The sequence below is a fragment of the Tachyglossus aculeatus genome, chromosome 1 (genome assembly GCF_015852505.1).
Source record: "Tachyglossus aculeatus isolate mTacAcu1 chromosome 1, mTacAcu1.pri, whole genome shotgun sequence".
NCBI classification, from domain to species: Eukaryota; Metazoa; Chordata; class Mammalia; order Monotremata; family Tachyglossidae; genus Tachyglossus; species Tachyglossus aculeatus.
Window position 1 is genome coordinate 88,828,308 of NC_052066.1, and position 72,089 is coordinate 88,900,396.

The 72,089-nt window shown below is 46.5% G+C and overlaps 1 protein-coding gene across 1 annotated transcript; it reads right to left on the minus strand.

The window, feature by feature from the left end:
- Positions 1-11,316: 11,316 nt before the first annotated feature.
- LOC119932438 (TCDD inducible poly(ADP-ribose) polymerase) lies at positions 11,317-53,638 on the minus strand. Its single transcript, XM_038751623.1, has 5 exons — positions 52,719-53,638; positions 30,456-30,624; positions 27,471-27,652; positions 14,434-14,706; positions 11,317-13,689 (listed from the first exon to the last, which is right to left on the minus strand). Exons 1-5 carry the CDS (start codon positions 53,636-53,638, stop codon positions 13,242-13,244), a joined length of 1,992 nt encoding a protein of 663 aa, XP_038607551.1. The 3' UTR covers positions 11,317-13,241.
- Between the last annotated feature and the right edge of the window lie 18,451 nt (positions 53,639-72,089).

Sequence of the window (72,089 nt, forward strand, 5' to 3'; positions counted from 1 at the left end):
AGACAATGGGGAGCGGAGGAGGAGCAGAGGAAAAGGAGGGCTCAGTCTGGGAAGGCCTCCTGGAGGAGATGAGCTTTCAGTAGGGCTTTGAAGGGGGGAAGTGTGCTAGTTTGGTGGATGTGAGGAGCAAGGACATTCCCGACTAGGGGTAGGACATGAACCAGGGGCCAATAGCAGGACAGGCAAGAATGAGGCACAGTGAGGAGGTTAGCGGCAGAGGAGCGGAATGTGAGGGCTGGGCTCTAGGAGAGAAGGGAGGTGAGGTAGGAGGGGGCAAGGTGATGGAGAGCTTTAAAGCCAATAGTGAGGAGGTTTTGCTTGATATGAAAGTTGACAGGCAACCACTGGAGATTTTTGAGGAGCGGGGTGACATGCCCAGAGCGTTTCTGTAGAAAGATAATCCGGGAAGCAGAGTGAAGTATAGACTGAAGTGGGAGAGACAGGAGGTTAGGAGATCAGAAAGGATGCTGATACAGTAATCCAGTTGGGATATGGTGAGTGATCGTCCTAACAAGGTAGCTGTTTGGATGGAGAGGAAAGGGTGGATCTTGGCAATGTTGTGAAGGGCATTCATTCTCAGTCTCCTTGGGCTCCTCCTCTCCCTGTCATCCCCTAACTGTAGGGGTCCCTCAAGGTTCAGTTCTTGGTCCCTTTCTATTCTCCATCTATACTCACTTCCTTGGAGAATTCATTCGCTCCCACGGCTTCAACTATCAACTCTATGCGGATGACACCCAAATCTATATCTCCTCCCCTGTTCTCTCTCCGTCCCTCCAGGCTCGCATCTCCTCCTGCCTTCAGGACATCTCTACTTGGATGTCCTCCCGCCACCTCAAACTCAACATGTCTAAGACAGTGCTCCTTATCTTCCCTCCCAAACCCTGTCCTCTCCCTGACTTTCCCATCACTGTAGACGGCACAACCATCCTTCCCGGCTCCCAAGCCCGAAATCGTGGTGTCATCCTTGACTCCACTCTCTCATTTACTCCCACATAGCCAATCTGTCATCATATCTTGCCGGTCTCACCTTCACATCGCCAAGATCCTCCCTTTCCTCTCCATCCAACCATTACTATGCTAGTACAATCTCTCACCCTATCCTGACTGGATTATTGCATCAACCTCCTTTCTGACATTCCAACCTCCTGTCTCTCCCCACTTCAGTCCATACTTCAATCAGCTGCCAGGATTATCTTTCTACAGAAACGTTCAGGGCATGTCACCGCCCTTCTCAAAAATCTCCAGCCCTTGCCTATCCACCTCCGTGCCAAAGAAAAACTCTTCACTATTGGCTTTAAAGCTCTCCATCACCTTGCCCCTTCCTATCTCACCTCCCTTCTCTCCTTCTACATCCCAGCTCGCACACTCCATTCCTCTAGTGCTAACCTTCTGACTGTGCTTCGATCTCACCTGTCTCACTGCCAACACCTGGCCCATGTCTGTCCTGCCTCTAGCCTGGAACGCCCTTCCTCCTCAAATCCTCTAAACAATCACTCTTCCTCTCTTCAAAGCCCTACAGAAGGTGCGTCTCCACCAAGAGGCCTTCCCAGACTAAGCTCCCTTATCCTCAGCTCCCCCTCCCTTCTGCATCACCTCGACTTGCTCCTTATGCTCTTCTCCCCTCCCACTGCCCCACAGCACTTATATATATATATATATAATTCTATTTATTTATATTGATGCCTGTTTACTTGTTTTGATATCTGTCTTCCCCCCTTCTAGATTGTAAACCCGTTGTGGGCAGGGATTATCTCTCTTTATTGTTGCATTGTGCTTTCCAAATGCTGAGTACAGTGCTCTGCATATAGTAAGAGCTCAGTAAATACGATTGAATGAATGAATGAATGAATGAATGAATGAATGCTGGAGTATCCTTTCTCTGGTTTGACTGCTCCCTTGAGCGTTCTTCTCTCTTTGTTATAAGGCAAAGGTGTTGCCTAGTGGATAGCGCATGGCCTGGGAATCAGAAAGACCTGGCCCTAATCCCTGTTCTGTCACTTATCTGCCGTGTGATCTTGGGCAAGTCAATTCACTTCTCCTTGCCTCAGTTACCTCATCTGTAAAATGAGGATTAAGTCTGTGAGCCCCATGCGGGACAAGGGTTGCATCCACCTCCAGGAGGCCTTCCCAGACTGAGCCCTCTTTTTCCTCTCCTCCTCCCCATCCCCCCAGCTCTACCTCCTTCCCCTCCCCACAGCACCTGTATATATGTTTGTACAGATTTATTACTCTATTTTACTTGTACATATTGACTATTCTATTTATTTTGTTAATGATGTGCATTTAGCTTTAATTCTATTTGTTCTGATGACTTGACACCTGTCCACATGTTTTGTTTTGTTGTCTGTCTCCCCCTTTTAAACTATGAGCCCATTGTTGGATAGGGACCATCTCTATATGTTGCCAACTTGTACTTCCCAAGCACTTAGTACAGTGCTCTGCACACAGTAAGTGCTCAATAAATACGATTGAATGAATGAATGAATGACTCTACCCCCAGCGCTTAGTACAGTGCCTGGCACTTAACAAATATCATTTTTTAATTTAAAGATGGTCACCAGGCTGTTGGGTCTTGGAGTCCCATATCAGAGGCTCCCAATAAAGACACCACCCATTGCCCCCTCTCAGACAAGAGACGAGCCTTAGGTTTTGTGAAGTACAGCTAATAATAATAATTATGGTACTTGTTAAGCACTGCCTATGCATCAAACACTGTACTAATCGCTGAGGTAGGTGGAGCATAATCAGATCAGACACATGGGGCTAACAGTTCTATGTAGGAGGGAGAACAGTTATTGAATCCTCATTTTACAGATGAACTAAAGCACAGTGAAGTTAAGTGACTTGACCAAGGTCACACAGCCGGCAAGTGACGGAGCCACGGTGAAAACTCAGGTCTTCTGACTCCCAGTCCTGTGCTCTTTCCACAAAGTGGGGCTGCTCCTAGCTGAAAAGGTCTGATTTGTAAGGAGAGCACAAGTTTTCTGATGTAGGATGGCAGTCCTTCCCAAGCAAATTATGTAACAGTGATTCCCAAAATATGAATAAACGGGCATCCCACTCCTTCCCGGCCCTGGTTCATTCATACCTATGAGTCAGTTACGAAAAGACTTGAATGGTAATGTTTTTCAGGAAAAAAAAAAAAGCACTCATTCTCCAGGCATCTGGGAGAAGCCCGTTTCTTAAACCTCTTTTTTCAAAAAAAATTTCAGACCACCATCAACTTCTCTGTGCCTCAGTTCCCTCACCTGTAAAATGAGGATTAAGACTGTGAGCCCCCCGTGGGACAACCTGATCTCTTTGTAACCTCCCCAGCGCTTGCACATAGTAAGCGCTTAACAAATGCCATTATTATTATTAACAAGATGGTGGTCTGAGGCCGCAGGTGGATTGTTCACCTTAACCCGGGCATCTCCTTGTTTCAAGTGTTTGCTGATCCCAGCCTGTGCTGTATGGAATCAGTGTCACCCAAAGCTCAGCTTCCTAAACTGTTTGTTCCCTCCATCCCCAGGCCCTCTTCCAAATAGGAGCCCAGTACCGTTGTCCCTTTCTAAATGCACAGGGGCCCCACACTGACCCAGTTTTCACCCTTAATTGCTCAGGGAAACGCCAATGCCCATGTCTGCCCCTTGACCCGTGCATGCCTGTCCAGCGGAGCGACCTACAGACACCGGGGAATGCTTCCAGGCAAATTCTGCAATGCAGCATGGCAGAGCACAGGCCTGGAAATCAGAAGAACCTGGGTTCTAATCTTGGCTCCACCACTTGTCTGCTGTGTGATTTTGGGCAAGTCACTTCACTTCTCTGGGCCTCAGATCCCTTACCTGTAAATGGGATGAGGACTGTGAGTTCCACGTGGGACATGAGGAAGTAGCATGTCATAGTGGATAGAGCACAGGCCTGGGAATCAGAAGGACCTGAGTTCTAATCCCAGCTCTGCCACTCGTCTGCTGTGTGGCCTTGGGCAAATCATTTCACTTCTCTGGGCCTAAATTCCTTTTTCTGTAAAATGGAGAGTGAGACTGTGAGCCCCACCTGAGACAGGGACTCTGTCCAGCCCAATTTGCTTGTATCCACTCCAGTGCTTAGTAATAATAATAATCGTGGTATTTGTTAAGCACTTACTATGTGCCAGACACTGTGCTAAGCTCTGGGGTGGATACAAGAAAATCAGGTTGGACACAGTCCCTGTCCCACATGGGGCTCACAGTCCCAATCCCCCTTTTATAGACAAGGTAACTGAGGTTCGGAGAAGTAAAGCGACTTGTCCAAGGTCACACAGCAGACTAGTGGCAGAGCTGGGATTAGAACCCACTTAGTACAGTGCTCTGCACACAGTAAGCACACAATAAATACGGTTGAATGAATGAAAGAATGAACCCACGACCTTCTGAACCCCAGGCCTGTGCTCTATCCACTATGCCGTGCTGCTTCTACGGTGCCTGGAACATAGTAAGTACTTAAGAAATACCACAATTATTATTATTATTATTACATGGACTATGACTAATTAGCTTGTATCTACCGCAGCGCTTAGTACAGTGCCTCGCACACAGTAAGCAGTTCACATCTGTAAAATGGGGATAATGACTAAAAGCCCCATGTGGAACAGGGACTGTGTCCAATCGGACTACCTTGCATCTACTGCAGCACTTAGTGCTTGATAATAATAATAATAATGATGGCATTTATTAAGTGCTTACTATGTGCAGAGCACTGTACTAAGTGCTGGGGAGTTACAAGGTGATCAGGTTGTCCCACGGGGGGCTCACAGTCTTAATCCCCATTTTACAGATGAGGTAACTGAGGCCCAGAGAAGTTGTGACTTGCCCAAAGTCACACAGCTGACAAGTGGCGGAGCAGGGATTTGAACCCATGACCTCTGACTCCAAAGCCTGGGCTCTTTCCACTGAGCCATGCTGCTTCTCTTAAATACATAGTAGGCGCTTAACAAATACCATCATATCATCACCACTTAACAAATACCATTAAAAAAAGTTCTTTCTTTGTAGATGGATTCAAGTCAGCCAACAAAGACAACTTGGCCAGATGTTTAAGGTTGCCTTGGCAACAAGAGAGTGGCATCACTCACATCATGTTGGTCCACGGCCAAAGAGAAGGGTGACTAGGTAAAGGTGGAGTCAAGATTCATTCATTCAGTCAGTCAGTCATATTTATTGAGCACTTACTGTTTGCAGAGCACTGTACTAAGAGCTTGGGAAGTACAAATCGGCAACATATAGAGACGGTCCCTACCCAACAATGGGCTCACAGTCTAGGAGGGGGAGACAGACAACAAAACAAAGCAGGTAGATTGGTGTCAATAACATCACAATAAATAGAATTATAGCTATATACACATCATTAATAAAATAGAGTAATAAATATGTACAAATATATATAAGTGCTGTGCAGTGGGGAAGGGAGTAGGGCAGAAGGAGGGAGGGGGGAGATGGGGAGGGGAGGAGGAGGAGGAGAGGAAAAGGTGGGGTTCAGTCTGGTAAGGCCTCCTTGAGGAGGTGAGCTCTCAGTAGGGCTTTGAAGGGAGGAAGAGAGCTAGTTTGGTGGATATTTGATGGTTAGGGAGGGCATTCCAGGCCAGAGGAAGGATGTGGGCCAGGGGTCAACATCGGGACAGGCGAGAATGAGGCCCATTGAGGAGGTTAGCAGAGTGTGTGGGCTGGGCTGGAGAAGGAGAGAAGGGAGGTGAGGTAGGAGGGGGCGTGGTGATGGACAGCCTTGAAGCTGAGAGTGAGGAGTTTTTGCTTGATTCGAAGGTTAACAGGCAACACTGGAGACTTTTGAGGAGGGGAGTGACATGCCCAGAGCATTTCTGTACAAAGATAATCCGGGCAGTAGAGTGAAGTATAGACAGAAGTGGGGAGAGACAGAAGGATGGGAGATCAGAAAGGAGGCTGATGCAGTTATCCAGTCAGGATAGGATGAAAGATTGAACCAGCAAGGTAGCTGCTTGGATCAAGAGGAAAGAGCGGATCTTGGAGATGTTGTGGAGGTGAGACCGACAGGTTTTTGTGACAGACTGGATGTTTGGGGTGAATGGGAGAGCGGAGTCAAGGATGACCCCCAGGTTGTGGGCTTGTGAGCCAGGATCATGTTGACATTTAAACCCACATGGCCCTTTGACCTCCATTTAACAGAACTGATCCCTAAACTGGTTTACTTCTCAAGGAAATTCTTATACGATGAAGGAAAGAAGCTCCCAAGGACCATTTCAGGGACTTAATTAATGCAGGTAGAGGTGACTCCTTAGTAGTAGCAGCTGTGGCATTTATTGTGCTTACTAGGTAATAATCGCTATGGTATTTGTTTAGTGTTTATTATGGGCCAAGTACTGTATTAAATTCTGGGATAGTTACTAGATAATCGGGTCCCCCATGGGTCTCACAGTCTAAGTAGCAGGGAGAACAAGGATCGAATTCCTATTTAGCAGATGAGGTAAATGAGGCACAGAAAAGTCAAGTAACTTGCCCAAGGTCAGACAGCAGAAAAATGGCAGAGTCAGGATTAGAACCTGGGTCCTCTGACTCCCAGGCATGAGTTCTTTCCACTAAGCAATGCTGCAGTCCATGATGATCAGATACATTTAGTCGATCTATGCTATTCCAACACACAGTGATGTTTATCTCTTGAAGTTCTGAGCCACTAAAGAGTTTGAGAAAGTGTTTGCCTTCCCGTAGGCAGGGCAATTAGCCCCTGCATCGATCAAGTGAGACTCCGGCAATAAGGCAAGATGCCAGAGTGTCGATTAAGATTCTCGAGCAAGCTTCTGAACAGTGACGTGCCGTGTCCTATGACTTATCTTTATGACAAAGGCATCTTGTGAGTCATTCTCGGCACCCGGATTAACTGAGACAAGAAACACTGAGGTTACAGGAGGTGGTTTGGAAGAGACAGCTGGAGAGAATTTTTTCATCTTCATTGCACTCAGCAAGGGAGCAGAAACCAGTTTTCAATGGCCCCTTTCCTGTGGATGTTCTTGTCACATCCGCCAAACTAGCTCTCTTCCCCCCTTCATTCATTCATCTATTCAATCGTATTCACTGAGCGCTTACTGTGTGCAGAGCACTGTACTAAGCGCTTGGGAAGTACAAATCGGCAACATATAGAGACAGTCCCTACCCAACAACGGGCTCACAGTCTAGAAGGGGGAGACAGACAACAAAACAAAACAAGTAGATAGGTGTCAATACCATCACAATAAATAGAATTATAGCTATATACACATCATTAATAAAATAAATATAATGAATATGTACAAATATATACAAGTGTTGTCGGGAGGGGAAGGAGGTATGGTAGAGGGAGGGAGGGGGGTGATGTGGAGGGGAGGAGGAGGAGGAGAGGAAAAAGGTGGGGCTTAATCTGGGAAGGCTTCCTGGAGGAAGTGAGCTCTCAGTAGGGCTTTGAAAGGAGGAAGAGAGCTAGTTTGGCGGATGTGCAGAGGGAGGGCATTCCAGGCCAGAGGAAGAACGTCGGCCAGGGGTCGACAACGGGACAGGTAAGAATGAGGCACAATGAGGAGGTTAGCGGAAGAGGAGCAGTGTGTGTGGACTGGGCTGTAAGAGAGAAGGGAGGTGAGGTAGGACGGGGTGAGGTGATGGAGAGTCTTAAAGCCGAGAGTGAGGAGTTTTTGCTTGATTCGTAGATTGACAGGCAACCACTGGAGATTTTTGAGGAGGGGAGCGACATGCCCAGAACGTTTCTATAGAAAGATAATCCGGGCAGCAGAGTGAAGTACAGACTGAAGTGGGGAGAGACAGGAGGATGGGAGATCAGAAAGGAGGCAGATGCAGTAATCCAGTTGGGATAGGATGAGAGATTGAACAAGCAAGGTAGTGGTTTGGATGGAGAGGAAAGGGTGGATCTTGGCGATGTAGCGGTGGTGAGACCGGCAGGTTTTGGTGACGGATTGGATGTGTGGAGTGAATGAGAGAGCGGAGTCAAGGATGACACCAAGGTTGCGGGACTGTGAGATAGGAAGGATGGTAGTGCCGTCTACAGTGATGGAAAAGTCAGGGAGAGGACAGGGTTTGGGAGGGAAGATAAGGAGTTCAGTCTTGGACATGTTGAGTTTTGGATGGCGGGCAGACATACAGATGGAGATGTCCTGAAGGCAGGAGGAGATACAAGCCTGGAGGGAAGGGGAGAGAACAGGGGTGGAGATATAGATTTGGGTGTCATCAGCGTAGAGATGTTAGTTGAAGTCGTGAGACCGAATGAGTTCACCGAGGGAGGGAGTGTAGATAGAGAACAGAAGGGGACCAAGGACTGACTCTTGAAGAACCCCTACAGTAAGAGGATGGGAGGGGAAGTAGCCCGCCAAGGAGACTGAGAATGAATGGCCAGAGAGATAAGATGAGAATTAGGAGAGGACAGAGTCTGCGAAGCCAAGGTTGGATAGCATGTTGAGGAGAAGGGGGTGGTCCACAGTGTCGAAGGCAGCTGAGAGGTTGAGGAGGATTAGGATCAATCAATCAATCGTATTTATTGAGCGCTTACTGAGGGCAGAGCACTGTACTAAGCGCTTGGGATAGGATAGAGTAGGAGCCATTGGATTTGGCAAGAAGAAGGTCATTGATGAACTTTGAGAGGGCTGTTTCAGTGGAGTGGAGGGGACGGAAGCCAGATTGGAGGGGGTCTAGGTGAGAGTTGGAGTTGAGGAATTCGAGGCAGAAAGTGTAGGTGACTCATTCTAGGAGTTTGGAAAGGAAGAGTAGGAGGGAGATAGGGCAGTAACTAGAAGGGGCAGTGGGGTACAAAGCCCTACTGAGAACTCACCTCTTCCAGGAGACCTTCCCAGACTGAGCTCCCCTTTTCGTCTGCTCCTCCTCCCCTCCCCATCACTCCTACTCCCTCCCTCTGCTCTACCCCCTTCCCCACCCCTCAGCACTTGTGTATATTTGCACGTATTAATTATCCTATTTATTATATTAATTATGTGTGTATATCTATAATTCCATTTATTTATTTTGATGCTATTAATACCTGTCTACTTGTTTCGTTGTCTGTCTTCCCCTTCACGGCTGTGAACCCGTGGTTGGGTAGGGATTGTCTCCCTACCCAACAACTTGCAAGAAAAGTAGCCCAATCTGTGGGGTGGGGAAAATAACAATTACTTGTTGCAACAGAATCCTGAAGATTCATGCTTCTTAGCCCAGTGCTTGGCACCCAATAAGCACTTAATATTTTTAATGGTATTTTTGCTACGTGACAGTAAGGAAATGTTGGGGTGGAGTTTGGTCCACTTTAGGGGTCCTAGCAAAGTGGCTGTGGATTTTTTTTAAATGGTATTTGTTAAGCACTTACTATGTGCTGGGCACTGTACTAAGCACTGGGGCAGATACAATCTACTGAAGTTGGACACAGTCCATGTCCCACATGAGGCTCAAAGTCTCAATCCCCCTTTTACAGATGAGATAACTGAAGGGCAGAAGCACGGGACTTGCCCAAAGTCACACAGCAGACATGTGGTGGCATCAGGGTTGGAACACAAGTTCTTGTTCATTTATTCTCTTAATAGGTACTTTGATTTTCAGTGGCAGAAATATTTTGCCCTGCTTTCACTGCCAAGAATGGGCATTGGGAATAGAGCTATGTGTTTTCAGTGGTGCTCCGTCTTACTGGGGAGAGCCCACTGTTGGGTAGGAACTGTCTCTATATGTTGCCAATTTGTACTTCCCAAGCGCTTAGTACAGTGCTCTGCACACAGTAAGCGCTCAATAAATACGATTGATGATGATGATGATGAGAGGGTCACACCAGAGTTGAGTTCTGATTGATCCAGAGACCTGATCGGCTGAGCTCTAATGGCAGCTACGCACTGCTTTCCCCCCATCCCCCTGGTCCCTCTTCTGGCTGGCCTGACACCCTGGGGACTGTTTGGACCTCCTAAGTAGGTGAGCCTGGAAAGGACGGAGGTGCTCATTTAATCACTGGGACAGAAGCACCAAGGCCTTGGGTACTTGGCCTGTCTTAGGAAGAGGAACAAGTGGAATAGGTGCTAAGGTGTAAGCTCCTTAAGGGCAGGGATCATGACAACTTCCTCTAAGTGTTCCCTCCCCAAGTGCTTAGTACACTGTTCTGCAGTCAGTGCCCCATAAATCCCGTTGATTAACCCACTTCTTTGGGTTTCGTGGGGGTATCGTAGGCCCAGTGGTCCGGGATAGCTATTTCCAGAAAAAAACGCCTTTAATACATTCTCGGCCACAGAATTTCCTTTTCTAAGTGTAAATCGACTCCAGCCGTAAAGATAAATAATTCAGATCCAAATGATTTTTTTAAACATGAATATTTACTAACATAAATACAGTGTTTTATAACAAAAGGCACAGATTTTCAACTATGTACAATAGATAAAATATTTACACTTTGCACACATAAGGAAAATCTTTCCCAACTAAGGGTGACTGCAGGAGGCTATGGAGTCCCCCTTCCCGGAAACCTTTAAGAACAGGCTAGACACCCATCTGTCTGAAATGGTAAAATGCAACCCCGCCTAAAGGCAGGGGACTAAACAAGTAGCTTGAGGTAGGATCCGTGGAACTATTTAAAAAGAAAAAAAGAGAGGAAAAAATAAAAATGCTAGGCTCCACAGAATCCAGCCTACTTGCACTAAGTTGTGCATTACAGGGCACGATTAAAAAAATAAAATAAAAAAAAAACCCAAGTGTTGGGGAAAAAAAAAACCACACACAACAATATTCACATTTATTGAGTGTACTTGCTACTAACCAATCCAATTATTCTGTCCTCTCCAAAAAGTGCCAAAGGAGTATCAGGGGACTGCCAGAGAGCTAAGTGACCAGCCGGCTATGGTGTACGGCAGCCTGGCCTGAACTCCTTCGGCAGAGTTCTTGATTTTGCAGATAATTAGGAATTTGCCGTGACATTTCCTGGAGACTAGAAGGGGCTGCCTGTAGATTTGACTGGTGGGGTCTACAGGTGTATAAACTAATTGCAGGGCAGAGCCCCATGGGGGACAGGGTCTGTATCTAACTTGATTAACTTCTATCCACCCCAGTGCTTAGAATAGCGCTTAGAGAAGCTTAGGGAAGCAGCATTGCATAGTGGATAGAGCCCGGGACTCAGAAGGTTGTGGATTCTAATCCCGGCTCCACCGCTTGTCAGCTGTGTGACCTTGGGCAAGTGACTTCACTTCTCTGTGCCTCGGGTACCTCATCTGTAAAATAGAGATTAAGACTGTGAGCCCCATGCGGGACACAGACCGTGTCCACCCTGACAACCTTGAATCTACCCCAGCGCTTAGTACAGTGCCTGGCACTTAGTATGTGCTTAACAAATGACAATTATTATTATTGTTAAGTACAATAATAACAATAATAATAATGACATGTGTACAGAGATTTGTTCTGAGCCCTCAGCGGATGCTTCGGCCGGAGAATGGGGTGGTCTCAAGGCTGAGGCTGTGGTCCTGAGGGCAGGTTCAAAGGGAGCAACCCCCAGTCCGTGTCACGTTTCCTTGGTTTCACAGGGAGTCAATGTAACCCGCAATGGCACCTCCCCGTGTGATCATAAACTCCTCTAGGACAGAGAGTGTGTCTGATTCTTCCTTTATAGCTCCCCAAGGATCGCCCAGTGCTGAGCAAACATTGTGGGGGTCGAGAGAGATGCCACTGACTGAACAAATACAGACAAGGGTCCCTGATTCATCCGCTGCAGCCCAAGGTGAGGGGGCCGTGTTGGTCATGAGGGGATTTCTATTCCTTTCCTTCCTCACTGGATTCAGAGCAAGTCCCTCCCTTCTCTGGGGTCCCCAGTTTAGCGGGGTCCAGGGTTGGGTGGCACTATGCCAGGGCACTTCTCCAGGACTACCATTTGGCCATCCTGGCCTCCGTAGAGGTGCTACGATCGGTTACCACTCCAATTTTCATTGTATTAAGCTTCTTGGAATATATTTTTTTTTCTCTCCTGCCCTATGGCTCATTCTCTCTCTCTCTCTCTCATGAGTCTGCTTTACATTAAAATTCTAATCTGGGTTCAGAACATTTCACAATAAGGTCTCCCATTAAAATCCAATAAAACCATAAGCAGGGGAAGGACCAGAATAAAAGAGAATCCAGCCAACCCCAGGGAGCTCAACGTAATTCATTCTAAATGACTCGAGGCTCATTTTTTGTTGGATGCCACCTCCACCCCAGACACCCTCAGGGACCAGAGCAACAGCAGTTGCAGCCTTTCTGCTTTTGTTCCCTGCACAGTTTCTCTGAGCCTGATCAAATAAGGCACCCTTAGGCGTCTGGTCTCCCCTATCTCCCCATCTCTTCTGCAGCCTAACATCCCACCTTTTGGCCCCTAGGCCTGCCTCTTCGGAGCAGTTGCTGTCTCCTCCTCCACTGGCCCAGCTCTGCCTCCCATAGCCACCTACACCCCCGGCTGCTGGCCCACGTGGCTTCCATTCCGGGCAGGGTGAGAACAGGGCCACTGCTGCATTCCACATAGCTGGCTAGTGACTAACCGTAGAGACAACTGTCCCAGTCTTGACCATTACTTTTTTTTTTTTACCCCCCTTTACACGGAAACGGCAGTGACCTCCAGAATCCTACAATTCCCTTCAATTTGGTTGGGGTTCTGGGGAAAATGGGAGTGGAGAAAAAGAGTCACCCAACTGGGTGACCTCTGGAGATAACTCAAAATCAACTGTGGAAAAGATACAAAAAAAAAAAGTCTGCAAGTGACGATGTCATGAGCTGTTCCCACCTTTAACCACATTAACCCAGAGACTCCTTTCGGCTAGCGTGGGGTTCCATACGCACAGGAGACCAGTCGCATTGCTCAATTTCATTCAGTTGTCTCTTGCTCAGCCCCACCTAACCCTTAAAGCCCTGCAAGCCTGCTCCACTCTGGGCGGCTGTTCATTTCCTGTTCATTTCCAAAGACGTTCCTGCTGACGGTGTTGTTACTTGTAACTGGGTGATCGAAAAGTCCCACCCACAAGCCGGGTTCTTTCCACACAGAGTTCACTGGGATTGATGAGCAAGTGACCAAATAGCAAATGTACAATTATTTTCAGGGATTTTTTTTGGTTTTTTGGTAAATCGATCTCACCTTTCGGTCACTGGTAAGTTCAGAGCAATGTCTGTTTTCCCCACAACACCCGAGAGATCCCCTCCCACCCCCCAACCCCAAACACACACACAAAACCTGCTACAGGTGCTGGATAAGAAGTATTCTATCAAATAATTTAGCAGTACGGTAGATTTTCAGATAGGGACAGTGTCACTGACTTCTTCATACTGGATAACAAAATAGGGATAGCTCTGGTCATCGTTAAAAATGACAAAGATCTGAGGTTCGAAGTAGTTATCCACACAGGAGTCGTAGAGGTCACTGGTGATGCTGCCGGGGTTGACGGGAGGTGGCCTCCTCATGTTATGGTTGCCCACTGTGTACTTTCCCGTGAGCACTTTGGCCAGGAACATGTAGTGAATCCCCTTGGGGGAGCGCTTGGAGAAACTGTGCGAGTAGCTGGCTTTTCTGGCAAAGTAGCTGCCTTGTCCAAACATGGTGGCGTGCTTCCCGCAGACGCGGGGGTCGAAGTTGTGCTTGCAGATCCCGTCCACCACATCTTGGGAGGTCCCATGGAATAAATGTCTCTCGTTCATTATCCGGTCCAGGCCAGTCACTTTCTTAGACATATATTCCTTTTTTCTGGGTCAGGGAGAGAGACATCATGGGGGGGAAAGGGGGCAAGAAAAAGAAAAATCAGGGTCAATGTGAGAGGAGCAAGACATGGCTACCAATTTCTAGTTACTCCTCTAGGAAGAAGAGGACTTGGTCATATTTACTTAGAGTTTACTATGGGCAGGGCACTGTACTAAGCACTTAGGAGGATACAACAGATGATTTCTCTGACCACAAGGAAACACTGCACATTTAGACTGGATCAAAATTTCAAGAGCCAGATCACTATTTCATCATGGTCAATAGCATTTGAGTGCTTACTCTAAACAGAGCACTGTACTAAGCGCTCAGGAAGATACAATGCCACAGAATCAGGAGATGCTTCCTGCCCACTGGGCATTTCTCTACAGAGTTTTAAAGGCTAGAAGCAGCGTGGCTTAGTGGAGAAGGCATGGGCCTGGGAATCAGAAGACCTGAGTTCTAATCCTGCTCCACCACTGGCTTGCGGAGTGACCTTGGGAAAAGTCACTTAACTTCTCTATGCCTCAGTTACTTCATCTGGACTGTGTCCAACCTGATGTGCTTGTATCCACCTCAGTGCTTAGTACGGTGCCTGGCACCTTGTAAGCACGCAACAGATGTAATTATTAATTATTAAATTCTCCTGATCAATTCACAGCTGTGCATTGCTGAGTTTCCTTGTTGATACCCTTAAAGAGAAGCTCATCAAGACTACCGGTGACAGGAAAAGACTTACATATCCTGACTCACCTTTTATATTTCTCCCAGAGGAACTGGTTCTGCACCCTCAATATTTTCAAAATCCTATACTTAATCTCCGGCACAGTCTTGTGAAAGAGATTATAGATGGTTCGGTAGCTCTTGTCCTCCTTGGAAACAGGCACTTGGATAAAGTCCTGAGAGGGGTCCATGGAAATCCAAGTTTCAGGGTAAAAGTTTGGAGAGGTAACTGAAGGTGGGTAGAAGACTTGAGAAGAGGTGGCTTCTAGAGATGGGAGTGGCAGTGGAATTCCTCCAAGAGTCCTAGGTTTGGAGAGAAAAGAAAAGAGAGAAAGATGCTCAAAATACATCCAAATACATTAATTCAAAACACGTTCTACACCCATGTCCAATAAGGGAACTGGATGCGGTCATCTGAAAACTCTTCTAATCATCTGGAAGACCCTTCCAATTGCTTGTTATGGGCAGGGAACGTGTCTGCTACTTCTGTTGTATTGTACTCTCCCAGCACTTAGTGCAGTGCTCTGCACATGGTAAGCACTCATTAAGTACCACTGATCGACTAAATTCAACAGGCTTCCACAATCGACAGGAACGCTAACGGCAGTTTGGATTGAAAGCTCGTGTGGAGGCCACATGTCTGCCAAATCTGTTGGGGTATTCTCTCGCTTGTGCTCAGTACAACACTCTGCATGCGGTGAGACTCAATAAATACCATTGATAGACTGATTCCAGAGTTGCTTTATGGGAAGGACTACAACCTGGAGGCCCACACCCAAGAAGACAAGCAAGTGATCTGTGCATTTATCTAGAGCCAGTTTAGTGCTCTACTGACCAGTCATAATTTAGGCCAAGGATTCATTAGCGACACGAAACTGAATTTCAAGTACCAGTCAATCAGTGGCATTTATTGAGCATTCACTGTGTGCAGAACACTGTACTAAGTCCTGGGGAGAAGGTGACAAAACAGAAACTTCTCACTGTCGGCTTTGAAGCGCTCAGTCACCTTGCCCCCTCCTAGCTTACTTCACAGCTCTGCTACAACTCCAGCCCACACACTTCACTCCTCTAATGTCAAACAACTCACTGTATCTCGATTTCGTCTACTTCGTCACCAACTTGTCGCCCACGTCCTGCTTCTGGCCTGGAACACCCTCCCTTATCATATCTGACAGACAATTACTCTCCCCACCTTCAAAGCCTCACTTAAGGCACAGCTCCTCCAAGATGCCTTCCCTGACTAAGCCCTCAGTTCTTCTTTCCCAATCCCATCAGCGCTGCCCTTGCGCTTGGATTTGCACTCTCCCTCAGCCCCACAGCACTTATGTACAGAGTCATAATTTATATTAATGTCTGTCTCCCCCTCTAGACTGTAAACTCATTGTGGGCAGGGGACATATCTATCAACTCTGTTATAGTGTACTCTCCCAAGTGCTTAGTACAGTGCTCAGCATACAGTAAGGACTCAATAAATATGAATGATTGATTGAACAGTTGGTCAAGAGTTCTGTTAGAAGGCATATGGTCATATGATGCACTGGTGGACAAGGAAGTTGAAAATATTCATTCATTCAATCGTATTTATTGAGCGCTTACTGTGTGCAGAGCACTAGGAAGTACAAGTTGGCAACATATAGAGATGGTCCCTCCCCAATAGCAGGCTCACAGTCTAGAAAGGCAACACATGCTCTGGGATAGCATCAAACAAAAATGCGATGGCCCCGTAGGATGAGACGCCACTGCACGGCAGGGCTGTCCGAGCTTCTCTTGCCGTTTGGGCTTCTCGTAGTCAGGAAACTCAGCCAAGTGCTCCAACGGCTCCTTGAGGGAAGCGGAGAGCAAGGAAGCAGCATGGTCTGGGACCTGGCTTCTGATGCCAGCTCTGCCACTTGTCCGCTGTGTGACTTTGGACAAGTCACTTAACATCTCATCTGTAAAATGGGAATTAATACTGTGAGCCCCATGATCATTCATTCATTCAATCGCATTTACTGAGCGCTTACTGTGTGCAGAGCACTGTACTAAGCGCTTGGGAAGTCCAAGTCGGCAACATATAGAGACGGTCCCTACCCAACAATGGGCTCACAGTCTAGAAGAGGGACAGGGACTGTGTCCAACCTGATTAGTTTGTATCTACTTAGAACACTGCTTGACACCTAGTAAGCATTAAAGCGCCATCATCATCATCATCATCATCATCATTATTACTAATAAGCAGTTCCCTCAGTCCCTTCCCTGATTAAGCCCTCCTTCCCTCTTCTCCCTCTCCCTCTGCATCACCCTGACTTGCATCCTTCATTCATCCCCACAGCACTTTTGTGCATATCTATAATTTTATTTATTTATATTAAGTTTCCCCTCTAGAACTTAAGCTCATTGTGGACAGGAAATATGTCGTTATATTGAACTCTCCCAAGCGCTTCGTACAGTGCTCTGCACACAGTAAATGCTCAATAAATACAACTGACTGGCTGACTGACTGCCACTTACGGGACCTTTAGGCTCACAAAGACCTGGAAGAAAATCAGTCTCTGAGCATCGAAGCACTGCCCCACTCAACTTCATTGAGTGGGACAGGGTACAAGGAACAGCAGGCCACCGAAAAAGCTGCTGCAGAGAGAGATGAAAGGGGGTGACCAAGAAGAAAGAGCTAGGAGACACCTTTTAAGGATCCAGGGCGGGGAAGTGACATCGCAAGGGAAAGCTGGAAGACAAATGCAGCAGACAGGCCGCAGTGGTGTTCTGCAATCACAAAAGGAGCGGCTCTTTTTGAGCCGATGATGAAACAGAAGCAAATGTAAAAACAAACAGTGCCAAGCGCTGCACACAATAAACATGACAAGACAACAAGGGACAGTCTGTGGGTAGAGGGTTCAGGCCCGGACATCCCACAGGGACCTCTTATATCAAACACACTCGTTGGTGAGCCTCACCAGGACATCATCTTTTAGCGTGAAGGAAAACCATACGACTCAACCCCTTAATTGCTCAGTTGCGTAGATCTTTTCATTACTACGTGCTTTTAACTTTGTTGCAATGCCACAATCTGTAGAGCACACAGGCTTGTCCATTTTTTAAAGTACCAACAATCCCATTTATTTAAGAAGGAAAAATCTTAGAGAAAACATTGTCAATTCCTGAAAGCCTGGCATTTAGCTTCTGGACTGTAGAGAAAACCCTGGAATGTGTTTCTGTGAGGTCAGCAATGAAGATTTATTTATAAATATCTCCATTGTGTCCTCTCCATATTTATCCTGACCTCATCATTTGCCTGGACATTTAAATAATAAAATGGACGTTTTGTCTTGTGAAGCAAAAATTGTTTTTATCGTGTAACTTTAACGCATTTCCCTCAGAAAGGGAATAAGATACAACTGAGAGAAAAAGGCTAGTAGAAATGAATTTTATCTTTTCCTTCAACAAGTAACACCAAAACCTGACATTTGATAGCATATCCCACACTGGCTTAAAGCAAAACACGTCTTATGTGGCAGGGACTGCGCAAGGCTAAAGTGAAGCTAATTACTGCTTAGTTCTGCCAAGCGGAACCTGTATCCCTGAACTATTTAATCCACGTTTCTAAGAGTTTAAGTCAACAGCTACCTTGATCGGAGCTTATTTTCAGCTGATTAAGTGCTTACGCTTGATCCACCTTCGTTTCTAACAGAGAGTCAGAGACACAGAAACAGAGATAAACACAGACACGGAGATAGAGATAGGGACGGAGACCCAGAGCGCGCGTCACGTCTCAGGGTCAGGCCAGTCTAACACAGATCGGCACAGTGACGTCACACGGAAGCCGGGCTGCCCAGCCCCAGTGTGGCTAGAAAATTAGAGTTCCCGTTGAGCTTTCTGACGCACGTTACCTCTGGGAGAGTGTGAGCATCTAATCCTCCAAGGGTGTCCGTTGGCATGAACACCCTTCTGACTGCTAGACTCGCCTCTCCGGAGCGCAAAACGCCTAGGGAAGTGGGGTTATGTCCCCCACCCAGCAGAGCCGGCCTGAGTAAATTGAAGATGAATGGCCCGAATGGGTGGTTTAGACATAGGATGGAGGGGGCCCTGAAAACCACTCCTTTCCACCCCTCCCATAACCCGGGACCTGAGCCAAGGGACACAAAAGCTGGGTTCCCTCACACTACACACAAGTGAGGGGCAGTGACCCTCGCTCTTTTCCCACCTGTGCAGCGATGGCTACCACGATCCCAGGAAGAGTGAAGACACACCCCTGCTTCATGAAGCAGGTCCACGCTTCTGTCTGCCAGGAAACAAGCCCCAGTCTAATCCAAAATTGGGAAATCTGAAGGGAGGAGGGTAGGGCGAAGCAGGGAGGATGGGACAAAGGGGGAATTTTTCTTCTGATCCTGGTCAAAGGGGCAAATCATGCACCATTGGTGATTAGGAGAAAGTGAGCTGCCTTCAATTCTGACACTGCTGGCCATATGGTCATAAAGCAACCGCAAGACCTTTGTTATTGTCTCAGCCCTTCAGACTGGCTTAGTAGTTGCCAGAGTCTTGGTCTACAGAATTACTGTTCCACTGGGACTTTTTAAACACACCTTCTGCCTGGCATTCTAACTATACTAAAGCTCTGAGTCTTCATGACTAAGTTCTCCCTGGAAGGGTGGATTAGTAGGGAGGAAAAAAAAAAAAACTGTGAGGATTTCAAAGGGCATTCCAGGAACATTTGCAATTAAGCACATGCTTGTTCTACCAAAAAAAAAAAAAAAAAATCCTCATTGTGCAAAAGAGTACTCACTTTGTATTACTGGGTGATTTTCCCTGCCTGCTAAATTTGAGTTGGGATGCTTGAAGGTTGCATTCAGAACACTGTCAAAGATACCGCTCTCAACCAATCAATGCTTTTTATTGATTCCCTCTCCATGGGAATCACTTTAGCTAAAGAGATGGCTAAAGACCTTTCCAAGAGGAGTAGCTAGACTGTATAGAACACCTCCAGAAGGCACTGTGATTGCCATTTGCGAGGCTCTCCATCACTATTCTGCTGCTGTTTCCCAGGAGTAAAGTGCTCTGCTGTGTGAAGACTGCCCACCCATCTCCATATCAGACAGAAATAACACACCAACAGCTTTAAGGCAGTCAGCTCTCCCCCCTCCTACTTATCTTGGCTCCTCTCTCACTACAACCCAGCCCATACATTTCACTCCTCTAACACCAACCCACTCGTTCTACCTCTATCTTGTCTGTCTCGCTTCCCCCTTCATATCCAGACTTCCGCTCTCCCTGTTTTCAGAGCCTAAAAGTAAGTAAAATCACATCCCCTTGAAGAGGTCTTCCCTGAATAAGTCCTCATCTCCCCACGCTATTTGCCCTCCCTTCTGCATTGTCTAAGCACTTAAGTCTGTATAATAACAATAATAATAATAATAATAATAATAATAATAATAATGGCATTTATTAAGCACTTCCTATGTGCGAAGCACTGTTCTAAGCGCTGGGGAGGTTACAAGGTGATCAGGTGTCCCACGGGAGGCTCACAGTTTTAATCCCCATTTTCCAGATGAGGTAACTGAGGCACAGGGAAGTTAAGTGACTTGCCCAAAGTCACACAGCTGACAATTGGTGGAGCCAGGACTTGAACCCATGACCTCTGACTCCAAAGCCTGTGCTCTTTTCCACTGAGCCACACTGCTTCTCTGTATCAAAGCACTTTGATACTCACCCCACCCTTACAGTACTTATGAATAAAATCCTACCCTCTGTGGTTTCCCCTTTCTGTAACTTATTTTAATGTCCGTCTCCTCTACTGTAAGCTCCTTGAAGGCAAAGGTCATTTTTAGTAAGTATGGTATTCATAAGCGCTTACTATGTGCCAAACACTGTTCTAAGCACTGGTAATCAGTGCGCTACATGGCAATTAGGTTGTCCCACATAGGGTCCACAGTCTCAATCCCAATTTGAGGTACCTGAGGCACAGAGAAGTGACTTACCCAAGGTCACACAGCAGACAAGTGGCAGAGTCGGGATTAGAACCTATGACCTCTGATTCCCAAGCCTGTGCTCTAGCCACCTATTGTATGGCTCTGTGCCTCAACTGCTTCAAGAGTCTTGGGTTTAAAAAAAAAAAAAAGGAAAGAAGGGCCAAAGTTGACAACCCCTGCTCAAACTGAAGAAGCAACATGGCCCAGTGGGAAAATAATAATAATAATAATTGTGATATTTGTTAAGCACTTACCATGCGCCGGGCACTATATTAAGCTCTGGGGTCTACCAGGTAATCAGATTGTACACAATCCAATGGTAAATGCCCATAGGCCTCAGACAGGAGGTCTGGGTTCTAATCCCAGCTTTAGCACTGGCCTTACGTGTGACTTTGGGCAAGTCGCTTCATTTATCAGTGCTCTAGCCACTAGGACATGCTGCTTCTATAATAATTGTAGTATTTGTTAAGCACTTAGCATGTGCCAGGCGCTGTGCTAAGCACTGGGATGGATACAAGCAAATCGGGTTGGATACAGTCCCTGTCCCATGTGGGGCTCACAGTTTCAATCCCCATTTTCCAGATGAGGTAACTGTAGCCCAAAGAAATAGTGACTTGACCAAGGTCACCCAGCAGACAAGTGGCTGAGCTGGGATTAGAAGCCATGACCTTTTGAATCCCAGGCCAGTGCTCTCTCCATTACACCCTGCTGCTTCTCTACTTTTTTTCCTACTCTATTGTACTCTTCCAAGTCCTTAGTACACTGCTCTGCACATAACCAGCGCTCAGTAAATACCACCGATATGCTTTAACTGGAACGGCCTCTTAGGACAGAAGCAGTGAAACACAGAACTGTATCAGCACCGGGTGAAGCAGGAATCAAGAAGCAAGGCACACTGTACCAATGCTTGCATCTAATAGATGTCCGCAGTCTGTATGATAGAAGCAGGTAGAAAATGCAGTGATTTCACTTGAGGCTCTAATAGCAACTGATATGAGAGAGAGAGAGAGAGAGAGAGAGAGAGAGAGAGAGAGTGAGAGAGAGAGAGAGAGAGAGAGAGAGAGAGAGAGAGAGAGAGAGAGAGAGAGAGAGAGAGATAGTGTTCTCTCCCTAAATAAATACAACTGAATGAATGGGTGTGTTGGGGGGAAGGGTAAAAAGTCAAAACAACCACTCCAATTATGATGCTGGTCACATTCTCTACCGCCACGTGTCAGCTATGTGACCTTGGGCAAGTCACTTAGCTTCTCTGGGCCTTAGTTCCCTCATCTGTAAAACGGGGATGAAGACTGTGAGCCCCACGTGGGACAACCTGATCACCTTGTATCTACCCCAGCTCTCAGAACAGAGCTCGGCACATAGTAAGTGCTTAGCAAATACCAACATTATTATTATTCTCTAGCTCATGGGGTCTACAATCAATGATTCTATGCACGGCTATTTTTGGGGTAAAATGTAGCTCGCGAGTAAGGTCTCAAGCTATCTGGGTTGGGGATGTGGGGGGAGTGCAAGCACCCTTCGACATGCAACACCACTTTTACACACAAATACACACACACACACACACACACACACACACACACACACACACACACTCTCTCTCTCTCTCTCTCTCTCTCTCTCTCTCGATAGAACTGGACTACTAGGCTCTTCTCAGGCCATCACTACCAGGGGCAGGGGACAAGGAAGGGGTTGCAAGCCAGCCACAACTATCCCATCCAGGTTTGCCACTGGGTCAATGCAGAACGCCCCCGCCTCTCTCCCCGAGAGGCCTCAGATCCAGGCCCCCACCTTAAAGGCCAGTGCCACCCACTGTCCTCCAGTCTCTCCCTTTCCTTCCCCTCCCTTCCTCCTTCGTTATCTCTACTGGCAGCAATAGCTGGGGCTGAGGAGCACCCTCATGGCACAGTGCTAGGGTCACATTAATAATAATAATAATAATAATAATAATAATAATAATAATAATGGCATTTATTAAGCGCTTACTAAGTGCAGAGCACTGTTCTAAGCGCTGGGGAGGTTACAAGGTGATCTGGTTGTCCCACGGGGGGGGGCTCACAGTCTTCATCCCCATTTTTACAGATGAGGTAACTGAGGCACAGAGAAGTTAAGTGACTTGCCCAAAGTTACACAGCTGACAATTGGCGGAGCCGGGATTTGAACCCGTGACCTCTGACTCCAAAGCCCGGGCTCTTTCCACTGAGCCATGACATTCCACTATGTGCAGCAGGACGTAATGGCAACGTGGGTCGCATGGAAGAAGCCACCTATTGTATGGCTCTGTGCCTCAACTTCTTCAAGAGTTTTGTTTTGTTTTTTTAAAAGGAAAGGAAAGAAGAGCCAAAGTTGACAACCCCTGCTCAAACTGAAGAAGCAACATGGCCCAGTGGGAAAAAAAAAAAAATAATAATAATAATAATGATGATGATGATAATAATTGTGATATTTGTTAAGCATTTACCATGTGCCAGGCACTATACTAAGCTCTGGGGTCTACCAGGTAACCAGATTGTACACAATCCAATGGTAAAGGCCCATGGGCCTCAGACAGGACGTCTGGGTTCTAATCCCAGCTTTATCACTGGCCTTATGTGTGACTTGGAGCAAGTCGCTTCATTTATCAGAACTCCAATCTCCTAATCTGTACAAATGGAGACTAAATACCTATCCTTCCTCCCTCTTAAACTGAATATTCCATGTGGGACAAAGACTGCCTAATCTGCTTATAAAGTATCACCCCAGCATTTATTACAGAGCTTGGCATTCAGTAAATGCTGAATTAAAAAAAAACAAAAATATTCTGAACACTGAAATGAACATAAGACCATTTTATAGTACTATCAGGTCCGATCCATCCCAAGAGTCTGTCTCCGACAGTGGCTACAGACATGTTATAAATACAGACAAGGGGAGAATATTTATTGTTCTTATCTAGTGCTAAACGTGGGCTCAATGAGGTAGGAGTGGACAACTGGGAGCCCTGGCCCAGCACAACCCATGCCCAAAAAGCCACGAAGAGAAAAGCCCTGGACTCCACCCTAGAAAAGCCAGAGAAGAGCAATCATCATCATCAGTGGCATTTACTGAGTACTTATTGTGTGCACAGCACTATACTAAGCACTTGGGGAAGGTACAGCATTGGTTGACACGTTCCCTGCCAACCAGTTTACAGTCTGGATGCGCAATGGTTGTCACCCAAATTCAGTCTGGAATTTGTCACCCGAATCTGCACGTTTTTCACCTGCCTGAGGGACATAAGGTTTGGGCTCAGACTGAATAACAGAATTCCAGACAGAAAGAATAATGACTAGAAAGAGTTGGAGAGGGAGAAAGTCTTCCCCTCTCTGCCTCTCAATACCAAAATTCTTGATAATAATAACAATGATAATAACGGTATTTCTTAAGTGCTTACTATGATGTGCCAGGCACTGTACTAAACGCTAGGGTAGATACAAGACTGTGAGCCCACTGTTGGGTAGGGACCGTCTCTATATGTTGCCAACTTGTACTTCCCAAGTGCTTAGTACAGTGCTGTGCACACAGTAAGCGCTCAATAAATACGATTGAATGAATGAATGAATGAACAAGACTGTAAGATCATTGTGGGCAGGGGATGTGTCTGTTTATTGTTACATTGTACTCATTTGTTCATTCAATAGCATTTATTGAGCACTTACTGTATACAGAGCACTGTACTAAGCATTTGGAAAGTACAATTTGGCAAAAGATAGAGCCAGTCCCTACCCAACAACAGGCTTTCCCAAGCTCTTAGTATAGTGCTTTGCACACAGTAAGCGTTCAATAATTGAATGAATGAATGAACGAATGCAAGGTATTTGGGTACAGCACAATCACAACTGTGGCATTAAGCTCATTGTGGGCAGGGAATGTCACTGTTTATTCTTGTATTGTACTTTCCCAAGCGATTAGTACAGTGCTCTGCACACAATAAGCACTCGAAAAAAACAAATGAATGAATGAATGCATTCCCTAACTCCTTGTATCATTATTTCAGTGTACAGTTTCCAAAACGTGACTGCAACTTAAAATGAAAAGGGATTCTATAATGGACCTGATTCAAGGTTCTGAGCAAATTAACTTTCCCCTCACTGTTATGAGGCACCCAGCAATGCAGCAAGCTAATGAGCTTGCCAGTCGTGATACGGTAGCGAAATCTCATTTGGGTGGCTCAGCAGGCCGAACTGCCAGTCACACTAATGATTTCCAACCACTTACTAGGAAGACAATACATTCCCAACTGCTGGCCTCTGACAATAATATTGCCAGCTGTGCTGGTGAAGTCAGAAAAATGTACTTTAAAAACACAAAAACAAAATGACTATAGTGTCACTCTTTACTCACTTGGCCTTTAGGAAGTGTGAACATCCTAAACTCCAAGGATATTTTATCTCAAATTATACTTTGAGACTGTGAACTTGGATTTTTTGTTTTGTTTTAACCAGACCCTTTGCAGATCGAGAGTAAACAAAATATTGTTGCGAGGACCATGGTAAGAATAAGTTGAGCCCGTTGTTGGGTAGGGACCGTCTCTATATGCTGCCGACTTGTACTTCCCAAGCACTTGGTACAGTGCTGTGCACACAGTAAGCGCTCAATAAATACAACTGAATGATGTTTGATTGGTTAACAGAAAAAACAAGAGTAACCTGACCTCCAAAGATCCAGAGGCAGACCCAAACTGTCCACTGTGCATCTCTTCTCAAGAATTAAAGGCCCCCAAACCAAGCCATAGCAGTTTGTTTTATGGTATTTAAGTGCTTACTATGTGCTAAGCACTGCTAAGCGTCCTAAGCACTGGGGTCAGGACACCGTAATCGGGCTGGAAAGTTCCTGTCTCAAATGAGCCTCACAGTCTAAGTCAGAGGGAAGAGGATTTAATTTCCATTTTACAGATGAGAAAATGGCAGCACAGAAGTTTTTACACCATGGCAAGTGGTGGAACCAGATTTAGATCCTAGGACCTCTGACTCCCAGACTCATCCTGGAATGAGAAGCAGTGTGGCTCAGTGGAAGGAGCCCGGGCTTTGGAGTCAGTGGTCATGGGGTTCAAATCCCGGCTCCGCCAATTGTCAGCTGTATGACTTTGGGCAAGTCACTTGACTTCTCTGGGCCTCAGTTACCTCATCTGTAAAATGGGGTTTAAGACTGTGAGCCCCACGTGGAACAACCTGATCACCTTGTATCCCCCCAGCGCTTAGAAAAGTGCTTTGCACATAGTAAGCGCTTAACAAATACCATTATTATTATTATCCTCTTTCCATTAGGCCCCAACAAGCTGTCTCTATTTTAAAAAGACAGCTTCTAAAACTTTACTTCTTAACATTTAGCCAATATGTACAATGGTATTTCTAGAGAATCTAGCTTCTAGGTGACATTAAGAAATATACTACATTCACTGGCTATACCAGGGTGGGTAAAGGGTGGACTGTAAACTCCATGTGGGTGAGGAACAGATTCATTCATTCATTCAATCATATTTATTGAGCACTTACTGTGTGCAAAGCACTGTATTAAGCACTTGGGAGAGTACAATACAACTAACAGTCACATTCCTGCCCACAGTGAGCTAGGTCTACCAACTCCGTGTTGTACGCTCCCAAGCACTTAGTAAAGTGCGTTGCACACAGTAAGTGCTCAATAAATACCATTGAGTCATTCTTTCAATTGCATTTACTGAGCGCTTACTATGTACAAAGCACTGTACTAAGCACTTGGAAGAGTACAATGCAACAACAGACACATTACCTGCCCACAATGAGCTCATTGTCTAGAGTTGATTCAAAATGGATGGTGATGAACTATTCCAGAGCCATTTGGTCACCTGGTTGGTCCCTGAGAACAGACTGTACTTTTCGCTCCTCCAGAGAGAAATAGGAGCAGCAGCAGCCCCCCTGCCCCTATTCCAACTCTCATAGTGATAGCAGCCATCCCAGAAACCCTTCCTTTAAAGTTCTGCCCAGTAGCCTGACCCTAAAACTACCATCTCTATGTGGATGATACCCAAACCTACATCTCCGGCGCTGATCTCTCTCCATCCCTGCAGTCTAGCATTTCCTCCTGCCTTTAAGACATCTCTACTTAGATATCCTCCTGTCCCCTCAAATGTAACATGTCTGAAACAGAACTTATCTTCCCACCCAAACCCTGTCCTCCCCTTGACTTTCCCATCACTGTAGATGGCACCATCATCCTTCCTGTCTCATGAGCCCATAACCTTAGCGTTATCCTTGACTCCTCTCTCTCATTCAACCCACATATTCAATCCATTACTAAATCCGGTTCCACCTTCACTGCATCACTAAAATCGCCCTTTCCTCTCCATCCAAACTGCTACCATGGTAAACCAATCACTTCTCCTATCCTGCCTTGATTACTGTAGCAGTCTCCTCGTTGACCTCCCAGATTCCTGTCTCTCCCCATTCCGGTCGAGACTTCACTCTGCTGCCCAGACCATTTCCGTACGAAAACATTCAGGCCATATTTCCCCTCTTCTCAAGAACCTCCAGTGGCTGTCCACCTACCTCCACATCAAACAGAAACTCCTCACCATTGTCTCAGGTGATTAGTGGGGCGAGAAACTGCAGAATGCATTAATATTCATTTTCTTCCTGGCCCAAAACTTTTTGGCCAAAAAAATTCATCCCAGATCCAATGAGACTGCCATGACTGCCGATGCAAATTATTTGAGACTAGAAATTCACTGCCACCAGAATTCAAGGTCTCCCTAAGAATACCCATCCACCTTGAAAAATTTGCCTTTTTCCTCTTCTTAATCTACCTCCCCAGTGTCATTCTTAGTGGAAGACCTACACTTCAGTCTCCTCACAAGGAAGTAGAGGCATCGTACAAGTGCTATATTTCAGTTTAGAGCAAGTGTTGGCTATTTTGTTTTTACTAGTTGAGAAAGGTAAGTTCTTTGGGGCCTGAGGGCAGAAGCTTAAAATGCACAAATCAGAATCCTTCAATCCACCGGGATGGAACAAAGCAGCCAGCATATTTCCAATGGAACTGGTGGTTGTCATCAAGCACCCCAAGAGGAAGAAGGCAGTTTTCACGGGCAGCCGAGTCCAGAAAAACAAGAGGCACGCTGCCGTGGGTACTTACTGCAGGTATGGCATCAGCACGACACAGGAGCGCAAAAGGGGCCTCTTTTTGATTTCTCTCCTGAAGCAAGAGTTCTGCTGGAAGCCATCCTTAATGTTCAGGATGTATTGGTTGTGCCACATCACAAACCGGACCTCCTTTAGACCCCTGCAGTTGGCTTCTTCTATCAATCTCACCACGGGCTGTTACGGTTAGGAAAAAAGGCCACACGCACATTAAAATGAAGTGCATAAAGTCACTCTAAAAGCAAAAGTCATAAATATCTATTCAGTGCTTCCTACACGCCAGATTCTGAACTATTCACTGGGGTAGGTCCAAGATAACCAGATTGGACCCAGTTCCTGTCTCATATGGACGGAGAGCCAGTCTTGAATTCCCCTTTTACAGATGAGAAAACAGAGGCAAAGCGAATTAAAGTGGAAAGTAGCAGGGCTGTGACTAGAACCCAAGTCTCCTGACTCCGCCTAACCTTTCCACTATACCATGCAGCCTTCTCAAGTTGCTGATAATAATAATGATAGCATTTATTAAGCGCTTACTATGTGCAAAGCACCGTTCTAAGCACTGGGGAGGCTACAGAGTGATCAGGTTGTTCCACGGAGGGCTCACAGTCAATCCCCGTTTTACAGATGAAGTAACTGAGGCACAGAGAAGTTGAGTGACTTGCCCAAAGTCACACAGCTGATAATTGTCGGAGCCGGGATTTGAACCCACGACCACTGACTCCAAAGCCCATGCTCTTTCCACTGCACCACACTGCTTCTCTAATACATACAGACTGACTGATTCCAACCACACTGCTGTCAGAGTTTTGAGCAAAGCAGACCTGAAGTAAGAGATTTCCTCTGTAAGTGGGCCCAGGTAACTGAGGGCCAGAGATGACTGCTCCATTCTATTAATGGGGTGAGAAAAGGCCCAGGAGTCATTTTTGGTTTTTTTCAGTGGGCACAAGAAGCAGTGTTGCCTAGTGGAGAGAGCGAAGCCCTGGGATTCAGAAGGATCTGGGTTCTAATCCCACCTCTGCCACGTGTCTGCTGTGTGACCTTGGTTAAGTCACTTAATTTCTCTATGTCTCAGTTACCTCGTCTGTAAAATGGGGATTAAGACTGTGAGCCCCATGTGGGACAGAGACTGTGCCCAACCCGATTTGCTTGTATTCAGCCCAGCGCTTAGAACAGTGCCTGGGACATCGTAAGTGCTTAACAAATACCACAGTTATTAAAATTATTTTTAATGGTATTTCATTCATTCATTCAATCGTATTTATTGAGCGCTTACTGTGTGCAGAGCACTGTACTAAGTGCTTGGGAAGTACAAGTCGGCAACATATTTGTTGAGTGCATACTATGTGCCAGGCACGGTTCTAAGCTCTGGGGTAGATACAGGCAAATTGGGTTGGACAGAGTCTCTGTCCCACATGGGGCTCACCGTCTTAATCCCCATTTTATAGATGAGGTAACTGAGGTGCAGAGAAGCTAAACGAGTTGCCCAAGATCACAGCAGACAAGTAGCAAGCAGCATGGCTTAGTGGCAAGAGCCTGTGCTTGGGAGTCAGAGGTCTTGGGTTCTAATCCACTTAGCTGTGCGACTTTGGGCAAGTTCCTTCACTTCTCTGGGCCTCAGTCACCTCACTTCTTTGGGCTTCAGTTACCTCATCTGTAAAATGGGGATTAAGTTGTCAGTCCCACATGGGACAACCTGTTTACCTTGTTATCTACCCCAGCACTTAGAACAGTGCTTGACACACAGTAAGCACTAAACAAATACCACTACCACCATCATCATCAAGTAGCAGAGCCAGGACTAAATCCAGGTCATTCCTACCCACTAGGCCATGTTACTTCTCAATTCAATTCCAAATCCAAGAAACCTCCCTAAAGGAAGACTCGTGCCCAGGTTAACACTGCCAAGAATCAAATTGAATTATCGAGGATTTCAGAAGACCCCCATAAATAAGTTCAAGGATACAACTGCAGCGCTTTCCTAAGTTGCCAAAGTAGAAGCCTTGGTTTTCTATTTCTATGCAGGTAAAAAAGGGAACTGAATCACAGGAAGAGGCCCAATCTCTGGGGTGTGAGAAACCCATCAGATCAATTTTCAGAGGGTTTCGAAGCCATTACTGAGTTCCCATCCAAAGGGAGAGAGGGCTATCACCATTTCTCTCATTTATCTTGTGAAGGAGGAGCTGTATGAACTGCTTCAGACTGCGGGAGGTAGGAAGACAGCTCAGTATTAAATGGCAATGATCAATCTATGTGACTACAACTCAGTAAACATTTGCAACAGACAGTGTCTCCCCAGTATAGCATGACTGCTCTTCTTCAGGCCTCTGAAATGGTAACTGCATCACTTGGAATAATCCCACGAAGCTACAGACAACCCAGAGATTGCCTTTAACTCATTTCCTTAAGGGCAGTGTTGGATCTGCAGTGTTTTTTTCCCACCCTTCCCCCCCACCCCCCAGCCCTTTCTATTTCTTTCCCCTCCCTCTGCAACCCATAAAATACCCCCTAAAAGGCTCTGGCTCCATCTTTTGCTGGCTGTGATATGAATCTGAGAGTAGCATTTGGTTTTGATGACTAATGATGCTATATATTTCTTAGGCAAGCAAGAGCCTAGGTTCTCGTACAGTTCTACACACGCTGTGGGCTCTCAATATGGGTTTGTTTGTCATAATGATACCGATGGGGAAAGTAGACATTATAGAATGCAGCAAAAGGGCAGTTTCTCAGACCTCTCAGCCTGCATTCGGCCTTCCTGCTTGATTTTGCTCTGATGAACCAACCCTAGCTGTTGCTTTCACATCTAGTATCAAAATCACTAAGAGCTTTAAGCTGTGAGCTGTAACACTGACCGGTCATTTTGAGGAGGATGGGAGGAAGAGAGGGAAAGAATAGGGAGGGTAAAGGGGTAGAGAAGGGGGGTAGGGGGGAGGGAAAATAGGAATATGGCACCAAAGTTAACTTCTAGAAAAACGATAATTACCTCAGAGTATTCTCTCCAGCCAAAGTGATCCCTGCAGAAGTATTTCCAAACTGTGTGGTAATTAGAATTGGCAGTAGTACACGATGGGGTGGAGAGCCTCCGCACTTGGTCGAATTCCGTTGTTTCATACACGTTCATAGCATTAAGATCTGCCCAAAATTCGTGTCCCCTGAAAATAGGAAACAAAATTTTTTTGTGGCTTTTTTTTAAATACCGTTTTACAAAAAAGGAGCATTTCTGTACACATCTGTTCACACGATGAAATCCAGGATAGCTTGCTGAGCTGTTTTCTGGGAATGAAATTAGATGAAGGGCTTTCATAAGACACTGACCCCGCTGTCCTGACGCAGCCTGAACTCCTTTAGAGGGCTGCTGGGTTATGGCTAGAGTCTAGGAGCAGGTTTTCAGTCCTCTCACCTCCTCTTTTCTTTATGTATACAGCTTCCTGTGAATTCAAGGTAACTTCTCTTGCATTGCGGGGGCGGTGGGGAGGAGGTGGAATGATCATCAGACCCCTGGTGAGCATATGAGAAACCTTGACTTAAAAGTGCTTGAAGATATTTATATTTCCCTGTATTTAGCTAGTAATTTCAACCTAAAATGTGTTGATGCCATTTGGTTTTCCCACCTCATTTGGACCAAGTGTGGCCCAAAAAAACACATCTAGGAGCCTCTTACACTGGCAGTGAAAGACAGTGTGATAAGGAGGAAAACTACAGTGACTCACATACGCATTTAGTACAGTGCTCTGCACACGGTAAGCACTCAATAAATATGACTGACTAAAAGCCATACCATCTTTCATTGCCTGATTAGCAAATATGTTAGTGTGATAGGAAAAGAAACTGATTTTACTATTATACTCCTTAATCACTAGGATTTTTAATTCAGGCTTGGATTGTAGCTACAAAGTCAGCACTTAAAGAGCAACCTTATTTCATGGTTTGAGGAGGGTTGCAATAGCAAGACACCTCGGGTCTTTGAAACTGTAAGCTCATTGTGGGCAGGGGATGTGTCGGCTATATTGTTGTGTTGTATTCTCTCAAGTGCTTAGTAGGGTGCCCTGCACACAGTAAGTTATAAATAAATACAACTGATTGAAAAATGTGACTGATGAGTCAAAACCTCTTAGGAAAAAAAATGCACAATGAATTCATAACATCCAACATAAAGAATGTGGCTCCCTTTTCTTTAATAAGCCACCATTTCATACTTCACAACAGGTGCCTGGCACTTCAGAAATGTCCTACTGAAGCCCAGATTCCATCCCACCATCAAGCCTGGAAAAGTAGCAGTTGCCACACAATTTCTGAATGGACAGCTCAAGGAGTCCAAGTATAGTTGGCAGGCAGAACATTCATGGTCTGGCATATGGGAAAAATACAGGCATTGGACTAGTCTAAGAAAGAACTCAATCAATAGTGTTTATTGAGCGCTTACTGTGTGCAGAGCACACTTGGGAGAGTACAATACAGCAGAGTTGATAGACACTATCCCTGCCCACAAGGAGCTTATTCCTTGGTCATAATGCTGATATTTGGCCAACTAAGTCATAGAGATCTAGGCTTCTAGAGCCCTTTATCTGCTGCTCTGAACACTGCTTTTGTTCTTCTGGAGAGCCAGGCAAATGCTTAGCAAGATTTTACTCTGTTAGATTCTCTCAAGTGAAAAACTTGCTAGACAACTATAAAACCTGCTTCCTCAGCACATCCTTTTTTTCAACGGCTGCTCATCACTAGCCACCTGAAAAAGCTTCAGATGAGTTTACAAGCCCAAAGGAATTTCATTCAAAACAAACAACAACAACAAAAAATAAATAAAAAGCCACAGAAGCACAGAGAGGGATGTAGTGGACTGTCAGGTGTCTGGATAGAGAGAGAGAGAGAAAAAAAAAATTAATCAATCACCTGGCATCTTATGGAAAGATCAGGGCTTAACAATTCTTCATTAGACTTTTTACCAGCGATCATTCAGCTCTTCAAGCTAATAATCAAGAGCTTATTGTCAGAAAGCTTGTATTTAGAATACTCCACTTTCAAGATTCTTCTTTCCAGACTCAAATCCATGTTCCTTCTGGAAGCCTCTAACTGATGGGTCTTCCATTATAAGTTAATTCAAAAAGAAATAATAGCTTCGGTTGAGTAGAAAAATAATTCATCCTATTGACATGATCTTTTAATTATATGACAATGCAATTTTTGCTTCTTGCTGGGATGCTTTTTAAGCTTATGACCAGAGTTTACTCCTGTTACCTCTCCAATATTGGTATATTTAAAAATATACCAATGAGACCTCAGGGTTTGGATCGCATGAGAAAGGCAACATGACTGCAGCTTTTCCCCCCACAATGTGTGTTTGTGAGATGGAGAGGTGTGGTGTGAGAACTCTGTGAAAACTCATAATTAAGAGCAATCAAATATGGCAATGCAACTTTTGCTTCTTGCTGGGATGATTTTTAAGCTTATAACCAGAGTTTACTCCTGTTACCTCTCCAATATTGGTATATTAAAAAATATACCAATGAGACCTCAGGGCTTGGATCACATGAGAAAGGCAACATGACTGCAGCTTTTCCCCCCACAATGTGTGTTTGTGGGATAGAGAGTTGTATTGTGAGAACTCTGTGAAAACTCATAATTAAGAGCAATCAAATGTTATTTAGATTGATGGGCTGAAGTACTGTTTTAACTTGATTTTCAAAATAATTTTGTAGTCTCCAATGACAGTCTTTTCTTTAAAAAAAAAAGATTAATTATACCACCTGTTCTCTCAACACTGCAGGTTTTTAAGAAGCCGTCCAGAACCAAGAGTTTTCCATCCCTGCAGCAGAGTCATTGTGTGCAACAAAAGAAGGGTTGTAAATGATAATAATGCCTCTTGTGTATCAAAACTACAGCTGAGAAAACCCACCCTGCCAGGTCAACTCAGTATTGATTCCTGCAAGTTGTTACCCCATCACGGTGATCCAGGAGGAAATTTGCTAGAGGAGACAGAGGCTGCTATTTTTACTACAAAGTGAAGAATGAATGTGAATCACTGGAATAATTAACAATTCTGTTGCTGCACGAGTCACTGGCATACACCCTTTCCCCCCCTCCCCTCTCTCCTCCCCCCAAACACAAACTCAGAAGAATCTAAGATACATAAAATAACTCCAAGCTGACAAAGGAACCTGTACTCATAACTTAGGGGCTTTATCATTTTTCTCCCACCCAACAAAAATCTTGACATCCTAATGAAGTCTGAAATTTGCCTGCATACATTATTGAGGCCTAGTGACCCAACACGCACAGCAATTCAGAAAATATGTCCCCTACCCCATTACTATGTCTAAGTGTACTTGAAAGAACAATGGGAACCTCCGCCGAAAAGGGAAGAAAAGATTGTATTGTAAGTGAAACAAAACTAGTGAAAAGGAAAGCAGGTTTAAATCGGCTCGTTTCTGACATTTTTGGGGAAAGGGCTGTGACCTGTTCTGGGGTAAAAATGACTCCAGGGTGCCTCTATTATCTGAAAAGCCAATTGATGCAAAGTCATACACTAGTATAAAGAGACTCTGTTTGGGTATACACCCAACAAAGGCAACTTTTTTTCCACTTTAAACATGAATGTAGAGACGGGACTGAATATTTCACAAGGCAAATAATACATTGACAAAATTGGATGGTAAACATGGTCTTGTGGATAAAGCACTGGCCTGGAACTCAGAGGACCTGGGTTCTAATCGCAGCTCAACCACTTGCCTGAGTGACCTTGGGCAGGTCACAACTTCTGTGCCTCAGTTTCCTCAACTGCAAAATGGGGATTCACAATACCTGTCCTCCCTCCTATTTAGACAGTAAGCCCTATGTGGGACAGGGGCTCTAGTCGACCTGATAACTCAAATCTACTCCAATGTAGTACATAGTAAGCACTTAAATACAATTTATTAATAATAATAATAATAAGGGTGGGGGGAAATGCCAAGTGCTTAAAGGGTACAGTTCAAAGCACAAAGATGAGGTACAAGGGAGAAAAAGTAAAATCAACTTTTGTTTGGTGCTATTCACCTTCTTGAACAGAGCTTAGTTGAAAATTTCACTAAGAAGTTTGACCACAAAAATGATGTATTCTGTGCTACTCTACAGGATACTCTTCGTTCAGACAAAACATCCAAAAGAAGTCTCCAACTTAGAATTCAATAAATTTGAGTTGCAAATCTGTGGTAGAGTGGGGATGCTTTTTGCCACCCTGTGCTTATCTTAACGCTAGATGATCTGAAATGTTTTCTTGGGTACACAGACCAGAGTTTGAAGAAATCTCATTTCTCCCTGTCAACCAATGGACAACTTGTTCCTGGAACTAGAACTCCCGAGACTGCAAAAGAAAAAAAAACAAACAGACCAATCAAACAAAAAAAAAAAACCATGGCCTAATGTCTCCGAACATATTTGAGGAGACAAAATACCACTGAATTTCTGTGCCAAAGAACATACTGGTACAAGAAATTGCTCACCTAGACCTAATCTCAGTTTTGGGAAAGGTGTGGGTGTTTATTTCTTAACAGGGAAACCAACTGTGCCCTGTGACCAGGAATATAGCTATACAGGGGCAGCGACCATGGCAGCTTCCCCAGGGTCCTGTTTACTTGGGGGTTCACTGGAAGGGTGAACAGCACTTACAACAGTGCTTTGCACACAGTAAATGTTTAACAAATGCCATCATCATTATTATTATTATTGGGTGGGGGGGGAACAGGGATGGGGGACTCCAGGTACAGGACCACCTCTTTCCCTTCCCTCAGGCACCAATGACATCAACAGTCAGAGGATAGTGGTGCCAAGTAGCAGGCCGAAGTCATCCGACCCACATTCTTCTAATCCAGATTCCTCCCCTTGCCTGCTAAGTGACCTCGGGCAAGTCACTCACCTCCTTTTTCCCCCTCACTTTTTTTTCTTTAAATGGTATATGTTAAGCACTTACTATGTGCCAGGCATCGTTCTAAGTGCAGGGATTGATACATGGACTGTGTCCAACCTGATTAGTTTGTAATGATAATAATGATGGTATTTATTAAGTGCTTACTAGGTGCCAGGCACTGTACTAAGCGCTGGGGTGTGTACAAGCAAATCGGGTTTCCCACTTGGAGCTCACAATCCCAATCCCCTTTTTACAGATGAGGTAACTAAGGTGCAGGGAAGTGAAGTGACTTGCCCAAGGTCAACACAGAAGGGATTTTGGCTACTAACCAAAAACTACTGTGCAGGGAGGGGGTGCAGGAAGTCAACATTCATTCATTCAATCGTATTTATTGAGCGCTTACTGTGTGCAGAGCACTGTACTAAGCACTTGGGAAGTACAAGTTGGCAACATATAGAGATGGTCCCTACCCAACAGCATCTCTGCTCTTACTATGCAGAGCACTGTACTAAATGCCTGGGAGAGTACAGTACAACAGAAATCGTAGGCACGTTCCCTGCCCATAACGAGCTTACAGTCTAGAGGACGAGCATATTGTCTAGAGCACAGCAAAGCAGTGTTTCCCAGGTTTTGGTGGAAAGGAGGAGGGAAAAGACCATTTTGGCTCCCATCAGTTTCTCCCTGTGAGCTGGGACCATGTCTACCAACTGTTATATTGTACTTTTCCAAGCCCTTAGCACACTGCTCTGCACACAGTAAGTGCTCAATACTACTGATTGACTGAGGGTAAGTTCCTTGTGAGTAAAGGCAGTTTGGCCAAGGAAAAGCATCATAACCTAGTGCAAGGAGCACAAGCCAGGGAGTCCAAGGACCTGGATTCTAATTCTGCCTCTGCCACTCGTCTGCTGTGTGACCTTGTGAAAGTCCCTCGACTTCTGTGCCTCAGTTACCTCATCTGTACAATGGGATTAAAACTGTTAGCCCCATGTGAAGCATGCACTATGTCCAATCTGATTTGCCTGCAGCTATCCCAGCACTTAGAACAGTGCCTGGCAAATAGGAAGCACTTAAATCACTCTGGGCAGGGAACATGTCTACCAACTGTTATAGCATACTCTCCCAAGCACATAGTACAATACTCTAACATGGTAGTCTCAATAAATACAAATGACAGATTAACATACACTGTAAAAAAAGGAACATGCCTTCTTGAAAAGCTGCAGTATTCAGTCTTAGTACAGGTGTTAACCCTAGTGGGTGTTCAGTAAATAGCATTATCATTACTACTACCACCCTTACTGCTACAGCTTCCCTCCTCCCAGCTCTGCTATTCCTGTCAACAAACGGACTCTTCACTTAGTATATATGAACAGCAGAGAGTTGGAGTGAAGAAATGTTTTTGAGGGAAAGACCAGTAAGGTTAGGAAAGTTTGTTTTCTGTAGACATGATCCAGCCTATTTAAGCATCCAATGTGAAACCAGTCAAATGGAGGGGCAGAGATAGGTAAGACGGAAACATTCCAGGGTTCTTTTAGAAACACTTGTTAAACGCAGAATTATGACAGTCTGCTATATAACCAATGGTGGACAAGGCACTAAGATGAACAGTTATAAAAAAAAAAAATCACTCACAAAACATTTGTGCTGTGAGACATAGCGGACGGTCAACGTTTCTCAGATTCCCTAGAGAGCAGATCTCTCCCCAGTTAATGTAGCAATATTTAAGAGAACAAGCTTTTCTTGCAACCACAAAGACAGATTACAGTAACTGCTTGTTCTAAAGGAACAAGCCCTGTTAAAATACCGGTCGCTGAAAATCACCAGATCAAAATGCAGAGCATAAAAGTGATTTTCCAATGAGTCTCTCTGTTAAGCCAATGTACTTTCTATATAAAAACTGTACTTTAAACCAGGAAGATTTTTATTGTCTACTCATCGTCTAGAGATGCCAGGAAGTATCCCCAGGAGTGAGAACAAACTGAGGACTTGCAGGCATTAGAGATGTCCGGCAGCTTTTGGATTTCCGCACCCCTCTGGGACTCGGGAAAATGTTGCTGAGACTCTCCAGACGCCAGCTATCAGAAATGAGACACACTGATCAACCACCATCTGAGCAGGAAGTGAAACTCAGTTTCCACCAGAGCAGCTGAGACCCAAACAAGGAACCAGTTTCATGTAAATTCAGCATCACACTAACCATTAACTTTAAGTATGTAGTTGTTGACTTAATCATTCTGGCTAAATATAACTTCCTCAAAAAAAAAAAGTGAAAGATGAAAAATCCACTTACGTGAAGAGTTTGACTGACTCCAAAGGGGAAAAAAAAAGCTGTCAATTTTCTGGCTGCAAAGACAGCAGGAAATCTCCTCACACTCAAACCCTAACCTCCACCAGCCAAGACGAACCTGGCCAAGAATTCAACATTCCCACTTAGGACTTCTCTTGGACATTTTCCGAGAAATTAAGGCAAACTGGTAATGCTTTTGCTGTTGTCAAAGAGGATAACTAGATGAAAATCCCATCACCTCCAAGAGGACTTCCCCAACTAAGCTCTCATTTCCCCTACTCCCTCTCCCTTCCGTGTCACCCTTACGCTTGAATCTGTACGCTTGATTCTCCACACCAGAGCACTGTGATCTATTTTAATGGTTGCCTGTTGTCTCCCCCTTTGGACTTTAAGCTCCTTTTATTAGCAGGGACTACATTGTATTGGTATCTGTCTCCTCTCTCTAAACTGTAAGCTCGTTGTGGGCAGGGAACGTGTCTGTTCATCGTTGCATCGTACTTTCCCAAGCATTTAGTAGTGCTCTGCACACAGTAAGGGCTCAATAAATTTGATTGGATGAATGAATGTCTATAGGACTATCTCTCAAATCTTTAGTACAGTGCTCTGCACGCAGTACGTTCTCCATAGATACAATGTTAGTCTATACTGCCTCAGTCACCTGGTTTAAAGTCCAATTCTCTTTTTTTCCTTTCCCGAAAATCTCTACTAGAAATAAAAGTGACTAGAAAAACTGGTTTGAAAGACCAGTTGAAAACAAATATTAGAAAATGAAAAATCTCTACTAGAAATAAAAGTGATTAGAAAAACTGGTTTGAAAGACTACTTGAAAACAAATAATAGAAAATGTAATACTACTTCTAGGACACCAAGTTATACAGCAAGCAGGTAAACAGCAGTGTTTCTTCTATTCCACCTTCCCATTCTCTCAAGTATCGATATCATTTATTAGGATGAGATATCTAACACCGGTCGGCAAAACTGGCATTTGTTTTCTTCAGAAGTGCCAACTGCACTGTCCTCTGGGTTTCCAGCTTGGTGGGGTGGGGGGGGGGGGGTTTCCACAGGGGGCAGGGAAGGAAGCAAGCTATTATTTTTAGAATTGGGGTATTTGTTAAGCAGTACTATGTGCCCAGCACTGTACTAAGCACTGGGGTAAAGACAAGATGATCAGGTCCCACATTCTAAGTAGGAGGTAGAACAGGTACTGAATCCCCATTTTGCAGATGAAGGAAATGAGGAACAGAGCAGTTCAGTGACTAGCCCAAGGTCACACAGCCAACATGTGACTGAGGATTAGAACCCAAGTCCTCTGACTCGCGGGCCCATGCTCTCTCCACGGCAAGGCTGCTTCCCAGGGGCTTCATACCAGTGGCTTCTTGGGCTGGTCTCCCAGCCTCCTTAACTTCAGGTCTCCAACCAGATTGAAATGAGTTTTTGAGTAGGGTTGAAATTGGGTCTCTGATCCTTTGGTTTCTCAAAGTCTGCCGGTCCCTCCCGGCTCCATTTCTCTTGCTCCCCTATCTTGAGTCGGCCCCTCTCACATTCAAAATAAGAAGTTGGCAACTAAACTTCGCTTGAGCTTATTTTTACTCCCTCAATGCCTGGAAGTGAAAGAGAGAAGCCAGGTGACAGGCAGAAACCAAAGACCAACCGCAAAAGGAAATCATTTGGAGTGTTTAATGCCGTTTGCCCGCTCCGTGCCCCGGTCAGCTGCACAAGCCATACAAATTACACGGGTACAGGAGAAGTCAGGAAGCACACCCAGCACAGCAAGGGAGATTTCCTCTTAAGCCTGCACCATCGTGATGTCTTTCCCTGGCTTTAATGCCGACAGCTTGCAGAGTGCATGGATGTTCGTGCAGGAAAGAAAAAAAAAACCCAAAACACTGAAATTTGCATAATAATAATAATAATAAAAATGGCATTTATTAAGCACTTACTATGTGCAAAGCACTGTTCTGAGCACTGCAGAGGTTACAAAGTGATCTGGTTGTCCCACGGGGCGCTCACAGTCTTAATCCCCATTTTACAGATGAGGGAACTGAGGCCCAGAGAAGTTAACTTGCCCAAAGTCACACAGCTGACAATTGGCGGGGCCAAGATTTGCACCCGTGACCTCTGACTCCAAAGCCCGCGCTCTTTCCACTAAGTCACACTGCTTCTCACTTCAGAAGCATTTCAAGTGATGAAATGCATTTCAAGTCGTTTCAAGCAGAAGCATTTCAAGTGACAAAAGATGAGGCCAAGATGCTGTTGAGGCCCAATAAAAGCGGTCCACTTGTTCTTCTCTGTCTTTAGAGCTCTGCATTAAAAAATTCTATTGAAAAATGAGTCTGGATGAAACCTGTTAAGAGCTTCCAATCACTATACCTAACACCATATTCTATGGCTTTAGCCAGGATCCCTTTTTACCATGAGACCCAGTGGTACTTTACCACTCGGAGGAAGTCATAATAATCGTGGTATTAGGGGTTCCACTGAAAAATCAGGTGGAGCACAGTCTCTTTCCCACATGGGGCTCACATGATGTAGGAGAGAGAATGGGTAAAAATCCCTCCTTATTTTATCAACTGTTGTTGCCAACTTGTACTTCCCAAGCACTTAGTACAGTGCTCTGCACACAGTAAGTGCTCAATAAATACGATTGATTGATTGATTGATCAAGGTCCCTGCCATCTAGTAGAGCTTGCAATCTAATAATAATAATAATAATAATGGTATTTTTTAAGAGCTTACTATATGCCAAGCACTGTTCTAAGTGCTGGGGTAGCTACAAGGTAGCTAGGTTGTCCCATGTCTTAATCCCCATTTTACAGATGAGGTAACGGAGGCCCAGAGAAGCGAAGTGACTTGCCCAAGGTCACACAGCAGAGAAGTGGCGGATAAGAACCCACGACCTTCTGACTCTCAGGCCCACGCTCTATCCACTAGGCCAGTAGGGGAGAAGCCTGCTGGATTTATTTTACTTGTACATATCTATTCTATTTATTTTATTTTGTTAATGTTTGGTTTTGTTCTCTGTCTCCCCCTTTTAGACTGTGAGCCCACTGTTGGGTACGGACTGTCTCTATGTGTTGCCAACTTGTACTTCCCAAGCACTTGGTACAGTGCTCTGCACACAGTAAGTGCTCAATAAATACGATTGATGATGATTCAAACTGCCAAACTCTCTGACCCGGTTCCAGAGAGGCAGCCAGGGTCGACTTGAATGCTTTTCTGCTCACACATATCCAGCAAAGGTGAGTCACACTGGTTTCAGCAGGTTTTGAGAAGGTACCTTGTCCCTCAGCATTCTTGCCCTTACAGCTGATCCTTTCATTATGATGATCGGGCACCGATTCATCGGCCGTGCTCAGATGGGGTGTAACCAGTAAATAAACAGAATCCAGCAGCTAAAGAGCAGGGAGACATTTCTTGCTGTATGGAAACAAGCAAACAGGGAGCTTAGTTAACTCCCTTTTATGCCTGTCATTTATCCCCTAGCAACAGGAAGGAGACACGTAGGCCAAATCAGAAGGGTTTCACCCAAGATCATTAGGTTTCTTCATTCCTAAAAATGTGACTGGTTTCCTCTAAGATATGGTGAACCTAAGAAGTAACCCAGGGCTTTTGTAAGCGTGTATTTATGGTGTTGCAAAGTACAGTTCAACACATGTTCACTAGCTAAAGATTACCTAACACCTACCCAGAATGAACAAACAGAAACTCCTTTTAACTAACTTCCTGTCAGGGTTATTACATCTAACGTTGGATTTAAAGACACAAACCCATTGATAGTCTTGTTTTTTCCAAAGATATAAAAAAAGAGAAGAGGGGAGGATGGGTTTGAAAGAGTTTCATCTCTTACTGGAAGTGTCTCTGTCAGAGTCACTTAGACAGTGAGCCTTATTTGGGCCAGGGGCTATGTCCTATCTGATTATCTTGTATAATAATAATAATAATAACAATGATGATGGCATTTGTTAAGTGCTTAGTATGTGCAAAGCACAGTTCTAAGCGCTGGGGAGGTTACAAGGTGATCAGGTTGTCCCACGGGGAGCTCACAGTCCCCATTTTACAGATGGGGTAACTGAGGCCCAGAGGAGTTAAATGACTTGCCCAAAGTCACACAGCTGAAAAGTGGTGGAGCCGGGATTTGAACCCATGACCTCTGACTCCAAAGCCCGAGCTCTTTCCACTGAGCCACGCTGCTTCTCTACTCTTCCCTACTCGCTGCTTCTCTACTCGAGGACTTGGTTTATTAGCATATTTATTATGACCCTACAGTTATTTTTACAGAGTAAGTTCCTTGAGGGCAGGGATCAGTTCTAAGAACTCTACTGCAACCAGCCATGGACTTAGTGCAGTCCTCAGTCGGCAGTAGATGCTCAGTAAATACCAGTGGTAGATTCAGCCAGACTTCAAGAGGCTCCTAAGACTACTGTAAATGTGGTAACAATTTATATTAAAAGCTTTTGTCAGTCATATTTATTGAGGGGGCTTACTATTGCAGAGCACTGTACAAAATGCTTGGGAGGAAAATATAACAGAGTTCGTAGGTAGTTTTCTTTCCCACAAAGACCTTACAGTCTAGAGGGGAGGACAAAATTAAAATAAATTATGATCTGCATGGGGTGATCATCAAGCCCTTAAGTAGTACAGATCCAAGTGCCTAGGTGATGCAGAAAGGAGAGGGAGTGGGGGAAATGAGGGCTTAATTGGGGAAAGAGTTTATTCAAAGAATAATAATAATAATAATATGGCTTTGAACCTTATTAAACCACATCTAAATCATGTCCTGTTAAATGCCAATTAGATTTGAAGGTTAATAGGACCCAAATCATCATCATCATCATCCCTGTTAAGATATTGCTGATTGAGGACCACAGAAAGCTCATGATCTCATTTGGCTCCATTTTTGGCTGAGTCACTTGCACGGCCAAGGACTGACTGTACCACAGAAACTAGGCTCTCTGCTCATCCCTTAGAAATAGCTTCTATAAACTAAGACTGAGGGAGGGGGGACAGAGTCCCAGAGATAGAATACATGAACTATAGCTACTTTTCACATAAACCTTAAATTCAATGTCATCTCTCCCTTCCTCTCTGTTCCTTACACCCCTCAAAGAAGGATGTGAAAACTGAAAATTCATGAAGTTGAAAAAAAAAAAAAGGGTTATGGGGTTGTACAACACTCATTACATCACTTCGAGGAGTGGGAAGAGCACAGGCCCAGGAGTCAGAGGGTGTGCCTTCTAATCCCTGCTCTGCTGCATGTCTGCTATGTGACCTTGGGCAAGTCACTTTAACTTCACTGTGCCTCAGTTACCTCATCTGTAAAATGGGGATGAAGATTGTGAGCCCCATGTGGGACAGGGACTGTGTCCAACCAGATTACCTTGTACCCACCCCAGTGCTTAGAACATTGCTTGGCACATAGTAAGCACTTAAATACGACAATTTTTATTATGATGATGATGATTATTATCACATGCAGAGCACTGTACTAAGCATTTGGGAGAAAAAAAATGCAACAATTGGTAGATGCGTGTTTGTTCCCTGTCCACAAGGAGTTAACAGCCTAGAGAGGAGACAGACATTAAGAGAAGCAGCGTGGCTCAATGGAAAGAGCATGGGCTTGGGAATCAGAGGTCATGGATTCAAGTCTCGGCTCCACCAACTGTCAGCTGGGTGACTTTGGGCAAGTCACTTAACTTCTCTGGGCCTGTTACCTCATCTGTAAAATGGGGATTAAGACTGTAAGCCCCACGTGGGACAACCTGATCACTTTTTATCCTCCCCAGCGCTTAGAACAGTTCTTTGCACATAGTAAGCGCTTAACAAATGCCGTCATTATTATTAAAATATATTAGATACATACATAAGTGCTATGGGAGTTGAGGATGGAGTGAATAATATCAAGTGCTTCAAGGGTACAGATCTAAGTGCCTGGGTGAGAAGAAGGGAGACGAAATAGGGGATAAGAGGGCTTAATCTGGAAAACCTCTTGGAGATGTGATTTTAATAAGGCCTTGAAGGTAGGGATCCCCTAGAGGTACATTATTAACTTTGATCGTTTACCCAAAATAAAACCCCGGGTTACCCTTAATGACGAGCAATGGTTGACTTCAATTATGTCACTGTGAACTGAGAATAGGAACTATTAAGAATTCTCTTCAATGGTCTAATTAAAAACTTATAAATCTTTACTTTGGGGAAGGTGTGTTTTATTGTCATACATACCCAAAGAACATCCTGACCTTAACCTAAAGCCAGTGACAGCTGCTTCCAAAACTTTAGTCTGTTTATATAGATGGAAAAAAAAAATCAGAACGGAAATGAATGATTGATGCTGATTCCCAGGATGTGGCTTGCCTAGGCCTAGTAACTCCTCTGGATTTGTATAGCTAGGAGCCAATTAGTTTTATTTCATATGTAAATGGAAGCACAAAGAGGTGCAAATAATAATTCATTGGGAGCGCATTATCCTAAAGCACCAGGCAGGCATTCTAGAAGTCACTTCATACACTTCTTGCCTATGGAGGTTGTCCCTCTCTGCTCAGCAGGGGATTTTTTAAAAAATAAATTCACATCCATCCAGCTGTGTATATTCAAGGAATACCAAAGAGTCACAAGGCACAGGGAGTTTCAGCTGTTCTTTCCTCTCCAACGTTATCAATAACACATAATGAGTTATCTCATACATTACCACAGCTGTGCAGACCACAGAGATAACTTGTTTAATTTAAGTATTCAAGCAAAATGAGAACTGGAGCAGAAGTCCCTAAGGGGAAAACAACAAGCTTGCATTTCGATACAAACAATTCTTAAGCCTTATGCCTAGATACCGATAAATGATCCTGACATCTTTTTTTTTTAAAAAAACAACAACACAACACTAAGCTCTTCCCCTTGTTTTCTTACACTGTGTTCCTGTGAAGTCATCTGATGGTCTTGCCATATGAAAAGGGCTTTCAGGAGCAACCAAGCAGATGAAATCTCACAGTAACTTAGACTATGACAACATTCTGGGCTTAATTCTTATGCAAGTAAACCTCTCCCTTCGTTCAACAAGAGAGGTCTGCTTCCAAAAAGGAAGGCAGAACCCAATCCTCTCTTAAAACTGGGAGCAATCAAGCTATCTGAAAACATCAGGGTGTTTCTGAACCCATTTTCCCCTCCCCCTCCCCCAATTCCAGGGGTTTAGGAACGGGCTGAGAATTCATTTGTCACTGGTTGTCTTTCCACCTGCCAGGAAGTCTCAAAGGAGGTGTTGGAATGTCCACCCAGCTGAGTGATCCTAACATGCTTTAAAATGAACGGAATGTAATAAACAATGGTTGAGTTTGTTTCTGAAAACAGGTTAGTGTAGCCTCCTTGGATGAGTCCAGTTATCTGCAGCAATATCCCTTGCTCTAAAAAAAAATAAAAATAAAAAAACTCCTTAAATTGTCCCTCCTCTAGACTGTAAGCTCCTTGTGGGCAGGGAACATGTTTAACAACTCTCTTATATAGTACTCTCCCAAGTGCATACTACAGTGCTCAGTAAATGATTGATTGTCCCATAATTTGTACTTTTAACCTAAAATACATATTTGGTGGGCTCTTTTTTTTTCCCCAGACCATGGTCTGAAACTGGAAATTCTCGTCTACCCTGTATCCAAGAAGAAGCCTAAGCATTTGAAGCTGATGAAGCCTTATACACACCGCAAGTTGTTGATGTTAGAACTAAACATCTGCAGATGTACAAAAGCAAAGAAAGGAGAGTCCATTTCTAATGGGATTGAGTCTCCAGATAGATTGAGAGCCAAATGGAATAAAAAAAAAAGAATGATGAATCATTCATGTTGAAGTTAAGTTTAGCTTCACCTAAATTACCTTTAGACCATTTGTTCTCTAGGGATGGGATGAACACACTGTGCATATAATGGGATTAAATAATAAATTAAAATAATCTCGTTCATTCAAATTGTATTTATTGAGCGCTTACTGTGTGCAAAGCACCGTACTCAGTGCTTAACCTCATTTGGACAAAGGGATTTCTTGAAATATAGTTTGGAAGAGGACGTCAAAGTTTCAATCCCTTCTCGAACCAGTGGCCTGTAGCTATGAACTTTCTTGAAGTGTCAAGAAATGAAGATATTATGGATGCAGAGTGCAATGATGAGTTTGCACGCCATATAAACGGTGAGGAAAACAAGGGGAATAAACCACCACCACCCTGTGGTTACTACTGAAGCCAACCACTGCTTGGCCCTTCTTGGACATACAAAGTGCTGAACAGACAAGTCCTTGTTGAATGCAATCTGTATAGATAGACTAGCTTTACAGGCTTGACCACAAGAGATTAATAGCTTTAGCCAAATAATGTGGTAACCATGTGAACCGTGTGCTGCTCCCACTTGTTTGTGAATCTCGCAGCAAGGCTCGACATGCCGTTATCTGCATCTTGTTGCCAGGAAACACAACATCGCTTTGGAACACAAGGAAAACCAGGTTGTGGTGACCATAAGTCAATTCCATGCAGTCACAGGTTGACGCCAAATTGCCCACATCCAAAGTCCTGGAATAGTTACGGGTGTAAGTCACGGAGAAGTTCAATGACAGGGGTTCACCCAGACACGTTTCATCTCCCGAGTGGCAAAGCAACGTAAGTCTACCCAATTGAAACTATTTGAAAAGGCAAATCCTGGATGGCGGTGTGTTACTACTGGCCTAACAATGGATGCACAAAGGTCTACCTTTGTACTTTAGCATTGCCATCTTAAACCAGGTAGTATAGCACTGACTTAAGAGTTCCTCAATTTTCAGGGACTAAGCTGCCTTTCTCACTTTATTCATGGTTACAGAACATAATGTGTTTGACAATAATCCTGATAAGCTTCCTCCTGACTTGCTCAAACGGACAGAAACTCAGTGTACTGAAGATGCCAAAGTGTTCACCAGACTGGAAATCTGTCCCATAAGTGAAAAGGAGAAGGTCAGTCTCTGCCCAGTTTTACAATCTGGAGACGGAAGGATTAATGTGGTGTGGGGGCTTAAAAAAAAAAAAATTCACTCTACACTCCAAAGTAGAGTTGCTTGCTCATCTATACATTTGGTAAAATTGTAAGATTAGACTGGAAGCAATCAATGGTATTTATTGAGTGCTTACTTGTGCGGACCACTGCTTTAAGTGTTTTGGAGAGTACAGTACAACAGAATTAGCAGACACGTCCCCTGCCCAAAGGGAGTTTACAGCCTAGAGGGGGAGTATAAATAAGTAATTTATAATAAATAACTTAAAGATATGTACACGAGTGCTGTGGGGTTGGGGCAAATATCAAATGTCCAAAGGTCACAGATCCAAGTGCATAGATGACACAGAAGGGAGTATGAACCAGGGAGTAGAGGGCTTAATCAGGGAAGGCCTCATGGAGAGACATGCTTTGAAAGCCTGGTGGATATGGAGGGGGAAGGAGTTCCAAGCTAGGGGGAGGATGTGGGAAAGGGGTCGGTGGTGAGACAGATCAGATTGGGGCACAGTGAGTAAAATGGCACCAGAAGAGTGGAGTGTGTGGGCTGGGCTGTAGTAGATTAGCGGGGTGAATTAGGATGGGCACATTGAATGAATGATTTAAAGCCAGTGGTAAGGAGCTTCTGTTTGATGCGGAGATGGATGAGCAGTCACTGGAGGTTCTTGAGGTGTGAGTAGGCATGGACTGAACGTTTTCAGAGCGAAGCATGGATTGGAGTGAGGAAAGACAGAAGGCTGGGAGGTCAGCAAGAAGGCAGATGCGGCAGTAAAAGAGGGAGATGAGAAGAGCTTGGATCAGCATGGTAACAGTTTGGATGGAGAGGAAAGAGTGGATTTTAGCAATGTTGTGAAGATGGACCTGACAGGATTTTATGACACTGAATATGTTGGTGGAATGACAGATAAGTCGAGGACAATGCCAAGGTTATGGGCTCATGAGACAGGGAGGACAGTGGTGTTTTCTATAGTGATGGGAAAGACAAGGAGAGGACAGCATGGAAAGATAGGGAGTTCAGTTTTAGACATGTTTAATTTGTGTTAGCAGGACACCCCAGTAGATACACCTTGAAGGCAGGAAGAAATGCAAGGTTGTAGGGAAGGAGAGAGGTCGGGACTGAAAGTGTAGATTTGGGAATCATCTGCATAGAGGTGGTAATTGAAGCCATGGGAGTGAATGAGTTTTCCAAGAGAGTGGATGTAGAGGGAGAATAGAAGGAAACAAAGAACAGAGCCTAAGGAGCCCCAAGGTGGGAGGCAGATGAAGAGTCAAAAAAAGAGACTAAGAAGGAACTGTCAGAGAGAAGGGGGACCCAGAGAACAGTGTCAGTGACTCCAAAGTTGGATAAAGTTTCAAGAAGGGGATGGTCTACAGTATCAAAGGCAGTTGAGGGGTCTAAGAGGATTAGGATGGCGTACAGGTCCTCAGATTAGGCAAGAAGGTCACTGGTTACCTTAGAGAGGGCTGTTTCTGTAGAGTGAAGGGGGCAGAAGCCAGATTGATGGGGATCAGGGAGAGAATTGGAGGATAGGAAGCGGAGATAGCAGATGTAAACAATACAAGAAATTTGGAGAGAAATATTAGGCGGAAGATGGGGCGATAACCATAAGGATGGTATTTTTTTTTTAAATCTCTTTGTATCCTCAAAATCTCCCAGTATCATGCTTTACACTCCACAGGAGCTCAAAGAATATCACTCATTGATACCTAAAGGTTTGGAAGAATTAAGGACTTCATATTACTCAGCCACAATACAACTGTTCATTTTTTCCAAACACAAAATCCATAGATTCGGAAAATCCTTGTGGTCTAAAGATAAAAAAGGCAATACTGAAGTTTGAAAATAACAAATTTGGTTGGCAAAGACAGCATCTGATTTGGATTTTAATTTGCACCAAAAAGATCCATCAATGGTATTGAGCACCTACTGAGTACAAAGCACTGTACTAAATGTGTTATGTTTTATTCCCTGAAATCTAGGGCCTTTTATTTCCCAGCCCACCATGCCCCAACTACACAAGGAACACAAACGTCTCCAGCCTTGTTCCTCATTAGGTCACTACTCCAGCTAGGAGTAATAGTAATAAAAATAATAATAATAATAATAATAATTAGCAATAGTACTTGTTAAGTGCTTACTATGTGTCAAGCACTGTTCTAAGTGCTTGGGGTAAATAAAAGATAACCAGGCCAGACATAGTCCCTGTCCTACATGGGACTCACAAGACTAGAAAGTCAAGGATTACTGGCCCTGGATTTAAAAGGGTCCTGATTCAGAATGACATTTTGTCATTGTAACACTAGAAGAATGCTGCTCTTGAGGGAAGTGGGGGGAGGAAAGAAAGTAGAAGAGGATCAGGTTTCAGCCACCCAAGGAATGCTTTGGGATGTCAAGATTCCCATCCGAACAAAGAGAGCTACTGAGAGAATGAGCTGAACTGGCTTACATGTAGGTGGCTGAGGGTGGCACGTCCAACCCTCTTCTGGCTTGGCAGCCTGGGAGCCCTGGCCCGAGGGTTGGCAGGATGGCTCATTCCAGTCCCACTCATTTTGGGGTCTGTCAGCTTTGGGGTGGGCGGGGGGAGGCAGTGACCACCCCCATCCCAATGCAAAGGGGGTAGTGGCTCATCCCTCCATTCCACTGCTCAACTGAATGAACACTTACTGTGCTTAGGGCACCATACTAAGATAATGGAAGAGTACCACCAAGTTGGTACACACGTTCCCGGCTGCACAGACAGTTCAGAGGTCAGTACTGCTATTTAGTAAGCAGTTATGTGCACTGTTCTAAGTGCTGGGGTAGATAAAGTAATCAGGTTGGACACAGTTCATGTCATTCATTCATTCATCATATTTATTGAGCACGTACTGTGTGCAGAGCACTGTGCTAAATGCTTGGGAGAGTACAATATAACAATAAACAGACACATACCCGGCCCACAATGAGCTCACAGTCTAGAGGGGGAGACAGACACCAATTAATTCATTCAATCGTATTTATTGAGTGCTTACGGTGTGCAGAGCACTGTTCTGAGTGCTTGGGAGAGTACAATAGAACAAATCAACAGACACATTTCCAGCCCACAGCAAGCTCACAATCTAGAGGGGGAGACAGAAACCAATTTAGGCGGTTCACCATCTTAATCCTCATTTTACAGATAAAGGAACTGAGAAACAGAGAAATGCCCTGCCCAAGGTCACACTGCAGACAAGTGGGAGAGCTGGGATAGTGTTTATTACAGTTTTTGACAGCTCTGCACACAGTAAACTGTCAAAAAATGTGATTGAATTAGAACCCAGAACCTCCTGGGTACCCACGCCGGTGCTCTATCCACCAGCCCAAGCTGTTTCTCCGTGTACTTGTCCCTGAAGAATGCTGAGACTATTTATCTTGCTTCCACTAATTGCCCCGGTAGATCATAGGGTCAACCACTCAGAAGCAGCCAAGCCCCTCCCTCCTGTCAGGCTTTCCCTAATAATAATAGCATTTATTAAGCTCTTACTATGTGCCAAGCACTGTTCTAAGTGCTGGGTGGGTGGGGGGGGGGTACAAGGTAATCAGGTTCTCCCACGTGGGATTCACAGTCTTAATCCCCATTTTGCAGATGAGGGAACTGAGGCACAGAGAAGTCCGGTGACTTGCCCAAAGTCACACAGCTGACAAGTGGCGGAGCCGGAATTTGAACCCATGGCCTCTGACTCCAAAGCCCATGCTCTTTCCACTGAGCCACGCTGATGGGGTAAAATAATTTGAGTGCTTTACACCAATGGTAAGGTGTTTCTGTTTGATGCAGGGGTGGATGGGCAGCCACTGGATTACAGGCAGGCTTTTTGGTTTGTGCTGGGCTCTGTTTCCAGGCACTAAATGCAATTCATAAAGGCACACCCCAGTCTCTGGAGGTTCTTAAGTAGCTTGCCAACACTTAAAATTCAGGATGCCAAGGACCATTTCCTTGCAGCAATCTCATTCCATTCATCCTCTACCCGGAACACTCTACCTGGCTTTTTCAGGTCTCACTGGTATTCTTTGAGCATTTACAGTGTGCGGAGCACTGTACTAAGTTCTTGGAGAGTACAGAGTTAGTAGGCACACTCCCTGCTCAGGAGGACTTTCAGTCTAGAGGGAGAGACAGACATAAGTTACAGACAGGTACATAAGTGCTGTGGGGAGAATAGGAAATGGAGGCTCAGCCTGGGAAGACATCCTGGAGGAGATATAATTTTAAAAAGGCTTTGAAGGTGGGGAGAATGATGGCCTGTCAGATATGAAGCAGGAGGGAATTCCAGGCCAGAGACAGGAGGTGGGTGAGGGGTCGGCAGAGAGATCGAGGTACAGGGAGTAGGCTGGCATTAGAATAGGGACCGTCTCTATATTCATTCATTCATTCAATCGTATTTATTGAGCACTTACTGTGTGCAGAACACTGTACTAAGTGCTTGGGAAGTACAAGTTGGCAACATATAGAGACGGTCCCTACCCAACAGTGGGCTCACAGTCTTCCCAAGCACTTAGTACAGAGTTCTGCACACAGTTAGCGCTAAAAACGATCGAATGAATGAGTTAGAGGGTCCAGGTGAGCATGCTAGATTATAGCAGGAATTCAGCAAAGATATAATAATAATAATAATAATGACAATTATTAAGCAATTACCATGTGCAAAGCACTGTTCTAAGTGCTGAGGAGGTTACAAGGTGATCAGGTTGTCCCACGGGGGGCTCACAGTCTTAATCCCCATTTTACAGATGAGGTAACTGAGGCACAGAAGTGAAGTGACTTTCCCAAAGTCACACAGCTGACAATTGGCGGAGCTGGGATTTGAACCCATGACCTCTGACTCCAAAGCCCATGCTCTTTCCACTGAGCCACGCTGATGGGGTAAGATAATTCGAGTGCTTTATGCCAACGGTAAGGCGTATTCTGTTTGATGCAGAGGTGGATAGGCAGCCACTGGAGGTTTTTGAGTGGGGAAAAAACCAAGGCCTATGCCCTCTTCTAAAGTTTGAGGGAGGGAAGAGGGAGACCGAGAGCCAGATGTAGTGGGAAAAAAAAAATCGATTACCGCTCACATCATTATAAGCAGCCACTTTTGCACCAGAAAATTGGAGGTCAAAGCAGAGAAGTGGAAACATATGATTTGATCTCACATTCAACAGCTTTTCCCGTATTTACACCTCTGCATTCAAGAATTGACAGATTTTTTCCCCCCTTCATTTAGAAGCCTGAGTTGGAGGGAGGTCCTTTGATGTGAAAGTCTTAAGTGCTTGTAAAGGAAAGTTTCCTGAACACCAGGCATCCATACCAAAAGCATTTAAATTATTTCTCTCCAGGTGTCTTCCTCTTCCACTACAAAACAGGGAGGTAGTAGCGTCTCATAGCCATGAAAAATTATGTCGGAATAGAACTACATTCACTTTTTTTTTTTTACTACAGTACTACTGATAAAAATGAACGTTCAACTGTTTGCTCATCTATGCTACTGCATAAGGCAGTTCTACGATATTCATATGGCAGATTGAAACAAGTTCTCAGGAATCTAATTAAAGAAAAACAAAAGGAATTTGAAGGGCCTTTTAAAAAGTTGATTCCTTTAGCCCTGACTGATTGGAGATGCCGGGCCATTAATCATTCATTCAATCGTACTTATCGTGCCGCTTGCTGTGTGCAAAGCACTGTACTACGCGCTTGAAAGATCACAATACAACAATTATCAACGGACACATTCCCTGCCCACAACGAGCTTACTGATGATACCATTTAAAGTCTCCTGATTCCCAAACAGAAAAAAATCCGCATAAGAAGAAATTTTCTCAGTGGGCATAATCTAGGTGCGCCTCAGAAACCAGGCAATTTGCAAAACTATACAGCTCTTTGTAAATGCCTAATAGCCTTGTTAAGAAGAAACGGGAGGCTACATTCAAGAGACACGGGAAAAAAATAATCAGGATTGCCTAAAGCCAAAAGGCAGTGGCACCTGAAAACGGGAGGAATGAAAATCTGTGACTCCTCAAAACAGATGGAAAACTTAAATGCCACCCTACCGTTCAGGGCATACGTTCCATGGTGCCAAAGAAGGGACACTTACCTATGCTTCAGTCTGATTCTGTCATTGTCTGGATTACAGTAAAGTCTCTCTAAATGTTCCTGGGAATCATTGGTTACACTCTGCCATACTTGACTAGCTGTCCTCTTGACTTGCCAGTGATACGGCAAGACCGTGTGGTGCTTTGGACAAATGCTGCCGTAAATACAGCTGCCTTGCAGAAAATCCGTGCAGATTTCAATCCCATTCTCCTGATGGGTGTGGTACTGTAACTGATTCAAAAGCTCGAACACCAGGTCAAGGGAAGCCTCCTCACTCTTGTCCTGGAAGAGCCCACTAGTCAACTCATCGCTGGGGTTCAAGTTGTACTGGATTGCATAGCTATCCTCTTGGAATAACCCCGAAACGCAGTCGAGAACCTTGTCCCAGCCGTCCGGACTGGTGGGCGGGTAACTGGGGGCTGGGTGCAGGAGGTGATCCCGGAAAGGTCCAGAAGCAGGATTAGTCACGGCCCCATTGGCGTTCTCCGAAGGGAAACCGGGTTCCTCTTGGGGCGAGACATCCTGCTCAGGGCCCTCGGAGGAAGGGTGGGCCTCGGGAATCTGTCCCCCAACATCTGTCTCTCCAGGGATCAGCACGGGCAGGTCGTTTCCTGCTGGCGGGCAGGCTGCATTGATCACCAGGGCCTTTTTCACGACAGGCTCACATAAACCGCCCTCGTTTCCGTTCTGGCTCCTGGGCACGAAAACCCCATCGAGCGACCTGGCTTCTAATAAAGTGTTTAAGATGGGCCTCAAGTTCCGGATGGCTCCGGTACTTAGTCTTTTGGAGGCCTGCTTCTTCTTGAAGCAGGGCTTCGCTGGGGAAATCTTCCCAGACAACCTCACCTGGTGCGGGGAGTCATCTTGTGGGCAGCGAGCCTGGACGACGCAAGAAGGCTGGGTTTCGGTTTGCAGCTCCATGGAGTGAGTGGGTCTCTGCGATTCCTTACAGCCTCAGACTTCAACCTAAGGCAACAAGAAAAGTGAAGAGAGGTGGGTCAGCCTTTTAAGATCAACAGGAGCGGCCATATGAGATCATTTCAAAACTGGCAACACGTGGGACTCCTTTCCCTTGCGCTGTCTCTTGAAGAAAACAGTTCTTCAAGTCCTTAGGTCTCTTCTGTTACAACTTTCGACTTCACGAGTAAATTGCCGGGCAAAGACTGTGACAAAAGAGCCCTCAAATAGAGGGTTGTGAGATGAGCAGCATCCAAGCTTCTTTTGCCACCTCCAATATTCCCTCTGATTTAACCTAGGCAGTGGGGGGTAGGCATTCGAGGCCTCATCAACAGCTCTCTGTGGCTGGGATAAGAACTATACAAAAATTAGCAGCAAAGACAAAAGAAAAACCCAGTCCCAGCAATAAAGGGCTTGCCGATCTAAGGGGAAAAAAATGAGTAGATATGCCCACGGCAAGAACAAAAGTAGGTCCAGCTGGGAGAAATAATAATAATAGTAATAATAATGGCATTTATTAAGCGCTTACTATGTGCAAAGCACTGTTCTAAGCACTGGGGAGGTTACAAGGTGATCAGGTTGTCCCACGGGGGGGCTCACAATCTTAATCCCCATTTTACAGATGACGTAACTGAGTCCCAGAGAAGTTAAGTGACTTGCCCAAAGTCACACAGCTGACAATTGGCGGAGCCGGGATTTGAACCCCTGACCTCTGACTCCAAAGCCCGTGCTCTTTCCCCTGAGCCACGCTGCTTCCCAGGAGAAATGGGTTCCCACGTGTTTCCAGGAGAAATGTCCGCTGGAAACACGGTATGACAAATTCCTGAGTGAATCGAGGAAGACTGGAAGTCTTTGAGGAGAGTGAGAAGAACAGAGTTGGGGGCGGGGGGGATTAGACCCAACAGGAGTTACGGGGAGAGAGAAGGGGGGAGTGAGAAGGAAAGAGAAAGAGAAAGAAACCTCCAACAACATGAAAAGCAGTAGTCACTCCCACGGGACATAAATCAACAGGAAACCGGGCTTCATCCGTGATTAGCTGGTGAGCTCGCCCGCCTCCGGGGAACACTTGTTCGGTGTGTGGTAATCTGTCTCTGTGTGTCTGTCTTTCTGTGGGTCTCTCCCCATCGCCTCCCTCCCACCCGGCACAGCTCGTCACGTCCCCCACATCCACCGACACATCAGAAAGCGGAGGCGGCTTCCAACTCACCGGCCCTTTTCCGGGAAGGACAACTGACCGCTCAGGCCGGCCGCCTGATCCTCATCGGTGGAGGGGATTGAGGAGGTGTGAGGGGAAGGGATGTAGGGGATATGGGTGGAAAGGATTTAGGGGGTACGGGTGGAAAGGATTTAGGGGGTGCGAGTGGAGGAGATTTAGGGGGTGTGGGTGGAAATAATAATAATAATAATAATGATGGTATTTATTAAGCGCTTACTATGTGCAAAGCACTGTTCTAAGCACTGGGGAGGTTACAAGGTGATCAGGTTGTCCCACGGGGGGGCTCACATTTTTAATCCCCATTTTACAGATGAGTCAGAGGCACGGAGAAGTTGTGACTTGCCCAAAGTCACACAGCTGATAAGTGGGGGAGCCGGGATTTGAACCCATGATCTTGGACTCCAAAGCCCGTACTCTTTCCACTGGGCCACGCTGCTTCTCTAAGGATTTAGGGGGTTCGGGTGGAGGGGATTTGGGGGACAGGGGGCGAAGGGTCTGGGGAAGGCCCCAGGCTGACTTCGGGGCTCCCTTTACAGCATGTTAGCCTCCTACCCCCGGAGCTTACCCCCGCCTTACCTCCTTCAATCAATCAATTGTATTTGTTGAGTGCTTCCTGTGTGCAGAGCACTGTACTAAGCGCTTGGGAAGTACAAGTTGGCAACACACACAGCACCTGTATATATGTATATATGTTTGTACGTATTTATTACTCTACTTATTTTACTTGTACATATCTATTCTATTTATTTTATTTTGTGAGTTTTGTTTTGTTGTCTGTCTCCCCCTTCTAGACTGTGAGCCCACTGTTGGGTAGGGACCGTCTCTATATGTTGCCGGTTTGTACTTCCCAAGCGCTTAGTCCAGTAAGCGCTCAATAAATACGATTGAATGAATGAATGAATGAAAGTGATTCAGTCCCCACCTCTCTCTGTCAACTCATTCACAATCACTGGCAGTCACCCCGCACAGTTCACGCACCCACGAGCAGTAGTAATGATGATAATGGCATGTGTTAAGCGCTTACGAAGTGCTAAGCACTCTGCTAAGCGCTGGGGTGAATGCAAGGTCATCAGGTTGTCCTACGTGGGCTCACGGTCTTCATCCCCAGTTTTACAGTTGAGGGAACTGAGGCACAGAGAAGTAAAGTGGCTTGCCCAAAGTCACCCGGCTGACAAGTGGTGTTGTCGGGAGAAGAGAAGCAGCGTGGCTCAGTGGAAAGAGCCCGGGCTCTGGAGTCAGAGGTCATGGGTTCAAATCCCGGCTCTGCCAATTGTCAGCTGTGTGACTTTGGGCAAGTCACTTCACTTCTCTGTGCCTCAGTTACCTCATCTGGAAAATGAGGATGAAGACTGGGAGGCCCCCGGGGGACAACCTGATCAACTTGTAACCACCCCAGCGCTTAGAACAGTGCTTTGCACATAATAAGCGCTTAATAAATGCCATTATTATTAGGTTGTTCCATGTGGGGCTCACAGTCTTCATCCCCAGTTTTACAGATGAGGGAACTGAGGCCCAGAGAAGTAAAGTGACTTTCCCAAAGTCACCCAGCTGACAAGTGGCGGAGTCAGGATTAGAACCCACGACCTCTGAGTCCCAAGTCCGGGCTCTTGCCACTAGGCTATACTGCTTCCCTCTCAATCCCACCCATGGGCACCTATACACACTCCCGCCCCCCACCCCCACCCCCCTGGCAGGCATCCAGCCCAGCCTCACACGTGATAATAATAATAACAATAATAATGGCATTTATTAAGCGCTTACTATGTGCAAAGCACTGTTCTAAGCGCTGGGGAGGTTACAAGGTAATCAAGTTGTCCCACGTGGGGCTCACAGACTTTATCCCCATTTTCCAGATGAGGTAACTGAGGCACAGAGAAGTTAAGTGACTTGCCCAAAGTCACACAGCTAAGTGGCGGAGCCAGGATTTGAACCCATGACCTCTGACTCCAAAGCCCGTGCTCTTTCCCCTGAGCCACGCTGCTTCTCTGCGATCCCACAATGTCCCGCACAGCCTCAAACCCTAAGCCTCTCGCACTCGATCAAAACCGTCGTATTTTGGGGGACCCTGATTCAATTCACTCGTCTTTACTAAGCGCCTACTGTGTGCAGAGCACTGTGCGACACGCGGGGGAAGGTACAATTACAGCAATAAAGCATGCTTTAACGAGCTTCCAGTCACAGAATGCTATATTCAGTCATTCATTCAATCGTATTTATTGAGCGCTTACTGCGTGCAGAGCACTGTACTAAGCGCTTGGGAAGGACAAGTCAGCAAAATCTAGAGATGGTCCCTACCCAACAACGGGCTCACAGTCTAGAAGGGGGAGACAGGCAACAAAACGAAGCTTGTGGACAGGTGTCACGTCGTCAGAACAAATAGAATTCAAGCTGTACTAAGCGCTCGGGGGAGTAGAGCGCTTAGTACAGTGCTCTGCACACAGTAAGCGCTCAATAAATACGATTGAATGAATGAATGAGTAGAATAGAAGAGAGCTGGGGGGCACGTTCCCCTTGGCACGCTCTTCCCCAATGCCCTGAAAGGTCTTCTAGACTGTGAGCCCACTGTTGGGTAGGGACCGTCTCTATGTTGCCAACTTGTACTTCCCAAGTGCTTAGCACAGTGCTCTGCACACAGTAAGCGCTCAATAAATACGATTGTTTGATTGATTGATTGATTTTATGCCCAGCCCTGGCAAGCCTGGAAGCCTCGGAGCCCTGATGCTCAACCACCTCCTGCCGGCCTTGCCCTGGGAAGGGCGGAATCAATCAATCAATCGATCATCAAGCATATCTCCTGGGCGCTTACTCTGTAGAGCGCTGTGCTAAGCGCTTGGGGGACTTCATTCGACCAACCAATCAATCAATCAATCAATCGTATCTCCTGGGCGCTTACTCTGTAGAGCACTGTGCTAGGCGCTTGGGGGTCTTCATTCGACCAATCAATCAATCAATCGTATCTCCTGGGCGCTTACTCTGTAGAGCGCTGTGCTAGGCGCTTGGGGGTCTTCATTCGACCAATCAATCAATCAATCGTATCTCCTGGGCGCTTACTCTGTAGAGCGCTGTGCTGGGCTCTTGGGGGACTTCATTCGACCAATCAATAATAATAATGATGGTATTTGTTAAGCGCTTACTATGTGCAAAGCACTGTTCTAAGCGCTGGGGAGGTTACAAGGTGATAGGTTGTCCCACGGGGGGGCTCACAGTTTTAATCCCCATTTTACAGATGAGCCAACTGAGGCACGGAGAAGTGAAGTGACTTGCCCAAAGACACACAGCTGACAGTTGGCGGAGCTGGGATTTGAACCCATGACGTCTGACTCCAAAGCCCAGGCTCTTGACGCTGAGCCACGCAATCAATCGTATATCCTGGACGCCTACTCTGCAGAGCGTTGTACTAGGCGCTTCATTCGACCAATCAATTCATCAATCAATCAATCTCCTGAGCGCTTACTCTGCAGAGTGCTGTACTAGGCGCTTGGGGGGAGTTCATTAATGATAATGATGGCATTTGTTAACCGCTTACTATGTGCATATTATTGTACATATTTATTACTCTATTTATTTGACTTGTACATATTTATTCTATTTTATTTTATTTTGTTATATTTATGTTTATGTTATGTTTATTTTATTATGTTATGTTTTTTGGTTATGTTTTGTTTTGTTGTCTGTCTCCCCCTTCTAGACTGTGAGCCTGCTGTTGGGTAGGGACCGTCTCTATATGTTGCCAACTTGTACTTCCCAAGCGCTTAGTACAGTGCTCTGTACACAGTAAGCGCTCAATAAATACGAGGTTGTCCCACGTGGGGCTCGCACTTTTCATCCCCATTTTAGAGATGAGGGAGCTGCGGCACAGAGAACTTAAGTGACTTGCCCAAGGACACAAAGCAGACAATAACAGTGATGGCATTTGTTAAGCGCTTACTATGTGCCAAGCACCTTTCTAAGCGCTGGGAAAAAAAAATCGAGGACATACCAGATTTTAAACTGATACAGTGCTTGGCACATAGTAAGCGCTTAACAGATACCATCATTATTATAAGAACAGGACGAGACACATTTCTCAGCCCCTTAAAAATCCAAAAGGAGAGGAAAAGAGGCGGCCCGCTCCCCGCACAAGGACCAGGAGGACCGGAGGCCGGGAGGGAGGGAGGCCGGATTCCGGGATCGCCTGGAAATAAGGCTGAATCCCAGGGAGGTCGGGATTCAGAGAAGTAGCGTGGCTTAGTGGAAAGAGCCCAGGCTTGGAAGTCCAAAGTCGTGGGTTCTAATTCCGCCTCTGCCACTTTTCAGCTGTGTGACTTTAGGCCAGTCACTTAACTTCTCTGGGCCTCAGTTCCCTCAATTGTAAAATGGGGATTAAGACTGTGAGCCTCACATGGGACAACCTGATCACCTTGTATCCCCCCCCAGCGCTTAGAACGATGCTTTGCACATAGTAAATGCTTAACAAATGTCATCATCATCATCATCACTCTCTGTGCCTCAGTCATCTTATCTGTAAAATGGGCATGAAGACTGGGAGCCTCACGTGGGACAACCTGATGACCCTGTTTCTCCCCCAGCACTTAGAACAGTGCTTGGCACATAGTAAGTGCTTAACAAATACCATCAGACCTTGTATCTCCCCTGGCGCTTAGAACAATGCTTGGCACATAGTAAGCGCTTTAACAAATACCATCTGACCTTGTATCTTCTTCAGCGCTTAGAACAGTGCATGGCACATAGCGCTTAACAAATACCATCTGACCTTGTATCTCCCCCGGCGCTTAGAACAGTGCTTGGCACATAGTAAGCGCTTAACAAATACCATCAGACCTTGTATCTCCCCCGGCGCTTAGAACAGTGCTTGGCACATAGTAAGCGCTTAACAAATACCATCAGACCTTGTATCTCCCCCGGTGCTTAGAACAGTGCTTGGCACATAGTAAGCGCTTAACAAATACCATCAGACCTTGTATCTCCCCCGGTGCTTAGAACAATACTTGACACAAAGTAAGCGCTTTAACAAATACCATCTGACCTTGTATCTTCCTCAGCGCTTAGAACAGTGCATGGCACATAGTAAGTACTTAACAAATACCATCTGACCTTGTATCTCCCCCGGCGCTTAGAACAGTGCTTGGCACATAGTAAGCGCTTAACAAATACCATCAGACCTTGTATCTCCCCCGGCGCTTAGAACAGTGCTTGGCACATAGTAAGCGCTTAACAAATACCATCTGACCTTGTATCTCCCCCGGTGCTTAGAACAGTGCTTGGCACATAGTAAGCGCTTAACAAGTACCATCAGACCTTTTATCTCCCCCGGTGCTTAGAACAGTGCTTGGCACATAGTAAGCGCTTAACAAATACCATCTGACCTTGTATCTCCACCAGCGCTTAAAACAGTGCTTGGCACATAGTAAGCGCTTAACAAATACCATCATCATTATTATCGTTATTGTTCAGGGACCCCCGCCGCCCTCCTCTGGCTCGGCCCCCTCCCCAGGGCTGCTGAAATTCATTCATTCATTCATTCATTCAATCGTATTTATTGAGCGCTTACTGTGTGCCAAGCGCTTGGGAAGTACAAGTCGGCAACATATAGAGATGGTCCCTACCCTGGAGGGCCCGGGCCGCTCGACAGACCCCCCCGGGGGCCGGGAGGGGCCTGGGGGAGAGGGCTGGGGGGGGGGGGTCTCATTCATTCAATCGTATTTATCGAGCGCTTACTGTGTGCAGAGCACTGTACTAAGCGTCTCCCTCATCCCGCAAACCGTCCGTCCGGGGCAAAGAGCGATGCCAGGCGGGCCCCGGGCTGCGCTCCCCGCCCTGCCCCAGCTCAATCAATCAATCAATCAATCAATCGTATTTATTGAGCGCTTCCTGTGTGCAGAGCACTGTATTAACCGCTTGGGAAGTACAAGTCGGCAACATATAGAGGCGGTCCCTACCCAAGTCCCCCGACCGCGGGACCCCGACCCCTGGATCCCCGGGAACCCCGAATCCCCCGACCCTCTGTCCCCCGGACAGCCGGTTCCCCCCCCGGGACCCCCAGATCCCCGAGACCCACGAGACCCCCGGACCCCCAGACCCCCAGGACCCCCGGACCACAGACCCCCCCGGATCCCCAAGAAGCATGAGATCCCCGGACCCCCGACTCCCAGGACCCCGGGACCCCGGGACCCCAGACTCCCAGGACCCTCGGACCCCCGAACCCCTGGACCCCAGACTCCCAGGACCCCCGACCCTCAGACTCCCAGGACCCCCGACCCCCAGATACCCGACTCCCAGGACCCCGGGACCCCCCAGACCCCCGGATCCCCGAGACTGACGAGACCCCGGATCCCCCGACCCCCTGTGTCCCGGACCCACGAGATGCCCAGACCCCCAGACAGCCGATTCCCACCCCGGGACCCCCAGACCCCCGGACCCTCGACTCCCAGGACCCCCGGACCCTGGATCCCCGGACCCCAGACCCCCGGATCCCCGAGAAGCATGAGATCCCCGGACCCCCGACTCCCAGGACCCCTGGACCCCGGGACCCCCGACTCCCAGGACCCCTGGACCCCGGGACCCCCAGAGCCCCGACTCCCAGGACCCCTGGGCTCTGGGACCCCCGGACCCCCGACTCCCAGGACCCCCGACCCCCAGATCCCCGAGACTGACGAGACCCCGGATCCCCCGACCCCCCGGATCCCCCGACCCCCGGGTCTCCCGGACCCACGAGACGCCCAGACCCCCGGACGGCCGGTTCCCACCCCGGGACCCCCAGACCCCCGGCTCCCAGGATCCCCGGACCCCAGACCCCCGGATCCCCGAGGACCATGAGATCCCCAGACCCCCGGACCGCCATTCATTCAGTCGTATTAATTGAGCGCTTACTGTGTGCAGAGCACTGTTTTAAGCGCTTGGGAGAGGACAAGTTGGTAACATATAGAGACGGTCCCTACCCAACAGTGGGCTCACAGTCTAGAAGGGTGGGCTCACAGTCTAGAGGACCCCTGGACCCCGCGACCCCCGACCCCCAGTTCAATCAATCAATCAATTGTATTTATTGGGCGCTTACTGTGTGCAGAGCACTGGACTAAGCGCTTGGGAAGTACAAGCTGGCAACGTATGGAGACAGTCCCTACCCAACAGTAGGCTCACAGTCTAGAAGGGGGGGCTCACCCGACTCCCAGGACCCCGGGACCCCCGGATCCCCGAGACTCACGAGACCCCCGGACACTCGACTCCCAGGACCCCGGGACCCCCGGATCCCCGGACCCCAGACCCCCGGATCCCCGAGAAGCATGAGATCCCCGGACCCCCGACTCCCAGGACCCCCAGACCCCCGGATCCCCGAGACTCACGAGACCCCCGGATCAATCAATCAATCAATCGTATTTATTGAGCGCTTACTGTGTGCCGAGGACTGTACTAAGCGCTCGGGAAGTACAAGTTGGCAACATATAGGTACGGTCCCTACCCAACAGCGGGCTCACAGTCTAAAAGCTGGGGGCCGGATCCCCCCGAGCCCCCCCGGATCCCCCGATCCCCCAGCCCCACGAGCCCCCCGACCCGGGCAGAGAGGGGGCTGACCTTGGGCGCGAAGGGTCCCCTCGTCCTGCCCCCGGGGGGGCCCGGACCCCCAAGTTTTAGCCCCCCAAGGGAACAGCCACCCGAGCCTTGCGGACCCTCCCTCTCCCCCCAAAAGGCCGAGGGCTGCCGCCCCCTCCCAGCCCCGTCCCCGGGGGGGGGAGTCGGGGGGCTGCCCCCCTTCTCCCCGTGGAGGGGAGGGTTTCGGGGTGGTGGTCCCCGGGGGGGGGGGCGTTGGGGACCCCCGCCCCCCAAAACACCCACTCCCACAGCCAGGGGTCAGAGGTCACCCCGGGCCTCCCCGCAGCCCCTTCCCTAGCCGTCCTCGGGGCTGCTCCCCCGTCCCCACCGCCCCCCCAACTTTTTTCTCCCCCGCCTGGGCAGGGGCTTCCTTCGTCCCACCTGAGCGATGGGCCCGGAGACGGGCCGGTCCTGTCCGGGGGGTCGTGGGTCCAGCCGGCACCTGCTGGCACCTAGGGCCGCGGGGCTGGCGACCCCACCATCCCTCCGGCTCCCGGCTCCCGGCTCCCGGCTCCCGGCTCCCGGCTCCGGCTCCCGGCTCCGCTCCCGGTGGCCCTGCCCGTGTGTGCCGGGCGGCGCCGGCTCCGTTTTAAATATCGCTTCCGTGCGGCCCAACCAGTCGGGGCGGAGCCCAGCCGGGCGGGGAGGGGAGGGGAGGGGAGCGGAGAGGAGGGGAGGAGGGGGGCCGGGCCCGCAGACCGGCCGGCCTCCGCCCTCCCCGCCCCGGACCCAGGAGTCCGGGCCCGCCTGGCCCCCTGGGGACCGGGGGCAGGGCAGGGCAGGCCAGGGCCGGGCCGGCCCGGCGGGAGGCAGGCTGTGCCCTCCGTGGACTTCCACTTGCCTTTCCCCCCCCCCGCCCCCCTGTGCTCCCCTCAAACTCTCTCCTCTCTTCTCCTTTTCCCTCCCCTCTCCCTCTTTCCCTTTCCACCCTCCTTCTGTCCTTCCCGCCTCCTTACTCTCCTCCCTTCCCTTTCCTCTCCCTTTTCTTTCTTCCCCTCTCCCTCTTTCCCTTTCCACCCTCCTTCTGTCCTTCCCGCCTCCTTACTCTCCTCCCTTCCCTTTCCTCTCCCTTTCTTTCTTCCCCTCTCCCTCTTTCCCTTTCCACCCTCCTTCTGTCCTTCCCGCCTCCTTACTCTCCTCCCTTCCCTTTCCTCTCCCTTTCTTTCTTCCCCTCTCCCTTATTCCTTTCCTCTCCACCCCCTTCTGCCCCCTTTTCCCTCCCCCCTCGCCTCCCTTCTCTTTCCTCTCCCTTTTTTCTTCCCCTCTCCCTTATTCCTTTCCTCTCCACCCGTTTCTGCCCCCCTTTCTCTCCCCCCGCCGCTCTCTCCTCCCTTCCCTTTCCTCTCCCTTTCTTTCTTCCCCTCTCCCTTATTCCTTTCCTCTCCACCCCCTTCTGCCCCCTCTTTTCTCCCCCCGCCCCCTCTCCTCCCTTCTTTCCTCTACCTTTTTCTCCCCCCCCTTATTCCTTTCCTCTACACCCCTTCTGCCCCCTTTTCTCTCCCCCCGCTCCTCTCTCCTCCCTTCCCTTTCCTTTCCCTTTCTTTCTTCCCCTCTCCGTTATTCCTTTCCTCTCCACCTCTTTCTGCCCCCTTTCTCTCCCCCCGCCGCTCTCTCCTCCCTTATCTTTCCTCTCCCTCTTTCTTCCCCCTCCCTTACTCCTTTCCTCTACACCCCTTCTGCCCCCTTTTCTCTCCCCCCGCCCCTCTCTCCTCCCTTCCCTTTCCTCTCCCTTTCTTTCTTCCCCTGTCCCTTATTCCTTTCCTCGCCACCCCCTCCTCTCCTCCCTTCTCTCTCCTCTCCCTTTTTTTCTTCCCCTCTCTCTTATTCCTTTCCCTACACCCCCTTCTGAGAAGCAGCGTGGCTCAGTGGAAAAAAGCCCGGACTTTGGAGTCAGAGGTCGTGGGTTCAAATCCCAGCTCCGCCGCTTGTCAATTGTGTGACTTTGGGCAAGTCACTTTGGGCAAGTCTCTGGGCTTCAGTTCTCTCACCTGGAAAATGGGGATGAAGACTGTGAGCCCCCCGTGGGACAGCCTGATCACCTTGGAACCTCCCCAGCGCTTAGAACAGTGCTTTGCACATAGTAAGCGCTTAATAAATGCCATTATTATTATTATGCCTCCTCTTCTCTACCCCCACCCCTCTCTCCTCCCTTCTTTCCTCTCCCTTTCTTTCTTCCTCTAGCCCTTATTCCTTTCCTCTCCACCCCCTTCTGCCCCCTTTTCTCTCCCCCACCCCTCTCTCCTTCCTTCTTTCCTCTCCCTTTTTTCTTCCCCTTTCCCTTATTCCTTTCCCCTCCACTTCCTTCTGCCCCCTCTTCTCTCCCCCCGCCCCCTCTCCCCCTTCTTTCTTCTTCCTTTCTTTCTTCCCTTCTCCCTTATTCCTTTCTTCTACACCCCCTTCTGTTCCCTCTTCTCTCCTTCCTTCCCTCTCCTCTCCCCCCTGCCTCTTCTCTCCTCTCCCTCCTGCCTCTTCTCTCCTCCCTTCCCTTTCCTCTCCTTTTCTTTCCTCTTCCTTTCCACCCCTTCTTTCCTCCCCCTCCTCTTTCCCCTCCCTTCCCTTTTCTCTCCCTTTCCTCCCCCTCCCTTTTGCCTTTCCTCCACCTCTCTTTTTCCTTTCCTCTCCCCCCTTCTGCCTCCTCCCTTCTCTCCTCCCTTTATTTTCCTCTCCCTTCCTCCCCTCCCTTTTTTTCTTTCCTCTCCCTTCCTCCCCTCTCCCTTTTTTCCTTTCCTCTCCCTTCCTCCGTTCTCCCTTTTTCCCTTCCTCTCCCTTTTTCCTTTCCTCTCATCTTTCCTTTTCATTCCCCTTCTTTCCTTTCCTCTCCTCTCCTCTATCACCTCCGTTTTCTCTCCTCTCCTCTATCACCTCCGTTTCTTCTCCTCTTCTTTCCTTTTCTCTCCCCTCCTGTGCTCCCCTCCCTTCTCTCTCTTTTCCTCCTCTCCCCTCCCCTTTCCTTCCAGCAGCCCGTGGGGACGTGTGGGGAAAAGGAAGAGGGCCAGAGGGCCGGGAGTGTGCTGGGGTGCTGGGTTATTGCGGTTGTTGTTTCAGGTCACCATGCACTCGACTTACCTCTTCCAAGTCCTGGGACACCCCCGACTGCGCTGTAGCTGCGGAGGGGGCGACCCCAGGACAGAAATCCAGCAAGGTCCACAGGGAAAAGACAAGGATAGGTTTCACGTTGCACCAGGCGTGGGAAGTCAGTTTCACAGAAAGGACTTTTAAAGGCAGCAGAGCAGATGTTTTCCCTCCAAGTCGAGGGAACCGGTGAAGGCAATATGTGATAATCCTTGTGGCAATAAGTACTGTTTTAATTCTGGGGCTACCAGTTGTGACACACAGTATTTCCCGCAGCACTTTTATATTTTGGGGACTGAGCGGCACATTGTTGAATACTTGCTCAGAAGCATAATTGCCTAGCTTAATATATGAGGACCCAACACCTGCTTACGAAGTGAAAGGAAAATATTTGAATCTACGACATTCCAGATAGAATATAGTAAACACTGTGAGCCCGCTGTTGGATAGGGACCGTCAATATATGTTGCCAACTTGTACTTCCCAAGCGCTTAGTTCAGTGCTCTGCACACAGTAAGCACTCAATAAATACGATTGAATGAATGAATAGACACTGGGTATCATGGCCAACAGCTTGGCCTAGGAGTCAGAGCACCTGGATTCTAATGCTGGCTCTGCCAGTTGCCTGTTGTGTGACTTTGGGCAGGTCACTTAACTTGTCTGTGCCTCAGTTTCCTCATCTGTCAAATGGTTCCTGGCAAATGAGCACCTTGTGGGACAGGGGTTGGGTCCAACCTGATTAGCTTGTATCTACCCCAGTGCTTAGAATGGTGCTTGACATAGAGTATGCACTTCACAAATTAATAATAATAATGATAAGTGGTAGTATAGTGCTGTGATCAAGTGAAAAGATATTTGATACTAACCTCATATTTCACTCCTATTTCATGATCTGCCCCAGCATATATCAGCTATAATCCTTCTAGTTTGTTCTATGCATTTGCCTATCAATTTATCAAAGATTAATATAGTACACACAAAGGTACATCAGGCCCTGGTCTTCCTGTTTAACAGTTAAGGGTATTGTTATCTTTCGTATTTAGCAGTTAGGCTGCTTTAAGTGTCTTCAGTGTCCAGACTCATTCTACCACAAAAGGCATGGTCACTTAGTTTATATTCTAAAAGTTAAAAAAAAAAACCCCTCACCTTTGTAAATTTCTTACTTGGTTTGATTTGAAGGTCTTTAATTCTGGCTAAACATATTTTTATAAAGAGTAGAAATTTTGTAATGCACTTTTTGAGTTTCAGTCTGCTATCACTGGTACCTGGTCTTACGAAAAGTTGAGCACAGTCATGTCCTTCATTCAGATGTTCCTGTGACACCACATGCACCTATGTTTAATAAAATTCTACCTTCTGTAACTTTAAGTCTTCCAGTGATCTGAGGCCACCAAGATTTCAACTCAAAAGAACTAACAAGACCACATACAAATATCAATACTGAATTACTTTCCAGTTTCACAATTAATAATAGTTAATCCGCAAACTTCCTCCTGAGGAAGATGATCGCTGTTTCTGCTTCGCAAAGAAGGAAACTGAGACATGCTCTCGCAGAGAGTCAGTATCAGAGCTGGGATTAAAAAGCAGCTTCCCAGGAGACCTGGGTGGAGAGTGCTTGCCCAAACTGCCTCCTCACATGAGATGGAGAACTTTAAAAATAGGATCAGCAACCACCAGCCCACAATGAGTGAATTGTTCAGCACTTGCTCGGAGGGACCGGGCTGGACCACATTACCTCTTGAGATTCCTTCGAGCCAGCTCTCTGATTGTCAGAGCGGGTGTTGGTCTGGGGCAAGAAAACAATAAGCCCTAGTAAATGAAAATCTAAATCTAAATCCAAAACTCGGAGGACAATTTCCAATTCCTCAACCTGGCCGAGGCACACTCACTTTACAAAGCTCTTCCCGGCTCTTAAACTATCCCAGGAGTTTAAATCTCCTCCTAACTTGCCGTTGCTGCCATTCTCTGCTGGTGACACAAAGTGCTAAACTGGACATTTATGAGGCCCCTTTCTGCCCGAGATAGTATGAGCCCGTGGGCTGATGGAAAATGGAGTAGAGAAAAGCCACGTTTATTGACCCATACTACTAACATTAATAATAATAATAATAATAATAATGATGATGATGATAAATAATAATGGAATTTATTCTAGACTGTGAGCCCACTGTTGGGTAGGGACCATCTCTACATGTTGCCAGCTTGTACTTCCCAAGCACTTAGTACAGTGCTGTGCACACAGTAAGCGCTCAATAAAATAGGATTGAATGAATGAATGAATGAATTTACTAAGCATTTACTCTGTGCCAGGCTAAGTCATCAATCAATCAGCTGTATTTATTGAGCACTTACTATGTGCAGAGCACTTCACTAAGCTCTTGGGAGACAAGAATCGGTAGGCAGGTTCCCTGCCCACCACAAGTTTACAGTCTAGAGTGACTGTAAACTCTGGGGTAGATACAATACACTCAGATCAGACACAGTTACTGCTCCACATTGGGCTCATCTGAAATCTAAAGCCTAAAAATATACTTTGACATTACTTATCTAGATCACTTAGGCTGAGACCACACATCCACACAGCTCCACCTGAGGCATTGAGAAATTAAGTGACTTGCCATCTGAGAGAAGTTTAGGAATAAAGGCTCAGCAGATGCCCCACTATGCCTCCCCTCAAAATTGCCCCGCAACAATGGGGCAATGTGTCACAGTCTTTTAGACTGTGAGCCCACTGTTGGGTAGGGACTGTCTCTATATGTTGCCAACTTGCACTTCCCAAGTGCTTAGTACAGTGCTCTGCACACAGTAAGCGCTCAATAAATATGATTGATTGATCGATTGATTGAACATCTTTCCTGCTCCTGGCTACAAACATATAAATAGGTTGAGTAGGCCCAGGTTGAAAGATTCTGAAGGTCATATAGCAGACAAGTGGCAGGGGAGGGATGAGAACCCACGTCCTTCCGAATCCCGGGCTCGTGTTCTACCCATTAGGCCACACTGTTTCTCCAGTCCATATTTAACTCAGCTACTTGGATCATGTTTCAGATCATGATCTGCCTATGTCTTCCCACTCCTCAAAAACCTCTAATAGTTGCCTATTCCACTCCACCTTAAGCATGAACTCCTGACCATTGGTTTTAAGGCACTCAATCAACTTGTACTTCCTAAGCGCTTAGTATAGTACTCTGCACACAGTAAGCGCTCAATAAATGCGATTGAATGAATCAACTCCTTCCCTTCAACTGATCCACTCCCGTCCACTACACCCCATATCTTCACTCTTTCTACTCACTTTGTTCTCCTTTATCCTGCAGCCCATCTCTTATTTACACCCTCCCTTCTAATAATCATCATCATAATAATAATGGTGGTATCTTAAGTGCTTAATATGTGCCAAGCACTGTTCTAAGCGCTGCGGGAGATGCACGGTTATCAGCTTGTCCCACGTGGGGCTCACATTCTTCATCCCCATTTTACAGATGAGAGAACTAAGGCCCAGAGAAGTGACTTGTCCAAGGGCACACAGCTGACAAGTGGTGGATCTGGATTAGAGAGGCAGCATGGCTCAGTGGAAAGAACCCGGGCTTGGGAGTCAGAGGTCATGGGTTCAAATTCCGGCTCCACCACTTGCAAGCTGTGTGACTTTGGGCAAGTCACTTAACTTCTCTGTGCCTCAGTTACCTCATCTGTAAAATGGGGATTAAGACTGTGAGCCCCATGTGGGACAACCGGATCACCTTGTATCCTCCCCAGCGCTTAGAACAGTGCTTTCCACATAGTAAGCACTTAACAAATGCCATTATTATTATTATTAGAGCCCATGAACTCTGACTCACAAGCCTATGGTCTTTCCATTAAGCCTCGCTGCTTCTGCTTCTTCCTGTCACACCCTCACCCTTCACATCTGGCTCAATCAGTCAATCCATCAGTGGTATTTATTGAGCGCTTACGGTGTGCAGAGCACTGTATTAAGCACTTGGGAAAGTATAATACAGCAGAGTTGGCAGATGCTATCCCTGCACAAGGTGCTTACAGTCTTCAGGGGAACCCAACTTTAAGTAGATTAATTAATTCAATCCTATTTATTGAGTGCTTACCATGTGCAAAGCACTGTACTAGGCCCTTGGGAGAGTATTCATTCATTCATTCATTCAATCGTATTTATTGAGCACTTACTGTGTGCAGAGCACTGTACTAAGCGCTTGGGAAGTACAAGTTGGCCACATATAGAGACGGTCCCTACCCAGCAACCGGCTCACAGTCTAGAAGGGGGAGACGGACAACAAAACAAAACATGTAGACAGGTGTCAAAGTCGTCAGAACAAATAGAATTAAAGCTATAGGCACATCATTAACACAATAAATAGGATAGTAAATATGTACAATACAGCAGCGTGGCTCAATGAAAAGAGCACGGGCTTGGGAGTCGGAGGTCACGGGTTCAAATCCCAGCTCTGCCAACTGTCAGCTGTGTAAACTTGGGCAAGTCACTTAAGTTCTCTGTGCCTCAGTTCCCTCATCTGTAAAATGGGGATGAAGACTGTGAGCCCCACGTGGGACAATCTGATCACCTCGTATTCTCCCCAGTGCTTAGAACAGTGCTTTGCACATAGTGCTTAACAAATGCCATCATCATCATCATCATCATTCCCTGCCCACAGTGAGCTCAGAGTCTAGATCAGGGGTAGGGGAAATAATAGCAATGAAAATAGTAATAATAGTATTTGTTAGGCGCTTGCTGTGTGTCAGGCACTGTACTATGTGCTGGGGTGGATATAAGCAAATCGGATTGGACACAGTCCCTGTCCCACATGGGGCTCACAGTCTCAATCTCCATTTTACAGGTGAGGGAACTGAGGCACAGAGAAGGTAAGTGACTTCCCCAAGGTCACACAGCAGACAAGTGGCAGAGCCGGGGTTAGAACCCAGGTCTTTCTGACTCCCAGTCTCCTACTCTATCCAGTAGGCCACACTGCTTCTCTAGAAGAGTATTAAAATATTTACAGAAGTGCTGAGGGGCCGGGGTATCAAATTGCTTTAGGTGGCACGCATAATAATCCAAGATCATAGTCGTCGCGGAGGGAAGGGAGGATAGGGGAAGTAAAGGCCTTAGTCTGGGAAGGCCTCTATGGAGGAGATGAGATTTTAGGAGGGTTTTGAATGTGGGGAGAGTGGTGGACTGCAGGATATGAAAGGAGAGGGACGGCAGAGCTTGAGGGAAGATGTGGGCAAGGGTTGGGTGGGGAGATAGATGAGATCGGAGAACAGGTTGGCTTTAGAGGATTGTGAAGGTTGGGTTGTAGTAGGAGATCACCTCCCTGAAGGAGGAGGGAAAGAGTTGGTTAAGGGCCATAAAGCCAATAGTAAGGAGTTTCTGTTTGACATGAAGGTGGCTGGACAAAACTGGAGACTTTCCCTAGTCATTTCTAATTGTTCCACTTTACATTTCTCCAACTGCCACTTCAGCACTCACTCGCGTATCATGATCCCCCTGCCGAACTTTTGTACATATCTTTGTACTCCATTACTTCCTCTTATCTGTATTTTATTTTAGCGTCCGTCTCCCGTTCTAGATTGTAACGTCCTCTGTATGTTGCCAACTTGTACTTCCCAAGCGCTTAGTACAGTGCTCTGTAAGCGCCCAATAAATACAATTGAATGAATGAATGAATAAATGAGGGCTGGGATCAAGTCTATTAATTCTACCAGACTCTCTCCCAAACATTTAGTGCAATGCTTCTCACACAGTATGTGGTAGTAGGGGGAATTCATTACCACCTGCTCCTCAAACCTACTATACTGTACCATCCTGTTGCCCCAGAAATGGAGATTTGAAATTTAATGGGAAGAGACTCAGCTAGGTAGGGCTAGAGAAGGAATTAGGTTGCCAGACTTCCCAGTTGTCTTTATGAGGAAAGCAGAGGAACTAAATCAATAAAGTAATTTAGAAACACCCTTGAAGCAGCCTGGCCTAGTGGATACAGCACAGGCCTGGGATTAAGAAGGGCCTGATTTCTACTCCCAGCTCTGCCATTTGTTTGCTGTGCGACCTTGGGTAAGTCACTTCCCTTTTCTGTGACCCAGTTACCTCATCCGTAAAATGGGGATGAAGACTGTGAGCCCCACCTGGGACAGGGATTTGCCCAGCCTGATTAGTTTGTTTCTACTCTAGTGCTTAGAACAGTGCTTGACACGTAGTAGTGCTTAATCAATGCCATTATTATTATTTATTATTATTATTATTCTCCCCCTTTTAGAATGTGAACCCACTGTTGGGTAGGGACTGTCTCTATATGTTGCCAACTTGTACTTCCCAAGCGCTTAGTACAGTGCTCTGCACACAGTAAGCGCTCAATAAATATGATTGATTGATTGATTGATTGAATGATTATTCTGCTCTCCCTGAAACAGAAGTACCTCAGCTCTTCATCAGAGAAGCAGCGTGGCTCATTCATTCATTCATTCATTTATTCATTCATTCATTCATTCAATCGTATTTATTGAGCGCTTACTATGTGCAGAGCACTGTACTAAGTG

Bases quoted from the DNA above. Each gene is read 5' to 3' on its own strand.
- LOC119932438 (XM_038751623.1), bottom strand. From the start codon at position 53,638: ATGGAGCTGCAAACCGAAACCCAGCCTTCTTGCGTCGTCCAGGCTCGC. The intron at 30,625-52,718 runs GTAAGTGTCCCT...TCCTATTTTCAG, and splicing joins AGAATCAGACTGAAGCATAG to GGGACACGAATTTTGGGCAG. The intron at 27,653-30,455 runs GTAATTATCGTT...TAACCGTAACAG, and splicing joins GCTGGAGAGAATACTCTGAG to CCCGTGGTGAGATTGATAGA.